Raw genomic sequence first — 72,089 nt, 5'->3', positions numbered from 1 at the left:
GGGACCTCTTACCTTCTGTATTTCTTGTCTCTACACAAACTGATTCCACACCTTGCTCTTTCGAGGTTGTCTTTCACTACTGCACTAATGTAATCCTTAATTAACAGAGCTACCCTACCACCTTTTCCTGGCTCCCTGTCTTTCCAAAATATCAAAGACCCTTCAATATTCAGATCCCAGCATGGCATCCTATCCATCACCATGAACATTCACTTCCTCCACAACTGGTGCACAGTGGCTGGAGTATGTACCATTTACAAGATACACTGCAGCAACTCGCTGAGGCCCCTTCAAAAGCAGCTCTCGAACCAGCGACCTTTACCACCAGTATGAACAGGGGCAGCAGATGCATAGGAACACCACCACCTGCAAATTCCCCTTCAAGTAACACACCATCTGACTTGGAACTGTACTGTTGTTCCTTCACTGTCCGTGAGTCAAAATCCTGCAACTCCTCCCAAACAGTACTACAACACCACGTGGACTTTGAGGTTCAAGAAGGCTGCTCACCACCATCATGGCCAGTTAGGGATGGGCAATAAATGCCATGAACATGGACAAATGAAAGAAGAGAAAGCTCAATAAATAATTAATCCACTTCTATTTATAAATGTAAAGTACCTCCAGCTCTTCCAGAAAAATGGTTTTTGCTTTGAAATGCAGTTAAAATAGGTTCCAAACAGCTAGAAGATGTACGAAATAAAGTGTCAAAATTTAAAACTTTACTTGGGGGGCATGGTGTTGGTGATGGTTGGACTTGCCCCCTAGAGTCTGCTACAAAGTAAATCTTATTCCTTCAGCACTTACCGCCCCTAAACGCACCACTACTGCAAAATCCGCTTTTGTGTATTTTAGCCTTTTTCTTCTGCTGGCTGTGTTTATGCAGAGCTCAGTTGTGTACCTGTTCTGGACTTGATTTTCTAGACAGGTTTCTCATAAGAAACAGTGAACTTTATTTACAGGGCTTCAGCAGCACTTACATGCTTCCATCAGGATCCACAACTAGACACAAACTCCACCCCTAAGGTTCCCCGCGCTAAGGGCTGATTCGGTCACACTATCACATGATGCAACACAGTACAAATAGCCTTAAAGCTACAGCCACTATATTCCTTAAAGCTACAGTTACTACATTCCTCCCCCTTTAAATTTTTTTTTGCAATTTGTATTTACAAGAACTACATTCATGACATTACAAATACATACTCCGGTATGAATTATAAGTTCAGTCTCTCAGGTGGTTTCCTGACCTGGGTGGAATGTCGTAGCTCCACAACTTTAGTTGGTGTCCCAAGTAAACGACTTCACTTGCCTGAAAGGTACACTTTTCCTTTTTCAAGCGCACTTTTGCTTCCAATAATCATTTTCAGACTTCTCCCAAGTTAGCCAAGTGTTCTGCTTCTGTTAACCCTGTTATTAGGACGTTGTCCAGGTAGACCATGACTTGAGGTAGTCCTTGCAGCAAGCTCTCCATCATCCTCTGGAAAATTGAGCAGGCCGAAGAAACACCAAAAGGCAGGCGCATGTATTGATACAACTCTTTGTGCGTGTTTATGGTTACAAATCCTATGGATGTATCATCCAGTTCCACCCGCTGATGTGCGTGACTCATATCTAATTTAGTGCAAGTTCTCCCTCCTGCTAATTAGGCATACAGATCCTTGATCCTGGGGATAGAAAACTTGTCCAACTTGGCAGCCTTGTTAACTGTTATCTTATAATCCCCACAGATATGGATGGTCTGATCTGGTTTCAAGACAGGGATTATGGGTACTGCCCATTCTGAAACTTGAACCAGCTGAATAATACCCAGCTTCTCTAAATGGTTTAATTAGGTGTCAACCTTCTCTCTCAGGACATAAGGCACAGGCCTGGCTTTAAAAAAACTGAGGAGTTGCTTCAGAGTCAACATGGATCTTGGCCTGCAGGCCCTTGATTTTCTCCAGTTCCTCTCAAAAGACTTTGTCATATTTCTTTAGCAGCTCTGGCAGTCCTCCAGCTCTCAGCTGGAAAATTTCAGACCAATTTAGTTTAATTTCTTTTAGCCAATGACGACTTAGAAGGCTTGGTCTTTCACCTTCCACTACAATCACAGGGAGCTATGCTGTCTGGTGCTTGTAATAAACCGGTACAGTGGTAATACCTTTCACTTGTTTGGCTTCACCAGTATACATTTTCAATTTGGCTGAAGTCTGCTCCATATTCAATTATTGAGTACCCTTATTTAAATATTTGGATGTGTGCTCCCCCACCACAGTGGTTGATGCACCGGTATCCACTTCCATAATCAAAGGTTTTCCATTGACCTGCAGAGTAACAGTGATTGGCTCTGTTTTCCCTACTTTCTTTTTAAATAGAGAATAAGCATCAGAATTAGTAGTTTCTGGTTCTTCCACATTATGCACTTTGATCAGTTTAGTTTGCTGCCTGGGAGTCTGTCTCAATCTTGCTTTATGTTGCTTCAGTATGTGCCCTCTTTTATGACAATAATAGCAATCCACCTCTTTAAAACAGCAAGTTTCAGGGATATGCATACTTCCATATCCGTAACAATTCATTTTCAGATTTGCTGCTGAACTGTCTCCTGTAGATTTTTAAAATTTTCGGGTAACAGGCACTGTCTCCCGCTTTGCGGCTGACTCCCTGGTTTTCGCGTCACACCCGGTGGTCTGTTCCCACCCCAACTGGAAAACAGTGCCATTTTGTACACCCTGCGAATCCTGCATGGCACTTTCCATTGCAAGCGCTATTTCCAATGCTATTTCAAAATTGATGTTTACTTCATCTAATAACCATCGTTAAATGACATCATCGTGCACACCGCAGACCAAATGATCCCTTAACATATCGTTTAGTGTCTCCCTGAAGTCACAATGTTCAGTTAGCTGTTTCAACTTTGCTACGTATGTTCTATCGTCTCCCCCGGGGCTCTTACTCTCAAATTAAATCTGAACCTTTGCATGATTACGGAGGGTTTGGGTTGAAAATGACCCTTTATAAGGTCTACCAATTTGCTGAAGGTCTTCAAATCAAGAGCTTTCGGGGCCACCAAACTACGGATTAAATTATAAGTTTTGCTCCCACAGACGCTTAGGAGAATTACTTTCCTTTTTTCCTCCACTGTTATTTTCTTTACTTATATATTGATTCCAACGCTCTGTGGATGAGTTGAAGAGGTCAATCCTGTAAAAAAGTGGCATACCTGGTGAGTATATTTTCCCTTTCTTCTGTTTAAAACAAGGTACACACAATCACTGGGTGAGGGACAGCGCCGGAGCCAAATTATCCTTGTCGCCAGTTGTTGTAGACTTGATTTTCCAGATAGGTTTCTCATAAGAAACAGTGAACTTTATTTACAGGGCTTCAGCAGCATTTACAAGCTTCCATCAGGATCCACAACTAGACACAAACTCCACCCCTAAGGTTCCCTGCGCTTAGGGCTGATTCGTTCACACTGTCATGTGGTACTACACAGTACAATAAGTCTTAAAGCTACAGTTACTACAGTACCCATGCAACTTAAAATATGCCCAGTCTATTTTCCATTGCCCTTTCAAGCTATCTCCTTGTTTTCAGTTTGATAAGCCCTATAACTGGAGGCTGTTGTTGAGCTGTCTGCTTTCAGGGAGAATGGGCCAAGATTTTTGAAGTTGTTTGTCGGCCCTTGATAGCTTTCTAGGTTGCTATCTATGTTGAAGCCAATTACGTTTACAGCCTAGATCCAAACAAGACGATTGTTTGACATTTCACACAATTGGTTGTTCACACAAATTAATCATGAATGATTTGGTCTCTGCCTGTCCAACTTGCACAGAAGAGGAGATGTTGGGAAATTAGCAAGAGCCTTCTAAGTGGTTTTGATATTAAACTGAAAAGTTTGGCTTCATTGATCAGATTTTATTGATCTGGGTACTTTAATAAGTTGTCTTCTTGGTTGTTGGACAAGCATTTTTTCAAAATGGCTGCTTTGTAACAATTTCCTGAAAATTTACTTGCAGTTTTGTATTTTTTTTAATTTTTTGGATATTGCTCAGAAAGCTTTGTACGTGGAATTTCACCACTGGCTCATTCCCTGCTTATATTCTCAGATCAGTTTGAGCCCTTGACCGGTCTTGGTTCAGATGAAGGGAACCTTTGTTTCAAAGGATCACATTGAATCTTCTCTTTCTCCACTTCTCCCTTCTTTATTTTCCAATTCTTCCTTCACTTGCTTTTCTTCTGCTTAGTAATGTTTGTGCGCAAACATTTTCAGTTGCTTTGAGCCAACTCCCAAATCTGAGTACTCAAGGAGGTGTGGGAATGGGCTGATGCATATCAACTGTGATGTACTGAGTGGAATATTTGTTGGCCAGTCAGCTCAAGTTACTTTCACTGTCAGTGACATTGTTTGAGCTGCTGTATTATCACACTAATTAGATTCAGAACTTGACTCCCTGATCAAACCCACAAGATGGATGGGAGAGAGCTGTATCAGTGGCTAAAAACAAGGCTGATATCAGTTATAACTAATAAGAGTGCACATTCAACAACATACCTAAAGCTGATCTGCTGTGGTATTGCTCACCAATAAAAGAATAATCTTTCCCTTCCTTTAGCTGCCTCTGTGTCGCAATTCTCTGTCTCCTTCAATCTATCTTTCCTTTCACATTCTTCTTGTGGCTCACAGGAGCTTTCTTTCATTGTTGTTTGTATATCTCTGATCTTTTTCACTCCTTTGCTCTGTTTTTCTCAGTCACGTTTTCCATCTATCTCCTTGGTCTTTTATAAACATGTTTTTCACGGGAATTTTCTCCATAAATATATATTTCTCTCCCTTTTTCTGTACGTTACCTGCTCTGTTAGTCGCCCACATACAGGTTGTCAGAATTAAATGATGAAATATCCCCTATTTAAAGTCAAATCATGCATCTATGGGGATTATGGACTGTGTCTGTCGGTCATGAGAAGGAACAGACTGGGGTCTCTCTCTTGCAGAGATGGCATCTTTAGGTTATGATTCTGTGTTACCATGTATCAGGCAGGCCACTCTCTATCTATTAGTGCTTCACAAAGGCAGTGGTCGCAGCTTATGTTAAGGGTTAGTATATCAATTTGTGTCAAAATGAAGAGAGTTGCTGGGGTTGTAAGTAGCTTCAAGACTGGTGAAAAGTGCAGAGTTTAAGACTTGGCTTGGGTTTTACGCTCAAGTTGTTCTGCAGTAGGCTGGGAGAGAGTTTATTCATTCACGGGATGTGGGCCTCGCTGGCTGGGCCAGCATTTATTGCCCATCCCTAGTTGCCCTTGAGAAGGTGGTGGTGAGCTGTCTTCTTGAACCGCTGCAGTCCATGTGGTGCAGGTACACCTACAGTGCTGTTAGGAAGGGAGTTCCAGGATTTTGACCCAGTGACAGTGAAGGAACGGCGATATATTTCCAAGTCAGGATGGTGAGTGACTTGGAGTAGAGCTTCCAGGTCGTGGTGTTCCCATCTATCTGCTGCCCTTGTCCTTCTAGATGGTAGTGGTCATGGGTTTGGAAGGTGCTGTCGAAGGAGTCTTGGTGAATTCCTGCAGTGCATCTTGTAGATGGTACACACTGCTGCTACTGTGCGCCGGTGGTGGAGGGAGTGAATGTTTGTGAATTTGGTGCCAATCAAGCGGGCTGTTTTGTCCTGGATGGTGTCAAGCTTCTCGAGTATTTTGGGAGCTGCACTCACCCAGGGAAGTGGGGAGTATTTCATCACACTCCTGACTTGCGCCTTGTAGATGGTGGACAGGCTTTGGGGAGTCAGGAGGTGAGTTACTCGTCACACGATTCCTAGCCTCTGAGTGGAGACGAAAGGGAATAAGGAGAAAAGTGAAGATGAAGTATGGGTTGAGCTCGAGCATGTCAGTTTCAGTTTTGAAGGTATTTTCCTCCTAATCCATGGGCTGGTGAATGTTACTTTGAAACCAGGAGCTGTGCCCAGAGGGCCTTGTGTCAGCTCCTCCTTACAACTGCATCCAGGGAACATGGGGTTCACACACAAAATTACTATAACTCAATATGCAAATATTACTACGCTAGCTCATTACACAGTGAAAATCAGCCACTGAAGAATTACGTTACTTTTATTCGTTCTTTGTATGTGAGCATCATTGGCATGGCCAGCATTTATAGCTCACCCCTAATTGCCCTTGAGCAGGTGGTGGTGAGCCCCCTTCTGGAACTGCTGCTGTGTAGGTACACAGTGCTGTTAGGGAGGAAAATGAAGTCAACACATGCACTGGGGGGAAAATTCTCAATTCTTGCTGTTACCATCTGAGTTCTATCATGTATTAGAATCATATAATGATACAATAGTTAAGGAGGCTATTTAGCCAATCATGCCTGTGCTGGATCTGTGCCTGGATCCTGTATTTAATTTTTCAGTTCATGCTTGTTGCCATCTCCCTCCCAGATCATGTGGTTGGGGCAAATAGATTATTAAACAATGTGTCTGTATTTTGATGATACTATCTATAAAGTTAGTTCCTACCACATCTGTTGAGTTGTTCACTTTTTTGTGACTGTTTTGCCAACTTAACTTGAAAGTTCTTAAAAATCGAGAATTCTGGAAATGACCAGTGGTGAATCAATTCTCTTAGCAACATGACTGTGATATGCTGGTGAATGTCTATGTCTCTCACTATCATTGCATTATGGCTAGATGGGTTGGATTCAGCCTCTCCTCCATTGCTAACTTTTCCCTCTGGAGGTCAAGTTTTTGCATTTCCATTTCTCTTTGAAAAACTCTCTCTTTTTCCCTTTTTCTGCTGCCTCTAGTTCAGGTCTTTTCATTTCCATTGCTTGTTCAAATTCAAGCTTCTTCATGTGTAACTGAAGTCTCACTACCTCCAGCTGTGACTCACGAGTGTCAGGTATCACCTCCAACTTCAAATGCTGCGCTATCACTTCAATTATGTCTACTTTCTTTGCCCTTACAGTTAAACTCAACTGCAACTTATCCATTAAATCTGTTAACTTACCCTTAGATACTTTTTGTAACCCAATCAGAGTTATATCTTCTACTTCCAAAATAGTTTTAGCCATGGATACAGCTATTTTTTCAGTCTCACCGTTTTAAAAAATCCCTCACACAAAATCCTGAATTCAAAGTGCTTCTTGTACTCATAACCTTAAGATTCACCAACTCCAAACCAATCAAGGAATTTCAAATATCCCGGACGAGCCCCCAGTTTGTTATGACATGGCAGATGATGTGTGCCAGGTAGGTCAAATCCACAGGGGAAACATGATTGTGCTATCACAATGGTTTTGCAATTTGTATTTATACGAGATGCGTACACTGAATTCAGAAGTAATAAGTTTACCAAGACTCTGAGGGATTTTAAAAAAAACTAAATTAAAATATTTATTAACAAAAGGAAAGATTTCAAGCACATACTTAGGACTACAAATTACTACTAAAATAACTCCTAAAATTCCTAATTAACCTGATTCCCAGTTACACCCCCTTTAAGCCAATGGTCCAAAAATAGATTTTTAGATTTTAAACAGATCATGCAAATTAACACAATACCCTGGACAATGGAATTCAAAGTGGCTTTCTTCAGCTTTGGTTTCTGTAGACAGCAGGCTTATGCACAAATACTGGAGGCTTCATTAAGGCTATTCCACACGCTTTTGTTAGATCTTACAATTCCTTCCCCAGACATATAGCCTCATTCTCCTTTATATATGTTTCTCCCTTTTTAATATGTAAATGTCATTATTTCCATATTTCTCATAACATAAAATCTTTCATATTGTCATTATATATTGTCAGTAATCCTTGGGAAAAATGAACACATTCCTTAGCTTGCTTGTCTGGCTATTTGTCAGCAGACTGAGATCCATTTGAAATCCAAATCGCCCTTCATCTATGTAAAAATGCAAATTCCCTTCGCACCCTTACTTCTTTTGATAACTTTAACTTGCAGTCTGCTTGGCTACAAAATGTAATTCAATCACACACACACAGAAAAACACAAATCCCCATAAACTTACTCTAGAATAAACCAGAAAAATATTATGAAAATTATTATACTTTCATAACAAACTTCATACACATCCATCCACTTAGAATACGCAGCGATGGTCAATTTAAAAATGGACCTCAAAATAGACCTACATAGTCTATTTGTAGTCTAACCCAGGGTCGACCAGGCCATTCCCACGGATGCAGTGGAGCTGAAATGGGCAACTTCTGTTGTTGCTGACACAGGAGACAGTGCTTGACCAGTTTTTCTATGTTACTGTCCATACCTGGCCACCAGACATAGCTTCGCACAAGCATCTTCATTGTCGAAAAGCCTGGATGCGCACTGTGAAGCTCTGTCAAGAGAGCTCCTCTTTCTTGTGAAGGGACGACAACTCTTGATCCCCACAACAAGATTTCATCTTGACAACTTAAGTCAGCTTTACAGGCATGGAATGGTCTTATCTCTTCAGACACTGGTGAATTCTACCATCCTTTCAATACCTGGTCTCGGACTTTTGACAAAATTGTAATCCGGTTTGTCCAATTCTTTATTTGCTTTGCACAGACTGGCAAGCGGTCCAAGAAATTCAACACAAGTTAAACTTCTTGTGGCACTGGAGCATGTATAATGTTATCTGGTAACGGAAGACAACTGAGTGCATCTGCATTTGCAATATGCATTCCTGGGCGGCGTATAAAGATGTACTTATACGCCGACAAAATCAAAGTCCAATGTTGAATTCTGGCTGGGGCTATCATGAGAATGGTTTTATCTTCACTAAATAAACCCATTAGTGGATGATGATCGGATATGGTGAAATGTCGACCATGCAGATACTGATGGAATTTCTTCACTCCAAATATTGTAGTAACCCTTCCTTTTCAAGTTGTGAATAACCCTCCTCGGCTGCAGAGGGTGTTCTGGAGACCTAGTCGATTGACCTTTCAGGTCTGATTTCTGTCTTTTCTTTTTCTGATTGCCACAGAATTTTGTCTCGTCCTTCATTTGATTTCACAGTCGGCCAAATTTCTCTCTGGTGAAACCTCAGCTTGATTCAGGTCAGTGGTTAAGCTACCCATGGCTTTGTTACCCACTCGCATCTTGGAAAGTTCCACGACTTTTCCATCTAAGGCCTCTTTTGTTTCAATCAGCTGATTCTTCAGCTCTTCTGTCTCCTTCTTGTATTGTTTGGCTTCCTCCTGGAACATTGAGCATTGTTGAGTTTTTCTGCCAACTGTTTTTCAGTTTGTTCAGAGTGGCACTACACTTGTTTTGTTTCTTTTCATGATTTTCCAGTGGAACCAGCATTGACCTGAGGGATACGTGCGTCCCGTGAAGATCCTTCGATTCTCCTAACTCTGAAATACACTGTCATATTCCCTTATCAACTCAGGAACTCTTCCTTTTCTCACTTGAAATATTTCTGACCAGTTGAGCTTAATTTCTTTTAATCACAGTCCAGAAGACTAGGTCCTTCATCTGTTACAATAACCACTGGAAGCTGGGCTGTCTGTTGCCTACAGGACACAGGTACAGTGGTGATGCCCTTCACCGATATCGACTCTCCAGTGTACGTCTTCAGTTGAGTCGTGGTTTGCTCCAGATTCAGTGCCTGGGTACCTTCATTTAGGTATTTAAATGTGTGCTCTCCCATCTCTGTGGTTGAGGCTCCTGTGTCTACCTCCATGACTAGAGGCTTCCCATTCATTTGAAGGGTGACAGTTATTGGTTCAGTTTTTACTGCTTTGAAATTGTATAGGGAATAGATATCAGTATCAGCAGCTTTGGGTTCTGTAATATTGTGCTTTTCAATCATCCTGGTCTGTTGCCCGATTGGCTGTCTCGATTTTTCTCTGCATTGCTTTATTACATGCCCTTTTTTGTGACAGTAGTGGCATTCTGCCTCCTTAAATCTGCAGGTTTCTGGTACATGGTTACCCCCACATCGGTAACAGATGAATTTATGAATTGCTGGTGAGATGCTTCCAGTATGTCTTTTCTGTTTTCAAGCAGTAGAGACTGTCTCCCACTTCGTGGCTGTCTCTCTGGTTTTCGTGCCACGCCCGGCAGTAGGTTCCCGCCCCAACTGAAGAAGGGTGCTATGTTGCACACTCTGCAAAGCCTGTGAGTCCCTCTCAGCGCTCTCCATGTCTAGCGCTATTTCCATGGCGCGCTTCAAATCAATATTAACTTTGCAAATAAACAGCACTGAATGGCTTTGCCACAAACCAACCAGTCCCACAACATGTCATTGAGTGTATCTCCGAAGTCACAGTACTCAATCAACTGTTTCAACTTCGTGATATGAGTTGCGATGGACTCACCCGGGGCCCTTACTCTGGAGTTGAACTTAAAGCACTGCAAAATTATCGATGGCTTCGGCTGAAAACACATCATCACCAGCTCGTTAGAAGGTTTAGAATTGGGCGTGTTCGGGGCCATCAGACTACGGATGCAGACACTTAAAAGAATTGTTTTCTGTTTCTCCTTCGCTGTTATTTCATTCGCCACGAAATAAAAACCTGGACGCTCTATGTACTGGCTCCAGTCTTCCGTGGACAAGCCTTAAGGATCGATTTTGCTGAAGAGTGGCATGACTGGTAAGTATACTTCTCTTTCTTTCCTTAAGAATTGATGTACTCACATTCACAAGGAGAAGTGCACCATCGGAGCTATTTATGCTCGTCGCCAATTATAATAACCTTGGTGTACCAGACAGGCTCCTTACTTGAAACAGATAACTTTATTACAGAGCTCTTGTAGAAACTAAAACAAAAACAGAATTACCTAGAAAAACTCAGCAGGTCTGGCAGCATCGGTGGAGAAGAAATCAGTTAACGTTTCGAGTCTTCACGACCCTTCGGCAGAACTGAGTATAGTTAGGAGAGAGGTGAAATATAAGCTGGTCTAAGGTGGGGGGGCGGGGGGAGAGAGGTTGAGGGTGGGGTGATTGTGGAGATAAGCAAGCAGTGATAGGAGCAGATAATCAAAAGATGTCACAGACAAAAGGATCAAAGAGGTGTTGAAGGTGGTGATATTGTCTAAGAAAAGTGCTAATTAAGAATGGAAGACAGGACACTCAAGGTACAGCTCTAGTGGGGGTGGGGTGGAAAGCCTAACAAAGTTTTAGTTTTAGATTTAAAAATAATGGAAATAGGTGGGAAAAGAAGAATCTATATAAATTATTGAAAAAAAAGGGAGGGGGGAGAAACGGGGTGGGGATGGGGGGAGGGGGAGTTTAAGATCTAAAGTTGTTGAATTCAATATTCAGCCCGGAAGGCTGTAAAGTGCCTAGTCGGAAGATGAGGTGCTGTTCCTCCAGTTTGCGTTGGGCTTCACTGGAACAATGCAGCAAGCAATGCAGCAAGCAACTGGAGGAACAGCACCTCATCTTCCGACTAGGCACTTTACAGCCTTCCGGGCTGAATATTGAATTCAACAACTTTAGATCTTAAACTCCCCCTCCCCCCATCCCCATCCCGTTTTTCCCCCCTCCCTTTTTTTTTCAATAATTTATATAGATTCTTCTTTTTCCACCTATTTCCATTATTTTTAAATCTAAAACTAAAACTTTGTTAGTCTTTCCACCCCACCCCCACTAGAGCTGTACCTTGAGTATCCTGTCTTCCATTCTTAATTAGCACTTTTCTTAGACAATATCACCACCTTCAACACCTCTTTGATCCTTTTGTCTGTGACATCTTTTGATTATCTGCTCCTATCACTGCTTGCTTATCTCCACAATCACCACACCCTCAACTTCTCTCTCCCCCCGCCCCCCCCACCTTAGACCAGCTTATATTTCACCTTTCTCCTAACTATACTTCAGTTCTGCCAAAGGGTTGTGAAGACTCGAAACGTTAACTGTTTTCTTCTCCACCGATGCTGCCAGACCTGCTTGGTTTTTCCAGGTAATTCTGTTTTTGATTTGGATTTCCAGCATCCGCAGTAGCTTTTAGCTTTTTGTTTTTATCTTGTAGAAACTACTTGCTTGAACCAAATCCACGACTAGAAAGTTCTGCCCCTAAGATTACCCGCACTTAGAGCTCATTCGTCAGTACAATCACATGACCCCTAAAGGCAGTAGGAAAGGTTTTACCTACAATTACTACAGTAAGGGAGTGTGTCGTGAAAACAGGGCCTTTGGTGCCTAGGGAATGGATCTCGGGTGGCCCCTTACCCCCAGTCAACCCCCACCTCTGGACTCCCACTGGAATTACTGCAGGAGTCCCATGGAATGATTGCACTGTTTTGGCACCCAGTTCCTTTTAGAGGATGCAATGCCATCGCTCGAGCTGATATGAATAGTAGGCATTACTGGGACCATTCACTGTTACCCATTGATCTCAATATATTGGGAATGGGACAATATTACTGACTTGAGAATATAAACGTTATAAATATATTTTTATTGAGTTAAGTGCTGACTCCATTGCTGGCAGGGCATAGGGTGAAAGGAGTGACAGCCTACAATTAATATCTGTAGATTAAAGCTGAAACACCCCAGTTTAGTATTGACTCAACTGATGTTAATTACACTTCATCAGAGTACCAGGTTCAGTCACTCTTTGAAGCTAATTTTCCTGTCAAGCTTACCAGCACTCAGTGTTTAAATAAATAAAGGACAATGAACACAGACTGAAGGAATCAAAAAGGGTTCATTATAATTCTTTGCTTTGGTTTAATTTATTAAGGAGCCACTGATATAAATTACTCATTAAGGCTTCCCTGACACAGATTCTTTGCCAGGAGGTATTGAAATACCAACCCATATATCTTGTGTGCTGAATGCTTTTTGGCCTGTGAAAAATAGCAGTAGATTTGCATTTGCACCAGTTTGATGGGAAGATCCTTCTTCACGGTCAAGGGCAAATCCAATGTCAAGAGAAGGGAATTATTACTCTGATCAGTAACCAGGGTAAAACATGCTGAACTCTGTATATTTGGCTCTGTTTCAGCTGCACAATGTTCACCTGCAGTATAAACGAGGCCAAATTAAACTAGTGAAAAAGGGTGAGCGACGCCAGCAGTGCCAACTTGAGAAGCAAAAAAGCAAGATTGATTTGGGTGCATTTTTATTTGGGTGCAAGATGGATGAATTTTGTCCCTTCTTTCCGATGGTAGAAATTTTCCTAATTAAACTCTAGAGATTGCAGACAAAAAAAGCCCATTACTGGAACAACACAGAATGAATCCTCAAGGAACTTCATTGCTGCAAAAGATAAATGGGAAACAGACCCTCATTTATCTTCTATCATCTCAAACACATCTCAGCTCAGCAACTGTCCAAGGCTCTTTCAGGAAGTAGGAATCTCTGATAGCATGGCTACACTGTCTCAAATATTTTAAAAAGATTGATCTCTCATATTTTCAAACATTAAAATGTTTTATTGATAATGATCAAACACATAGGGCGGAATCGTCCCAGATTTGCATTATGTGCAGTAGCGGGCAGGAAGGAGGATGTTTTACCCTCTGGCTGCAATGGCGGGTTTCTGGGCTGTCTTGTCCCAAACCTGCCTCATTAATCATGCATTCCCGGGAAACACTGTTTCGCTGGTGGGCGGCCTCCGATTCACCCACCACACCATCGCCTGGCCGCTTCCTCATGCCAGGTGCCACATTTAAAGTGCAACTGCGTGCACACCTCTCAGTGTTTCCAGCCCAGGACTGCTGCACAGAAGACATGGCCCCGAAGGGCAAGAAGACTACAGCCCCCTGATTCAGTGACCCATCCCTGGGACGCTGTTTGGACACTGTTGGCGCCTGCCGCGATGTCCACTAACCCCGCTCTGGCTGCAGGAGATCCATCAGTGTCACTACACCGGCTTGGGAAGCAGTGGCAGTGGTGGTCAGTGCCAACGCTGCACAGAAGGGGTTTGCCATCCTGTGCGGAAAGAGAATGAATGATCTTATCCGTGCTGCCGGGGTAAGGCAACCATCTCATCACTCCAGACCCACACACTCACAAGGCCATCACACATTCACTAGCATCTCACCCACTGCCAGCTCAAGGGACATCACCACTCTCTTGTACACACCCTCACATCTCCATCTGGCTTCATCTCCTCTGGAGATTGCCTCCTCAGCCCTTACCTTCTTGAGGCCTCTTGCACAGATCAACATGTGCCCCTACACATACGCTGGGCTACCCCCTTTCCCCAGTAATGCCCCAGACCTGCTGTCTCTTCCCTCGCCTGAGGCCACTTCTCCCCTTTCCTCAAACAAGCCATAGCCCAGCAGCTATTAAAAAGCCACTCCACCTTAGGGCTGATCTTGTAAGTAGAGACCTGCCCACGAACCCCCTAAAAATAATGTGGTGCTGCCTGCGAAGCCTGGCGCTGATGACTGTGAGTGCTGCCCGAAGCAAGGTAGGCAAAAAAACCTTAAAGTGCTGAGTGAAGTGCAGCTTGCCAGGTGCACATCGCTCATGTTCAGTTGTGAAACATGTCGGCGTGTGCCTGGATGATCCAGCGTGGGGGAGATGATTCCGGTGAGCTGGGCTTATAATGATATGCAGATGTATTACAATGAAGTTCCTGACGTGCAGCGGTGGGAAACGTGACCCGCCATCGACGAGTGGAGTGGACAATTGCAACATTTGTTTCATGACGTTGTGAAACCGATTTTTGGCCTTCCCGCCATATTGTCTGCTCACGTCCACCATTTCGCCCGATGTCAACGGGCATGGAAAATTCTGCCCACAGTAAAACAGCATCTGATGCCTGTACAGCTAAAGACAATTTGAATTCAGGCAGATAAAGTAATTTCTTGTCACAGATTTTCTGGATAAAAATATAGAGGGAGTAACTCAAAGATGTGCATTTTAAAAATGTTTACTCTTGAGATGTGAGTATCCCTGGCAAGGCTAGCATTGACTGCCCATTCTTAGTTCCCACAGGAAGTGATGGCGGGGGTTGGGGCCTTCTTCTACAACTGAGTGCCTTGCTAGGTCACTTCAGGGGGCATTTAAATGTCCACCATTTTGGCAGGGATTCCTGGCCAACAGGCATGAAGATCTTGCTACTGTGGGGATAAAGAGTTAAGCTGCGGGAAAAATCAGCAGATTGTTACCAGGACAGCATGGAGCAGGAGGCAGTTGTGCCCGGGAGTGAGGATGCAGAATAATATGGTTGTAGTTATAAATAATTCGATAATTAGGGGGATGAAAAGTGCCGAGAGTCCGCAGGACCATGTCTGATGTTCTGGAATAAGGAATTTTTCAAAATGAATGGAAAGGGATTTGAAAAGGGAAAGGGAAGAGCGAGTTGCTGTGATTCATGTCAGAACAGAGGAAAGCACAGGGGGGAGGTCCTGCTGAGTGAGTATCAGGAGTCAGGCATTAAATAAAAAGAAACAGGACCTCAAGGGTGGGTAATCTTCAGTTTTCTATCTGAGCCAAGTGTTAATTGGGAAAGTGTTAAACAGACCAGGAAAGCAAATACAAAACTGAAGGACTGGTGTGGTAAAGGGAGGCTCCTATTTTATTGGACACTGGCAACAGTGCTAGGATAGGAAGGAATAGTATCTGAATTGAGCTGGAATAAACAGACAAGTGGAAAGGATAAATAGGACACTAGAAAAGACTTTAAACCAATAAAGAGGTGGTAAGGGAGTTGGGAGGTGGGTGAAGATCTAGTAGAAATAATAGTAGCTTGACGGTAAAAGGAAGTGCCAACAGCAATGGTCAGAGTACAAATCATGATAAAGGTCGAGGTATTCCAAGACCAGAAAAATATGTAAGTAAGTAATAATAATAACTTGTTAAAACTAAAGCAAGAATGCTGGAGAATAAAAGTCATATTAAGTCATCTATATAGCAATGTACAGAGCATCAGCAACCAAAAGTAAAATCAATCAAAAAGTGAGAGATATACCATCAGGACATCTGGGGCAAGGTGGGGACATTTACCTATAGAAGGCTTACATACACAATGCATGGGACAAATAAAACAGAAATAAAACAGATAAGTTAGAATTACGTGTTCAGCTCAAAGAGTGTAATGTAGTTGCGGTTCCAGAGACATGGCTCCAAGTTGGTCCTGACCTGAAGGCTGTAGGATCTTTAGAAAGAACAAGTAAATTGAGAAAGGAGGATTAGCAATATGAATAAATGGACCATGTACTACAGTAGAATGAAAGTGAGAGTGAACCTTCAATGGAAACAATATGGGTAGGGCTAAGGAACTATAAAGGATTCAAGACTATGGTCTACAAACCTGCTGACAGTAATGATGTATTGAAGTTATATAAATATGGTGAGCAAGCAGAAACAATGTGGTTATAATAGGAAATCTTAATTTTCACACTATCTGGGAGGAGCAGAATCACATTAGTAGCAAAGGCAACACATTTTTTGGATGCATTTAGACCTTTTTCTGGAACATTAAGCTATAGAATGGGCCAAGAATAAAGTCTAGCTAGATTTAGTGATGTGTAAAGAGACAATTAATTAACATCCGGATAGTAAGGAAACAGCTTGCAAATAATGCACATAATGGATCAAATTTTGCAGACAGCTCTGAACATATGGCATCAGCCATTCATTACACTTGCACACGAGGATTAGGAGCAGGAGAAGGCCATTCAGCCCCCCGAGCCGGTTCCATCATTCGATATGATCATGGCTGATCCGATTCTGGCCTCAGCTCTACTTTCCTGATTCCCTTGTCGATTAAAAATTTGTCTGACTCGGCCTTGACTATAGCCAATGACCAAGCCTTCACTGCTCTGTGGGGGAGAGAATTCCACAGGCTAATGACCCTCTGCACCCTCTGAGAGAAAAAAAAGTTTTTTTCATTTCAGTCTTAAATGGGAGACCCTTAATTTTTGAACTGTGTCCCCTAGTTCTAGACACCCCCGCAAGGGAAAACATCCTCTCAGCATCCACCTTTTCAAATCCCCTCAGGATCTTATATGTTTCAATAAGATCACCTCTCATTCTTATAAACTCCAATAAGTATAGGCCCAACCTGCTTAACCTTTCCTCATAAAATAACCTTCATCCTAGAAATCAGTCGAGTGAACGTTGTCTGAACTGCTTCTCATGCAGTTATATCCTTTCTTAAGACCAGATGCGGTCCAAGGCACCAATGAGATTTTGCACTGGAATTTACTGTAATTTAGAGGAGTTAAATTAAAAAGTGCAATGCCCTAAATGTGGCATCTGGAACTTGAGTGAACAGGGCCAACAACTCTGTCTCCTTAACCAATTAGAAGCATCATCCACTCTGAGCCTGGAAGTACCTGTTAGAATATTGAATTCAATGCCCAATCAGATATAGGCCAGGATTTTATGGCCCCTCCTGCCTGGTGGGATATCATGGTCCTGCTGGACTGAATGGAGATTTAAATAGCTCGCTGCATCCGCTGTGGGGGAGACACAATATGACGGGGCCGTAAAAACCTGACCATAGTAAACAAAATAAAGAGCGGGAAAGAAGGATTAGATTAAGATAGATAAAAGAGAAAGAAAGAAAAATAATTTAAAAAATAACTTAAAAAAAAATATCTGCAACAATAATTGAAATCTGAGGAAATGATATTCTGCACTTGTAAACATTAATTTTCAGTGCCAGAGAGGTTGTTTGGCAATAATTAAGACTTCCATCGTGGTCTGACTCTGATTCTTCCTTTCCCTTCCTTGTTTCTCTGTCTCCAGATTTGTGGATGGGCAATTGATTAATATTTGCTACTTTGACTACATTTCCTCCTACTGCACTTCCTGTAAGAACTCTACTATTCTCGCAGATTCTCTGGATACACCTCATTCATAGTGATAATGCCACTTTCTGTACCGCTGCTTCTGATATGTCTTCGCTTTGGATCCTCCTCACAGTGGTTGACAGTTCACTCGACCATGCTCGTTCCATTACCCGCACTTCTGCTTTCACTCCTTTCCCTTCAACCCTAAGTCATGATAGAGTTTCCTCTGTCCCCACTTTCCACCCCACCAGCCTCCACATTCAACGAATCATCCTCTAGAATTTCCAACACCTCCAGCATGATGTCACCACCAAACATATCTTTCAGCATTCTGAAGGCACCCTTCCCTCCTCGTCACCCTGATCGACTCCTCTATCATCACCTAAACCTCCACCCCTTTCCATGGCACCTTTCCATGCAAGCACAGGAGATGCAACACCTCCTTCCCTCTCACTTCCTTCCAAGTGAAACAGCGATTTATGTGTTCTTCTTTAAATTTAGTACATTGTATTCACTGCTCACCATGCACTCTCCTCTCTTTTGGGGCCTCCAAACACAGATTAGGTGACTACTTTGTAGAAACCTCCATTCAATCTGCAGATATGACTCCCATCACCCAGCTGCTTGTCACTTTAATTCTCCACCCCACCTCAAGCTCTCGGTCCTCAGCCTCCTGCAGTCTTCCAAAGAAGCTCAATGTAAACTCCTGGCGCAGAATATCATCTTTTGATTAGGCACTGTACAGCCTTCCTCACTCAACACTGAGTTCAACAATTTCAGATCATGACCTCTGCCCCCATTTTTTTGGATGGCAGCAGTTGGTGATAATTCTGCTTTTCTCATTCACACGTCCTCTAGTCCCAACTTTTGTTCCTTTACTTTTCCATTACTATCTCTTGCCTTGCACCATCATCCTTTTGTCATTTAATCTCTCCTGTCTTACACCTTATCACATGCCTTCCCTTTTGTTTCTCCCTCATCTCTATTCCCTGCCTTGGTACTTGCTTAAAGCCTGTACATGTGAAACTTCTTCCAGTTCTGACAAAAGTCATTGACCTGAAATTTGTTTTTCTCTCTTCTCAGATTTTGCCTGACCTGCTGAGTATTTCCTGCATTTTCTGTTTTAATTCAGCCGGCATGTTTATAGAGAGGGGCTCTAATCAGACAAGAAATGTAATAAAATGCTGGAGAAGGTTGGCTTTAGATCAGAGTGTTTCATTATTTCACATCAGAGCAGAAAGACCTGTGATAGTAATGGGGAACATTTGGAAACTGTAATAAATGAAACACAATAAAGACACAGCTATGATCCACTCTTAATAATGAACTGATTTGCGTGTGTATCTGGGATTTAAGGCATCCAGTGTCTAATTTATGTTGACATTTGCTTTGTGCTTTGGCAGATGATGATGTTTTCAATCCTGACTCATCATTTTGCGCATTATTGTCTAACTTCTGTCAGCTGTTTCTAAGACCACTCGTGATCTAGCCTTTTGTCAACTGCTACTGTATTATTGATCAAACTTAATGTAAAATGAATCAATACCATCCAAAAAGGGGGAAAACCTGAAAACATTGAAAATCTGAAATAAAAATGGAAATTGCTAGAAATAGGAGTTTGTCAGGGGAAAAGAGGGAGATTTTTACACAGAAAGGAGAACTTAAGTATTTCGAGTTAGAAGCACATCAAAATTAATTTTTTTTCACCTTAATCACCCAGTCTAATTACTAACTTTAGTCCTGCTAAAATCTGGTTCTCAAAGCCATTGCTGATTCCATGACGTCTTTTTGTTTCATCAAGAATGGATATCCAAATGTTGATAAGTGGGACTGAGCCAGGTCACCGCTGTGGGGGTGGGGAGCCCCTCAATAGGGCAGCCATTGGCTGTACTCCCACTCAGGCAAGCAAGGAGGAGCTGTGGGCACTCCTGGTCTGCTGCTTCCAGGCAGTTGATCATCTCCCCTTCAAATTGCGAAACTGGTGGCTGACTAGAGAGTGCCTGTTTTTTTTAAAATCAATTTAATATATGGTCCCCAGATAAGGGACGTATCAGATATTAAACTGATAAGAACAGATACTACACTTGATCTTAGTTCCTTAATCCCTTTTTAATGAGGCTCTAAGTGAGCCTAATTGCCTGCCCACCTGGGGCTGGTGGCCTTCCTGGGCCCTGAAACCCAGTCAAAATGGCCGTCGTTGGAAACAGGGTTGGGAAGCTTCATCATTTTTGGGCCCTGTCTGCATCCGTTCCTGTTATTGGCGGGGCCCAAAAACTTAGTCTATTGTTCTTATTCAGTGTTTTCTCTTCTTACTGCAGATGTGATCCTACAAATATTTGCATGATTATTGTTCCCACAAACATCAAGAGCTCTCAGAGAACACTTTTGAAAATGGAGCCAGATTTCTGATCAACTGAAATTTGGATTTAAAGTGGTCTCTGCAGGAATGATCTTATTGTAATGGCATTTTTCATTTGCTTCTAGTTTTTATTTCAAATTTATAAAATCCTTATGTCCAGCCCGAGTTTGCATTTTTAAACTGTAATTAATATCCTGTTATTGACATCTGATGTTCAATCGCCCTTTAATTTGTCCTTTAGAAAGACCAGAAAAATTTTCCCAGATTTTGCTGAAGCACTAGATTGCAATCAGAAACACATGGTGGTTAAACTAATTCTTGTACATGCCTGGATCTCCCCAATGGGAGGAGAATAGTGGATCTGTGCTGAATGCTCCATTGTCAGTCGCCATGCCCATGGATGGCAGTTAGATGCTGGGAAGGGTATTTAAATTTGAACTGATGAGCATTGGGTGAACTGCGTTCCGTGGGTGTTAGGGCTATGAAACGGATTAAATGATAAGTTGTCTTTAATGACTGAGATCTAAGACTTCTGGCATAGTGTATAAACAGTAATCAGAGCAATGGTCGAATTGGATGGTGCCAAACCAGAATCAGAATAACAGAGTAAATATTTAACAATATGAAGAGCTTAAAGAACTCTCTTGCATTTTGAGCACACACTGCTGTTTTATTTTAGAAATAAGGTGGGGAAAGCCGCAGAGTATAGGAAGTGGGTTTAGATTCATGATTCCCCATGCATTATGTTGGGGATCTCAGCCAAGCAAAAAGCTTGGTTCTCATGCTTTCATGCAAGGAGGGATAGTGATTTAGAGACATGGGGAAGAATTTTCCCCCCCGTCAGCAGGGAAGTGCAGGAACGGGTGCAGGCAGGCGTGCCTCCGATTGGCACCCCGGATTGAGGGTGCGCTGCCATTTTACGTGGGCGGGCCAATTAAGGCCCGCCCAGGGTGACATCTGCCAGGAAGCCCTATGCACTCCCTGTGCGGGCGGGGGGAGGGGGGGAGTTTACTCAGCCAAGAGTGTGCTCTTTCGCGCGTGTGCATGAAATAGTGCACTGACCTCCCTGAGGCTAAGGGAGATTGGCTCCAGCTTTAAAAATGGTAAAGGTACAAAAACAAAATTTCCCTGACGTGTCCCCTCATGTGACACTGTCACATGAGTTGGGACATGTCCATCACTTTAAATCAAGCATTTATTACATTTTTAAAAACCCTCATGAAACCTCATTCCGCCCGTGGATGAGGTTTCATGCTTTTTCTGAAGCCCGCCAGGGCTCCCGGCCTGTCTGCCAACCCTAAGGTTGGACATGCAGCTCCATTAATTAGGTTCATGACTTTTTAAATGGCCTCAATAGGCCGTTGAAGGCCAGCGGGTGCACAGCTGATTCAGCTACGCCCCCGCCGACCTGAAAATGGAGATGACACGGGGTGACATCGGGAGTTCTGCCCGATGTCATCCCGCGCCATTTTATGCGTCGGCAAGCGGGTCCAGTCCTGCCCCCCTTCCCTCACCCCCCGCTCGCTGTCCTAAAGATCCTGCCCATGGGGCTTTAATAAATAGAAGAAGAATGGCGATGGAAAACTGTATTACTCTGGCTTCTTCCACACCATGTAGTGTCACACTCTCTCAATAACATTGTCCACCCACCCAAATGTGATCATGTAAGAAAAGTGGTCACCCAATAATTACTATCAGAAAATTGGGATGCCGTGAGGATGGTATAATGCTATAGGAATGCAACTTATTTCTATATATAATCCACATACAAAATGTGCATTTGGGGGAATGAGGTTTCATGAGGGTTTTTAAAAATGTAATAAATGCTTGATTTAAAGTGATAGACATGTCCCAACTCATGTGACAGTATCACATGAGGGGACATGTCGGGGAAATTTTGTTTTTGTACCTTTACCATTTTTAAAGTTGGAGCCAATCTCCAACTCTTTACCATTTTTAAAGTTGGAGCCGATTCTCTGGGAATGTGTATAAATGTGTTTGTATCATGTCTCAAGATTTTTGATCCATGTTTTTTCATGGGAAGGATTTTGGTATTGAGTTATAGTTAAGGCTTTTTTTTTAATAACAAAGCAATTTTGTTCAGGTTTCAAAAGGAAGTCTACCTGCTGCAATGCTGGACAGTATGTAGTAAAGCCAGTCTGGTGCATAACTCACAGGGCAGAACCTTGTGGAGGCAATGGGGGGTCTTGCCTGCCGTCTGGAGAGCCAATGAGAGACCTGCATTACCCACTTTGGGGAAGGCCCACCGATCCAATCAGGCAGAGAGACTAGTGGCAGGGCTATCCCTGGGCTCAGGACCGCCAGGTGGGGGGAGATGGGGGGGGTTGGAGGTCTCGCCTACCAAAAGATGCCAGTCAATCAGAGGCTGGCAGCACTTTTGCTCAGCAGCGCCACAGGGGAGTTGGTGACTGTTGCAGGAAATACACACAGCAGAGGCCCAGGATTAAGGAGCAACCCAAGCCACGTGGCAGGAGGGTTTTTGTGGGATTGCGGGATGCGAGGCTGGAGGGCTGAAGGGTGTGTGGGGGGGGTCAGAAGCAAGGGCAGGGAGGTGGATCTCCGCAGGCCCCTCACACCGCCTTTCCCAATCCCGGGTACCTTAAATGAGTCACTGAGTGCCTTTCAAGGAGGAACCTCTGCCGCCCAGGAGAAGACAAGCAGCCCACACAGGTTTACTTGTTGTGCACACCGCATGGTGATAGGCCCACCCACAGTCGGTTTCATACCAGCGGCGGCAGGATGAGGCCCTTAAGTGGTTATTAATTGTCCACTTAAGGGCCTCAATTGGCGGTGGTGTGGGAAGGCCAACCAGAGGCTTTCCCACCCTGGACCTAATCAGGGTGGAGGCAGGAAGGCAGCAGGTCGCTTAACTGCCGCCCTCCCACCCAATTAAACGTTCGCCCCACCTCCAAAAATGCCACAAGAGAGGACAGAAGATTCTGCCCACAGTCCATTTCAAACTGTCATAACAAGGATCTAATGTTTCATTCCAGGCCAATTTGCTAGGATGATCAGGGACATTAAACAATATTGTCTCAGGCTAGCAAAGAAATATACACACTCATTATGAGGACAATTCTATTCATATGGGATTAACATGAGTGAGAGGATATATGTCTGGGAGAGGGGGTTTGTTGATATGACAGACCTGCTAAGGCTAGGGAATCTTGCATGGATATATATTGGGTACAATATCCTCTGCTTTCTAGGTCCAGAGTGAACAGGGAGAAAGGGACACATAGCTAATTTAGCTTTGGACTGCAGAGAAGATTGTAAAACTCATCCTGGGTCTCGTGTTGGAGGCTAAAATTGTAGGTGGTCAATTTTCGCATTTAGAAAGAATCTGAAAAAAGGATATTGTCAAAGTCAAGTCAGGCCATGCTAGAGATGGGTGCATAGTTTCTTTTCCCTCCATGTTTTGGAGAAGTAAAATGAGACTGAGCTAAAAACGTGGAATTTGCTTTGACTGTTACTCTATGTTCACTTGCAATTTGTGAAATCAAGTAGCTTTTCAATTCATATCTGGCCAGGTCTCACTAAGTGCTTCAGTCTGCCTTTGAAATGCTTGGAGGGCACGTATGAAAAAGATGATATCCAGTTCAGATCACAAAGGAGTCTTCTTGGTACATTTGTGGCAGAAGTGCCACATCACAAAATGTAAGACACTCAGATTACTTATGGGAGTGAAAATCATCCCTCCCTCCCTTCAGGTACCATGCCTTAAGGGGGCATTGGAGACCATGGACCTCCATGTTAATCTTGCTCTGGAGGCTCTGAAGAAGAGTCATATGGACTCGAAACGTTACCTCTGTTTTTCTCTCCACAGATGCTGTTAGACCTGCTGAGTTTTTTCAGCATTTTCTGTTTTTGTTTCAGATTTACAGCATCCGCAGTATTTTGCTTTTATCATTCTTTATCTACCTTGACCTATTTTACCATTGATCTTCCTATCAGCATCAGAGTTTCTAAATCATGATATTTTTAGAAATTCCAACTGTCTCTTTCTGATCTTGGTCACCAGAGTTCTTTTGGTCTCAGATTTTATTAGCATCTCTTCATTAGCAGTGTGACTTGTCCAAGATATCTTCATTATTCACCACAAAAACCACAATTCTGCAGCCTCAATTCTCCTCTGCATTGCTTCACTGATGTTCAAAGCTGGCTTCCATATGTCAGAATTGGTGTGCTGTAGCATTCCAGGATTCTTAGTTTTCTTTTCTTGGCTAATTTCGAGTTGATCATAATCTTTTTCATTTTTTTGAAATGCATCTTTGTCTCATTTCTTGTTTACACTTTCAGTCCAATGTTAACATACTTCCTCGGTAACATAATTTGTCCATCTGTGTGACATTTTCAAACTTCACTGTGATCTTACATTCTGGTATGGTTTTCTTTTTGGACACTAAGAGACATTTTATTTTCTTACAATTTATGCCCAACCCTTTCTTCTCACTTTCACTCATTACTGTATCCAAAATCTTTTTCAGTTTCTCTTCAGTCAGTCGGGAGATTGAAAACAGCGCGAGAGGAGGGTCAGTCGGGAGATTGAAAATAGCGCGAGAGGAGAGTCAGTCGGGAGATTGAAAACAGCGCGAGAGGAGAGTCAATCGGGAGATTGAAAATAGTGTGAGAGGAGAGGTGACTGGGAGATTGAAAACAGCGCGAGAGGAGAGTCAGTTGGGAGATTGAAAACAGCGCGAGAGGAGAGTCAGTCGGGAGATTGAAAATAGCGCGAGAGGAGAGGTGATTGGGAGATTGAACACAGCGTGAGAGGAGAGTCAGTCGGGAGATTGAAAACAGTGCGAGAGAGTCAGTCGGGAGATTGAAAACAGCGCGAGAGGAGAGTCAGTCAGGAGATTGAAAACAGCGCGAGAGAAGAGTCAGTCGGGAGATTGAAAACAGCGCGAGAGGAGAGGTGATTGGGAGATTGAAAATAAAAGGAGGGGAAGCTGAAGAGGAGCGGTCAGCGTGTGAGCGGCCCAGTGAAGGAGTGGAGCTTTGAGGCTTTGGCTCGAAAGGCTTCGGTGAGCAGAGGCTGAGGACGAGCTTGCTCCCAGCGAGGTAAGGCCGGGTAAGTTCCTTTAATTAAATTAGGAGTAGGTAATGGAGGCAGCAGTTAGGGCAGTCGAGCGCTCTGAATGCAGCATGTGGGAAGTCTGGGACAGCACAATTGTCCCTGATGACTACACCTGCAAAAGATGTATCCAGCTACAGCTCCTGACAAACCGAGTTAGGGAACTGGAGCTGGAGCTGGATGAACTTCGGATCATACGGGAGGCAGAGGCAGTAATAGACAGGAGTTTCAGGGAGACAGTCACCCCTAAAAGTCAGGAGGCAGGTAGCTGGGTGACTGTCAGGAGAGGGAAGGGGAATAGACAGAAAGAGCAGAGCACCCCTGTGGCCGTTCCCATCAACAATAGGTATACCGTTTTGTATACGGTTGGTGGGGACGACCTACCAGGGACAAGTTGTAGTGGTCGCGTCTCTGGCACCGAGACTGGACCCTCAGCTCAGAAAGGAAGGAGGGAAAAGAGGAGAGCAGTGGTGATAGGGGATTCGATAGTTAGGGGGACAGATAGGAGGTTCTGTGGGAGAGATCGAGAATCCCGGATGGTCTGTTGCCTCCCTGGTGCCAGGGTCCGCGATATGCCGGATCGAGTTCTCAGTATTCTCAGGAGGGAGGGTGAGCAGCCAGATGTTGTGGTCTATGTAGGGACCAATGACGTGGATAGGAAGGAGGAGGAGGTCTTGCAAAGAGAGTTTAGGGAGTTAGGTGCAAAGTTGAAGGACAGGACCTCCAGGGTTGCGATCTCAGGAGTGCTACCCGTGCCACGTGCTAGTGAGGCTAGAAATAGGAAGGTAATGCAGCTAAATACGTGGCTAAGGAGATGGTGCAGGAGGGAGGGCTTCATGTTTCTGGGCAATTGGGCTCTGTTCCAGGGAATGTGGGACCTGTTCCGACGGGACGGTTTGCACCTGAACTGGAGGGGGACTAACATCCTTGCGGGTAGGTTTGCTAGTGCTGCTCCGCGGGGTTTAAACTAAATTTGCAGGGGGAGGGGAACCAGAGTGTTAGAGCAGATAGTGAGGTGGAGGAGGATAAAGGTCAAGCGAGGAATGCATGTATAGGCACAAATCAAAGGTTTGTATGTGATAGAAATGTTCTCAGGTGCATCTATTTCAATGCAAGGAGCATTGTCGGAAAGGCAGATGAGCTTAGGGCGTGGATTGGCACATGGGATTACAACATTATTGCTATTAGTGAGACTTGGTTGCAGGAGGGGCAGGACTGGCAGCTCAATGTTCCGGGGTTCCGTTGTTTCAGACGTGATAGGGGGGGAGGGATGAAAGGGGGAGGAGTGGCATTACTAGTCAGGGAAAATATCACAGCTGTGTGTAGACAGGACAGCCCGGAGGGCTTGTCTGCAGAGGCCATATGGGTGGAGCTGAGGAACGGGAAAGATGTGACCACACTAATAGGGTTGTATTATAGACCGCCCAATAGTCAAAGAGAATTGGAGGAGCAAATCTGTAGAGAGATAGCAGACCGATGTAAGAAACAGAAAGTTGTGACAGTAGAAGATTTTAACTTTCCACATATTGACTGGGACTCCCATACTGTAAAAGGGCTGGATGGCTTGGAGTTTGTCAAATATGTTCAGGAAAGTTTTCTAAATCAATATATAGAGGTACCAACGAGAGAGGATGCAATACTTGATCTCCTATTAGGGATCCAGAAAGGTCAGGTGACAGAAGTATGTGTAGGCGAACATTTTGGGTCCAGTGACCACAATGGCATTAGTATTAAGTTAATTATGGATAAGGATAGGTCTGGTCCTCGAGTTGAGATTCTAAATTGGAGAAAGGCCAATTTTGTGGAAATGAGAAAGGATCTAGGAAGAGTGGATTGGGATAAGTTGTTTTCTGTCAAGGATGTGTTCAGTAAGTGGAAGGCATTCAAAGGCAAAATTTTGAGAATGCAGAGTTTGCATGTTCCTGTCAGGATTAAAGGCAAAATTAACAGGCATAGGGAACCTTGGTTTTCAAGGGATATTGGCGATCTGGTTAAGAAGATGAGAGAGGTGTATAGCAGGTATAGGCAACAAGGAGCAAATGAGGTACTTGTAGAGTATAGAAAATGTAAGAAAATACTAAAGAAGGAAATCAGGAAGGCAAAAAGAAGACATGAGGTTGCTTTGGCAGATAATGTGAAGGTAAACCCGAAGGGTTTCTACAAGTATATTAAGAGTAAAAGGATAGTAAGGGACACAATTGGTCCCCTTGAAGATCAGAGTGGTCGTCTATGTGTGGAGCTTCACGAGATGGGGGAGATCTTAAACAGTTTTTTTGCATTAGTATTTACTCAGGAAACTGGCATAGTGTATAAGGAAGGATGGGAAACCAGCAGTCGTGTCATGGAACATATAGAGATTAAAGAGGAGGAGGTGCTTGCTGCCCTACAGCGAATGAAGGTAGATAAATCCCCCGGGCCTGACATGATATTCCCTCGGACCTTGAGAGAGACTAGTGTAGAAATTGCAGGGGCCCTGGCAGAAATATTTAAAATGTCCTTAGCCACGGGTGAGGTGCCGGAGGATTGGAGGGTAGCTCATGTTGTTCCGTTGTTTAAAAAAGGCTCCAAAAATAAACCAGGTAATTACAGGCCAGTGAGCCTGACGTCAGTAGTAGGTAAATTATTGGAAGGTGTTCTGAGAGATCGGATATACAATTATTTGGACAGCCAAGGGCTGATTAAAGATATTCAGCAAGGCTTTTTGTGTGGTAGGTCGTGTTTAACGAACCTTGTAGAGTTTTTCGAGGAGGTAACCAAAAAGTAGATGAAGGAAAGGCTATGGATGTTGTCTACCTGGACTTTAGTAAGGCCTTTGACAAGGTCCCACATGGGAGGTTAGTTCAGAAGGTTCAGACACTTGGTATCCATGGAGAGGTTGTAAACTGGATTCGAAATTGGCTGTGTGGGAGAAGACGGAGAGTGGTAGTGGATGATTGCTTCTCAGACTGGAGGCCTGTGACTAGTGGTGTGCCTCAGGGATCTGTGCTGGGACCATTGTTGTTTGTTGTCTATATCAATGATCTGGATGATAATGTGGTAAATTGGATCAGCAAGTTTGCTGATGACACTAAGATTGGAGGCGTTGTGGACAGCGAGGAAGGCTTTCAAAGCTTGCAGAGGGATCTGGATCAACTGGAAAAATGGGCCAGAAAATGGCAGATGGAATTTAATGCAGAAAAGTGTGAGGTGTTGCATTTTGGAAGGACAAACCAAGGTAGACATACACAGTAAATGGTAGGGCACTGAGGAGTGCGGAGGAACAAAGGGATTTGGGAGTTCAGATACATAATTCACTGAAAGTGGCGTCACAGGTAGACAGGGTTGTAAAGAAAGCTTTTGGCATACTGGCCTTCATAAATCAAAGTATTGAGTATAGGAGTGGGATGTTATGGTGAGGTTGTATAAGACATTGATGAGGCCAACTTTGGAGTATTGTGTGCAGTTCTGGTCGCCTAACTACAGGAAGGATATCAGTAAGATTGAAAGAGTGCAGAGAAGATTTACTAGGATGTTGCCGGGTCTTGAGTTACAGGGAAAGATTAAACAGGTTAGAACTTTATTCCTTGGAGCATAGAAGAATGAGGGGAGATTTGATAGAAGTTTACAAAATTATGAGGGGTATAGACAGAGTAAATTCGAGTAGGCTCTTTCCACTTAGATTAGGAGAGATAAACATGAGAGGACATGGCTTTAGGGTGAAAGGGGAAAGGTTTAGGGGGAACATTAGGGGGAACTTCTTCACTCAGAGAGTGGTGGGAGTGTGGAAGAGCTACCATCTGACGTGGTAAATGCGGGCTCACTCTTAAGTTTTAAGAATAAATTGGATAGCTACATGGATGGGAGAGGTCTGGAGGTTTTATGGACTGGGTGCAGGTCAATGGGACTAGCAGAATAATATTTCGGCACAGACTAGAAGGGCCGAATGGCCTGTTTTTCTGTGCTGTAGTGTTCTATGGTTCTATGGCTCAGAGTCAACAGTAAGAACGATATCATCTTTGACATAGCTTATATTATTAAAATTGTAACCTCTAACTAATAATCCAAGAAGGTCTTCAATCTCTCTAGGAATATTTTCACTAGTCAAATTGAATAAATCTGGGGAGAAAACACCCACTTGTCTTACCTCTCTTTTAATCTTCAGAAAATCGCTTAGATTGGTCTCAACTTCTACAGCTGTAGTTTGTTCCCAATTCACAGAATCACAGAATCACAGTGCAGAAGAGGCCCTTCGGCCCATCGAGTCTATACCGACATGTGAGAAACATCTGACCTACCTACCTAATCCCATTTACCAGCACTTGGCCCATAGCCTTGAATGTTATGATGTGCCAAGTGCTCATCCAGGTACTTTTTAAAGGATGTGAGGCAACCCGCCTCCACCACCCTCCCAGGCAGTGCATTCCAGACCGTCACCACCCTCTGGGTAAAAAAATTTTTCCTCACATCCCCCCTAAACCTCCTGCCCCTCACCTGAACTTATGCCCCCTCGTGACTGACCCTTCAACTAAGGGGAACAGCTGCTCTCTATCCACCTTATCCATGCCCCTCATAATCTTGTACACCTCAATCAGGTCCCCCCTAAGTCTTCTCTGCTCCAATGAAAACAACCCAAGTCTATCCACAACAAAAACAGAATTACCTGGAAAAACTCAGCAGGTCTGGCAGCATCGACGGAGCAGAATAAAGCTAACGTTTCGAGTCCTCATGACCCTTCAACAGAACTGAGTAAATTTAGGAGAGGGGTGAAATATAAGCTGGTTAAGGTGGGGGGTGGGTGTGGTGGGGGGGGGGGGGGGGGTGTGGGGAGAGAGAGAGAAGTGGGGGGGGGGTGGGTGGTTGTAGGGACAAACAAGCAGTGAAAGGAGCAGATAATCAAAAGATGTCACAGACAAAAGAACAAAGAGGTGTTGAAGATGGTGATATTATCTAAGAGAATGTGCTAATTAAGAATAGATGGCAGGACACACAAGGTACAGCTCTAGTGGGGGTGGGGTGAAATAAGACTAACAGGGCATAAAAGGTATAAATTTAAAAATAAAGTCTATCCAACCTCTCTTCATAGCTTAAATGTTTCATCCCAGGCAACATCCTGGTGAATCTCCTCTGCACCCCCTCCAGTGCAATCACATCCTTCCTATAATGTGGCGACCAGAACTGCACACAGTACTCCAGCTGTGGCCTCACCAAGGTTCTATACAACTCCAACATGACCTTCCTACTTTTGTAATCTATGCCTTGATTGATAAAGGCAAGTGTCCCATATGCCTTTTTCACCACCCCACTAACATGCCTCTCCGCCTTCAGAGATCTATGGACACAGACGCCAAGGTTCCTTTGTTCCTCAGAACTTCCTAGTGTCATGCCATTCATTGAATACTTCCTTGTCAAATTACTCCTTCCAAAGTGTATCACCTCACACTTTTCAGTGTTAAATTCCATCTGCCACTTATCTGCCCATTTGACCATCCTGTCTATATCTTCCTGTAGCCCAAGACACTCAACCTCACTATTAACCACCCGGCCAATCTTTGTGTCATCTGCAAACTTACTAATCCTACCCCCCACATAGTCATCTATGTCGTTTATATAAATGACAAATAATAGGGGACAGAGCACAGATCCCTGTGGTACGCCACTGGACACTGGCTTCCAGTCACTAAAGTATCCTTCTGTCATCACCCTCTGCCTCCTACAACTAAGCCAATTTTGAATCCACCTTATCAAATTACCCTGTATCCCATGTGCATTTGTCTTCTTTATAAGTCTCCCATGTGGGACCTTGTCAAAGGCTTTGCTGAAATCAAAGGCTTTGCTGAAGACGTCTTATCACACTAGGATCTTTGTCATCAAGGTCAAGAGATTCTAACATGCTCATCAGTGCTTCATGTTTCACCTCATCAAATGCCTTACTATAATCAATAAAATACACGATTACATCTTTTGTCATCTCCATGGCTCTCTCTGATAGCATGTGCACCATAAAGATAAAATTTCTTGTTCCTCTATCTTCTACAAAACCACATTGAAAAGCTGAAATTTCTGGCTCCACCTTGCTCCTGGCCCTATACATCAGTACTCGAAGAAGGATCTTAGTAATGTGACTCATCAGCCTGATGGCACTATGGAGTTCACATTAAATTACTCCGGGCTTTTTAGGCAGCGCAATAAATAATGATTTACTTAAGTCTTCTGGGATTTCTCCTGTGTCGTAAATATCATTAAAGATGGGAGTCGGTTTGTCTATTCCAAAGACTAAACTTTAATTTGTTCGGTGCCTATTTCATCTGGGCCTTTGGCTTTATTGTTCTTTTTATTATTCATTCATGGGATGTAGGTGTTGCTAGTTAGGCCAGCATTTATTGCCCATCCCTAAAAGCCCTTCAGAAGGCAGTGGTGAGCTGCCTTCTTGAACTGCTGCAGTCCATGTGTTGTAGGAACACCCACAGTGCTATTAGGAAGGAATTCCAGGATTTTGACCCAGAGACAGTGAAGGAATTATTGTTGTTCTCACTTCGTCTTTCATGATCTTTGGAGCATCCATGCTTTTCTTAATTATTGGCTATTCTTCATGTCTGTTGTCCTCAAATAAGTTTTTGTATGTATTCAGTCCATCTTGCAAGTACTTGGTCCCTTTCCATGATCACTTTCCCATATTTCCCTTTGATGTATCCACCAGATGTACACCCAACTTTTCCTGTCATTTCGCTAATGTCTTTGTGCATTATTCTTGAGTCTCCATTTTTGCATTTTTCTATTTCTTCACATTTTTGTTCAATAATTTTTCAATAATGTTTTGATTTTGTTTGACCCTTTTACCTAATTCCTGATATTCTGTTGATCTATTTGCTTTAACTTCCTTCTGTGCTCCATTAGGTTCAATATTTCATCTGTCATCTATTTTTGTTTCTTACTTTTTTCTTTAATAGGAATAGTGCTTCTTGAATGGTTGAATGGGTTCCTTTTTTTTTTATTCATTCACAGGATGTGGGCTTCGCTGGCTGGGCCAGCATTTATTGCCCATCCCTTGTTGCCCTTGAGAAAGTGGTGGTGAGCTGTCTTCTCGAACCGCTGCAGTCCATGTGATGTAGGTGCACCCACAGTGCTGTTAGGAAGGGAGTTCCAGGATTTTGACCCACCGACAGTGAAGGAACGGTGACATATTTCCAAGTCAGGATGGTGAGTGACTTGGAGGGGAACATCCAGGTGGTGCTGTTCCCATCTATCTGCTGCCCTTGTCCTTCTGGATAGTAGTGGTCGTAGGTTTGGAAGGTGTTGACTAAGGAACCTTGGTGAATTCCTGCAGTGTATCTTGTAGATGGCACACACTGCTGCTACTGTGCGTTGGTGGTGGAGGGAGTGAATGTTTGTGGATGTGGTGCCAATCAAGCGGGCTGCTTTGTCCTGGACAGTGTTAAGCTTCTTGAGTGTTGTGGGAGCTGCACTCATCCAGGCAAGTGGTGATTATTCCATCACACGCCTGACTTGTGCCTTGTAGATGGTGGACAGGCATTGAGGAGTCAGGAGGTGAGTTACTTGTCGCAGGATTCCTAGCCTCTGACCTGCTCTTGCAGCCACAGTATTTATATGGCTAGTCCAGTTCAGTTTCTGGTCAATGGTAACCTCCGGGATGTTGTTAGTGGGGGATTTAGTGATGGTAACACCATTGAATGTCAAGGGGCATTGTTAGATTCTCTCTTGTTGGAGATGGTCATTGCCTGGCACTTGTGTGGCGTGAATGTTACATGCCACTTGACAGCCCAAGCCTGGATGTTGTCCGGGGCAACATCCCTCCCTCCCCCCCCCCGCCCCAGGGGGGATGCGCGGGAGCGGGCACGGGCGAGCAGGTTCCCGATTGGCACCCCTGGTTGGGGGCGCGCTGCCCTTTTACGTGGGTTGGCCAGTTAAGGCCTGCCCAGCGTGACATCCGCTTGGAAGAGCTGTGCGCTCCCTGTGCGGGAGTGGGGGGGAGATTCCCTGAGCCAGGAGTGGGCTCTTTCGCGCATGTGCACTAAAGAGTGCGCTGATCTCCCTGAGCCAAACTGCCCCCTCAGGGAGATCACTGGAAGCTTTAAAAATTTGTGGAAGTGTAGAAAAAAACTCCCTGACGTGTCCCCTCATGTGACACAGTCACATGAGCTGGGACATGTCAATTTCTTTTATTTCAACATTTCATAAACATTCTTAAGCCCTCACGAAGCCTTATCCCGCCCGTGGATGAGGTTTCATGTTTTCTCTAAAGGTCACCTGGCCTGCTTGCCAAGTCCTTTATAATGAGCCTAATTACTTTTTTAAAGGCCTTAAGTGGCCATTGACAGTTTGGCGGGCGCGCAGCCGACTCAGCTGTGTGTCCGCCGAACAGAAAATCTAAATGACGCGGGGTGATGTTGGGACGCACGCCCGATGTTACCCCACGTCATTTTATGCGTCGACGAGCAGGCCCTGTCTCCCACGCACCGACTGGAAGATGCAGCCCCAGATCTTGCTGCGTTTGGACATGGTCTTCAAGATGTTCGAAACGGTTTTCAACTGCCACTTTAAATTGTTCTTTACTTGACCATTCTGTATTGAGTGGTTCATAATCTAGTCTCTTTAATGTCCTTGTGTTTTTTTCAACTTCCTCAGCTTCATTTTGATGGCGCAAACTCCAGGTACATTGTTGCTTCCACAGTTGGCACCTGGGTAGGTTTTTGCTTGTTGAACTGCATTTCGGAGTTTATTGCTGCATAGTCAATTTGATTTCTGGTCATGTTGACAGGTCTTTTCCAGGTGTATTTCCTCCTTGGATGCTTCTTGAACCAGGTATTAAAATAACTTGATCATTTACTTTACACCAATCGACCCACATTTCACCTTTTTCATTGGGATCTCATAGGATATGAGGTCCAACTATGTTGCCTTTCTTAATAGAACCTACTTTTGCATTTAGATCACCAATTACAAAAATCACCTCATTTGTTTTATGTTGACGTTTGGCTTTAACAAGGCCGGGATTTTCCGTGACCTCCGGTGTCGGGTATGCCCGGTGGCGTGAGCGGACAATGTGGCAAGACGGCCAAAAATCTGCCTCACAACGTTCAGAAACTGGTTTGCGATCGTCCGCTCCACCCATTGATTGCGGCCCACGTTTCCCGCCATCGGACATTGGGAACTTCATTGTAATACATCAGCATATTATTATAAGGCCAGCTCGCCGGACTTCCTCCCGCTGGATCTTCTGCCCACGTCAGCAGGAAAACACGATGTGTTTCACAACAGCACATAAGTGACGTGCACTTGGCGAGCTGGACTTCACTTGGGACTTCAAAGTTTGTTTGTCTACCTTTCCTTCGCAGTCATCAGCACCAGGCTTCACAGACAGCACCACATCACTTTTAGAGGGGCTCATGGGTAGATTTCTACCTACCTACCAGATCAGTCATATGTGGGTGGCTTTTCAATGGCTGCAGGGCTAGGGCTTGCTTGGGGGAGGGGGTGAAGTGGCCTCAGGCAAGGGAAGAAGCTACAGGACAATGGCTGTACTGGAGAAGGATGGTATCCCAGGGTGTGTGTGGGGGCACATATTGATCAGTGCAAGTGGCCTCAAGATGGTGAGGGCTGAGGAGGTAGTTGCTAGAGGAGATGAGGCCTGATGGACATGTGAGGGTGGTGATGTTCCTTGAGCTGGCAGTGAGTGAGATGCCAGTGAATGTGTGATGGGCTTGAGTGTGTGAGTTTAGACTGACGAGATGGTTGCCATATCCTGGCTGCACGGATGAGATCATTCATCCTCTATCTGCATTGGATGGCCAACCTCTTCTGTGTGGCATTGGCGCTGACTACTGCTGCCGTTGCCACGCCGAGGTGGTAAAGTAGCTGCCCTTCCTGCGGCCAGAGTGGGGGTAGAGGACATTACAGTGGGCCTCCATGGCATCCAAAAGGTACTCGAGGGCTGTAGTCTTCTTGCCTTTCGGGGTCATGTCTTCTTTGCTGCAGTCCTAGGCTAGAAGTACTGTGCGCGGCTGTAGTTTAAATGTGGTCCCTGGCGTGACGAAGCGGCGAGGTGATGGCATGGTGGGTGAATGAGAGCCCACCCACCTTAAAACAGTGTATTTCCCGGGAATGCATAAATATCATGGCGGGTTTGGGAGGATAAGGTGTGAAAACCCGACATCGCGGCTGGCCCTACCGCACTTAGTGCAAATCAAGGATGATTCTGCCTCAAATCAAATTGACTGTGTGACAATAAACAGCAGATTCCAAAACGCCGTTCAACAAGCAAAAACCTACCCGGGTGCTGACTGTGGAAGTGACAATGTACCTGGAGTTTGCACCATCACAATAAAGCTGAGGAAGTTGAAAAAAATGCAGGGCGTTAAAGAGACTAGATTATGAACTACTTAATACAGAGTGCTCAATTAAAGAAAAATTTAAAGTGGGAGTTGAAAACCGTTTCCAACAACTTGACAATCAATATCCTCTTTTTCATTGTCAGATTTTGGTGTATAGTCTTGGATGATGCCAAGATTGAAAGGCTGGACTCCGATTTTAACTCCGATTTATCCAATAAAGCCCAGTAACCCAGCACACATTTTGAAACTTCTTCACCTTGGAAGATTCCTGCACCTCTCTCATGTTTTTCACCTCCTGAGTAGATGAGTGTGATGCCACCTGATCTTAAATTACCTGCATCTTTCCAGCACATTTCATTCAAACCAAGAATGTTGACAAAGCATCACTGCACTTGAGAAAATATTCTAGGCAGAGCCTAAACTTGTAGCAGTGTCTCTGTGTATGTACATGCTTCTGTGTGTATATATGTATGTGTGTAATATAAATAATATATATAGGCAGCTATATGTAATGCTGCATTGATGCTAACATTTTCTGTTTTTACTTCAGATTTCCAGCATCCACAGTATGTTGCTTTCAATTTGTACTAAATAAATACTATGCCTGAATTTTCAGAGGAGCAGGACTACCATTGGTAGGTTAGTGGAGATCATTATTCAAAGAGACATGTTACCAAAGGTGTTACTCAAGACTAAAGGTAGACAAATCATCAGGGCCCTAGGGAATCTGGGAAAAAAATAACAGGGACTCAAGCGATAATTTTCCAAGATTTTGTGGAAAGGAAAACTATGCCAGGAGACTGGAAGGTGGAAAATATAACTTTCCTCTTCAAAACAGTGACAGGGATAAATCAGGAGATTTGAAGGTAGGTAGCTTTATTTTAATTTTTGGCAAACGACTAGGGCACTATAATCTTGCATGGAATTACAAAATACTTGGAGAGACAGGAGTTAATTAGGGCCAGTCAGCATACATTTATAGAAATATGATGAACCTTATCGAACTCTTTAAAAAAATACCTGTGAGAAAATGCAATGTATGTGGTTTGTATAAGTTTTCAAAAAGCACTTGATACTTTTATAGAGGCATTAGTCAGGCCAAAGTTGAAGTATTGTGTACAGTTCTGGGCCTCTTGTTATCAGAAGGATATAAGAGCAACTGAAAAGGTGCTGCTCAGATTTATTAAGAATGTCCATTTACCAGAAAGATGATAAAGAGACGGCTTGAATTTAAGATGTTCACAAAAAATCAACAGGATATTTGAGAAAAGTTGTTTGCGCAGATGGTGGTTTTAATGTCAAATTTTCTGAGGAAAAGTCCAAAAGATATTGAAAAGGGTATTGGGATTGAGCAAGAGAGTGGTATTATACGAGATGGCTCATGTAGAGAAAAACAGGCTTCAGATTTAATGGGTTGAATGGCTCTTTTCTTGTTGATATATTCAATGATACTTTGGATGTGTGTGTATAGGTTTGTACACTTTTTTGTCTATGCCTCTGTATACCTACAAATGTGTACTTGTGTCGATGTATATCTGCATATACAACTGTGTCTCTGTACCTTTGGTTTCACGTTCCTGTTTAAATTAAATTTGCAGGTTATAAGGAGAGGGTTCCATAGGGTCTTTTCAACTCGTACCTTAGTAGGTTAGCCAACTGGATATCTAATGTTTTCCTACTTAGCAGAAGGAACAAAAGATTTGTATTTATATAGCGTCTTTCACAACCACAGGTCTTCCCAAAATGTTTTACAGCCATCAAAGTACTATTGCCCTACGATTGCTGTTGCAATGTAGGAAACACAGCAGCCAATTTGCACACAGCAAAGTACACAAACAGCAGTATGTTAATGACCAGGTGATCTGATTTTTTTGTGATGTTGACTGAAAAATAAGCACTGGTCAGGATATCAGGGATAACTCCACCAAAATAATGCCATGGGATCTTCTACATCCACCTGAGTGGATAGATAGGACCTTGCTTTCCATCTGATCTGAAAGACAGCATCTCATTTCCTCTGCTGCACTTGAGTTTCAGCCTAGATTTTTATGCTCAAGTCTTCAAATGGGTCTTGAACGCACAACCTTTCAACTCAGAGGCAAGAGTGCTACTACTGAGCCACAGCTAACATTAGCAGTACTACCTAGAGAGCTTAGTGGCTGGGCAATAGGTTGAATAATGCTCTATGGCCAAGATTTCAGGGTGAATTTTTGCTGGGACAAAATTACAAGTCAAAAATAAATGAAATTATTTCACACTTTCCACAGTTTAAACTCAATGCATATTTATTAACTCAGCCAATATTTAAACCTTCAATCATACAGAATTCAATACATTTTTAAAATACATATGGTGCAGAATCCACTATGTATAGTTCAGATTTATAAGAGTTTCTTATGGCTTTCCCACATAGTGGAGAGATTAAGTGCATTTGATTCAGAAATTACCCACTGATCAGTTGCATAGTCTACTAATAATATTTCTACATTTTTCAATAAGTTTTCAGAATTTTAATTAATAACATTACATCTATTATATTAAAAATTCCATTATATAAACTTTTTCCAAAATGTTTGCTTTACTTATACCTTTTCTCTAAACAACAGTGTGAAGTACTGTTGTGCATTTAATATTTCTTGATCTCAGAGTGCTCTTCCTGTTCACATTGAACAAACAAGGATAGGTTTAGTTCATTCCCAGCTATATGCTGCAGGGTGGAGTGTTGTGTGGAGAACAGGTATCCAAACTTGTAGGAAATACTGAAAACTCTTGTGACTTGCCCAAACGTAATCGTTCTTTTGCCAACTAGTCCAGGAGACAATTTTCTTCTCTCTAGAAAACTCTCCTATTTCCTTCAAAAGTTTCCCCAAAACCCCTCTCTTTGACTGTGCCTTTGTTCAAAGTTCCTTCACTCTTTGTTTAATGTCCAAACAATAAAACAACTTGAGATTTTTTTTTTTTACACAGAATGGTTATGTAAATACAAGTTATTGCTGCTGATAGCTAGGGTGTCTGTGGAAAAGACCAACCTCACCACATGTCTGCAAGACATACATGACCTATTAGCAGATGATTAAAGCGGAAAAATAGAAAGAAAAACAGGTGTGAAATAACTACAACTATATGTGGAGTGCTTCAGTTTCACATTGATATAATTAATTCAAGAGAAAATTAAAACGCTGTCAGTCTGCTCCATTAGGAAGCAGGGAACACTGAAACATAGAAGTCCTCTTGTAAATCTGGTTTGTATTACTGCCACATAAACTGGTGGCATTTAAGGGTCAGAGTCAATTGCTCTCTAAAAATTGAAGTCCAATAATGATGTGACACACAACATGCTTTTACACAAAAAATCCTCCCTTTTTATACAATTTTCCCTCTTCACATTATTCCCCATTTTGGTCTTCTCCTGCCTCCAGATTACATTCAATTCCCTGTAGTAGCCATCAGAGGTGCTAGGGGACTCTCAGGCATGTCACTTCTTCTGTCTCCGCTTTCCTACTGCAGAGAGTTTACTCTTCATTTGACTAGGAGATGCAACAAAGATGGGAAATGAATGGAGATTTAACCCAAGTCCATCTACACTCTACGGTTCCCAAAATCAGTGTACTTACACTCAGCATCAGTGATCGCCATAAAAAAGTCTACTGATTTCACACTGAAAAACCTATTTTCAAAAATATGGGGTCTAATAATTAGAATTTGTTATTACGAATTTTGTTATAAGGGACTGTTATGTTTAGTGGTCCCTGAAGTCCGAAGTAATTACGCCTTTAGGCTTAGATACTGGAGCTTTCATCGAGTTTATATTTTTACATCTCCCCATGTCTGTGGTAGACTGATACTTTGTTAGTTCAGTACACAGACTGTTATGCAGCAGTGAGTGCATGTGGTATTCTGGATACTTATGTGTACATACACATGACAATATAGTTCCTAAATCATTTTGGAATAATATAACAATTTACCAATGATATTTCCCTGGTAACAGGAACAACTCTGCTACAGTCAGTTGAAAAAGTCAAAACTGTATATGGTAAATCCCTACTAAATGCTATGAGGTTAAGGTCATGATATTCCAATGAGTGTTCTGGTTCTGGTTTTCCGTGTGTTAAATTCATAAGAATACAAAAATCAAGCTTACACTTTTCCACAGAATAGAGGTAAGTTGTTTCATTTAATGAAAATGCAAAAGTTTGGGTAAATTTTAGGCAACACAATCTAAGTTATCATTATGTCGTGATGTCTTCTGCACTGACTGTCAAACACCAGAAAGAACTGAGAGACTCATGTCTTAGTATCATACCTAATGAGAGCTGCACTTTCACTCTGACTTATATCAGTACTTGAAATTGTAACTTTTGCATTAAAAAGTAAACCATGAAACTGATTTAACAAGTATTTCTCTCTAAGTAGTAAAATTATAATAAAACTCTAATTAAAATTAGGGGCTATGAGCCTAGAGAGGGAGGGGGAGGGTATGGTCCACGAGAGGGGCGAGACTTGGGGGACGAGGGCCAGAGAGCCAGTCTGCATGTGAAGGGCAGAGGAGGATCTATGGGTCTGGAGCTGGAGCCATTAAAGTATGGGGGGGCAGCTAGAATTAGATTCATGTGATGGGAGAGAGATGGCCAGGGGTGTGCAAGGGATGGTCTTGGTGTGGAGCGGGGGAGGTCTATGTGAATGGAATGGCGGATGTGGTGGGGAGCTAGATGGATGTGTTTGGGTGAGGGGCAGGGGTGTGGTTGCAGAGTAAAAATTTGTTTTTTTGAGCAATAGCATAACACATGTAATTGTGGATTAGAAGCCCATTTTGCACTCCAATAAATGAACAAAATTGGGTGAAGTACAAAGAGGGTTGCAGACTTGCTGTTGCCTGTTTTGCACTACAGTAAAAACAGAAAGTTGCATTTATATGCATCTTTAACCTAATAAAATGTTCCAAAGTGCTTTATAGGAGCATTGTGGAGCAAATTTTGACATGGAGCCACATAAAGAGCTATTAAGCCAGCTGACCAAAACCTTGGCCACAGAGGTAGGATTCAAGGAATTCATCAAAAAGCCAAGACTTGCCTTTAAATGAGGTCGGAGTGGTAAAGAAACAGAGGGAATTCCAGAGCTCAGGGCCAAGGCAGCTGAAGACACAGCCACCATTAGTGAAGTGATTAAAATTGCGGATACTCAAGCTGCTGGAATCTGTAGTGCATAGGGATCACGAGGGTTCTGGGGTTGGAGGAGATTACAGAGATTTGGGGCTGAATAATACGGCAGTGGGGGTTGGGGGTGTGGGTGAGCCCCTCACCCCCCACCCCTGGAAAGAACATCAATGTGGAGCTGCCATCAACCTATCCTGCAACTATAAAGCACTGTGGGGTAAATTAATGAGGGCTGAGTGGGACTTCCGCTCCTCATTGGGGTAAATGTCCTGCCCTCTGGAGCTGCTGGCCAATTGTATTGGCCAGCAGCTCCATCAGTCCTGGCAGCGCCAGGAAGGCGTCCGTAGATCCCCGGAGCAGATAAATCCAGAGTCTTAGACTGGGAGGGTTTGGGTAGGTTAGGGAGGGGGCAGGGGGAGGGGATGGGTTTAAGGGAGGGAGTAGTTAGGAAGGAAGTGGGGGGTTTGACCTAAGTGGGGGGCCATCCCGTAATCGGCAAAGGGCAGCCCCCAAAGAGTGACCCCCCTTCCTTCCTGCCCTTTAAACATTCAAATTTTAAAAAATGGGCTTCCCACCTCCCTACTGCTACCCGCAGCAAACATTTTATCGTGTGGGCAATGTATTATCAGGGTTAATTGGCTTGATAACAGCCTAATTGACCCTTAATTATTTATTTAAGTATGGCAGGCAGGCTGCCAATTTTGGTGCCCGCCTGCATTATGGGGCTGAGCTCAGGGGTTGGTGGGAAGGCATTGGGTGGGTGGTGCCCACCCTATTTTACGTGCCCCCCGACCCCGTGGGAAACATGCCCACTGGGGGCATGTAAAATTCAGTCCATGGAGGAGCAAGGCCATGGTGGGATTTGAAAAGATAGATGAGAATTTTAAAATTGAGGCATCACTCAACAGAAAGTGAATGTAGATCAGTGAGCACAAGACAAATTTATGCCCAAAGTCTCAAAGAGCTTTGTAACTATTTATTTTTAACTAATTTATCCTTATTTAGTTATCTTCTAACAAATATCATTGACATTTTATTAGGTCTAAATTAAGTGAAAATTTGTCTGAATGATGTCATCCATGTATCATCTCCAATGCTCATAATAATACCAATAGCAGATCTATGCCAGAACTATATCAAATATATACCTGTGCTACTATTGGAATCACTTTGTACCCTGATTAGAGTTATAGATAATGAATATTTTATTGGGTGCAACATTTCTTGTACACTTCCTGGAATGACAATAGCTGTAAAACTATTTTGACTCCACATAGATTTCTCATTAAGAAAGGAACACATTTCTACATATAGTCATACGGACTCGAAACGTTAACTGTATTCCTCTCCGCAGGTGCTGTCAGACCTGCTGAGTTTTTCCAGCTATTTTTGTTTTTGTTACACATTTCTACAGCCTGGTAGTTTTTGCAATTGAGCCTTTGAATTCTAAATCCTGAATTATTAAGTAATTTTGAAATGTCATTCACCATTTTGGGGTAAGTTTTAAAATTTTTCCCATACAACAGAATGGAACACCGCACAATGGAAGTGCCCTCTACCATACTTAAAGAACCAGTCCTTCCCTTTTCAGTATCTTGATTCATTATAGAGTAACTTGGACCCTGGACAATAAGTATACAATGCAGAATGTCTATATCCACAACCCAACGGAAACAGCTATTGTTGGAGACAACAGTTAAGAAATGAAAGTGAATGGAATATAAGGCATAATTATACTCAACAAGCACATTTCTTTCCCTTATTAGTGGCTTGAAAAACAAAACAGCACCAGACTTGTACTGCAATGAACTGAAAGCTTTCATCTTGCAGGATGAGACCAAGAATAAAGGAAGACTGATGGATCATTAAAAGTTGAACACAAATCATGCTGCACACTTATTCTATCACAGATAAATGCTAGGAACAAGCCTATTCTGAGAAACTAAAGCACTACTACAAGGAAGGGTGGAGTAAATTCTGGAAAAATACAGTACTTCATTTATCAGACTAAAAACAATTGCTTCACAGATTAGAAAGTTAGAGGAAACTTCTGCACTGTGTAACATGCATAGATACTGAACTTCAGTTATTTTTTGCTCATGTTCAATAGGAATACAAACTGCTTATATCTAGCAGGATATTTTCTGGTACAATATATTCTTATATCACAATATATCACAATAAAAGTGTAGTTAAAATCTTTTCTCCATTAGGCTAGGTTCAGAAAGCCCCAATCTCAGTTGTCCATGATCTCTGGGGCTTGCGAGTGCTCAGGTTGCTTGTCTGACTAGAGGGATTAAGTCGTAAGTGTGTTACAGATGGAAAAAGTCCCAAAGACCCAGGCATGGATGCAGCAGTCGTATGAATGTTGCTGGAATTGGAAGCTGGTGACAGCAAAGGTGAAGTAATTTGCGGAGATACAGCAACACCAGTCAACATCTTGTTGGTTGAGCCCACATTGGACAGAACACCAGGAAACGTGCACGTCATGTTGGACAGGACTCTATGAATAGGTGATGCCAGGTTTGACAGGAGATTGAGGCTGGATGATGTCATGTTTGGGAGAAGGCTGTGTGTGGGTGACATCACAGAGGATGCTATTTTGTCAAGAGGAATTCCTCTCAGAGATGAGGTGGAACATGCTAACGCAGAGCCAGTAAGGAAGGCTGGGTTATGAAGAGTGTCCCTGCATGGTAATTGTCCTCCTTCTGCTGTCTGTGGGAGCAAAGTAGTTAAATGGTGGTGTGGCCAAGTCCAGGCCCGGTGGATCAAGGAAGCCGGTGCCAATGGTGTAGGCTCTATTTCAGATACATAGTTGTTGAGATGAGATACCAGACGATCCTTTAGTGGATCAGTATTGTCATGGCCTTGAAATCGTTCAAATGAGCTGAGATACCTTATGACTTCAGCGAGACATTCTCTGAATCCCATACTTCTGTAATCCACGGCTAGCAAGTGAGGATCAAAATAGCCTGTCAGTAAAATAGTTATAGTTAGCATATGATGGAAAAGGATTCAGAAAAGCCTTGTTCATTAGTTAATTTTGTTACATTTTAACATGTACTGTAGAGTGACCATCTACAGCATTGACTGCAATAGTCCTTCAATGGGTTTGGGCTTTGCATCTGCTTTTTCACAACTCAAATTGCAATAATTTCATTAAAATAAAATTTATCCTTCTTCTGAATGTTCATGTTTATTAATAGATGAAGCATAAATTCAAAGAGGTAATATTGACATTAGGATAAATTTTGAGAGGTCCAGGCTATGCAACCTCATAAATGTAGTTTTATATAGAAGATAACCAAGTACATATGTGGACAACTGTGATTTGTTTTGACCAACATGTAAAAACTGCAGAAGAAATCTGAAGGGAAGAAAAGCTCTATACAAAAGTGAATTTGCTGTAACTGGAAAAAATACTAATGAAACTAAGTTGTAAGTTTTTAAAATCATCAAAAAATTAAAATTGGATGAGTTGAAAGAAGCCCTATGTGTTGAATCAGGAGTGAACTAGGAATGGTTTATAAATTAAGAAAATGGTCTGGATTTTTCAGTCAGTGGTGAAGTGATTGCACTCAGCACGGATGTCAGGTACAGGAATGGTTAAATGCAATGTAAATATTTCTCTGTCTCAACCATTGACTTTGATCCTAATTGCAGCAGAGCACCTCTTCCTTACTGCGTAAATATGATGCATTTTACCAATAATAGGTTGCCATCCTTATAAGCTCTCCAAATCAAATTTGCAGTTGATGTTGAATTTATGCTACAACTGTAGCATTGGTGTAAAGCTAAAGAGTTTTGGTTCAAATCCAGTCATGGCCTAACCTGACCCTGGAGAAAGATGGAGTTAGCCTGAGCCTTACTCCAGGTTGTTGCATTGTTCGGTCAAGTTTCAAATCTGGATTTGCATGACAACTTTAGTGTTGCTGCAAAGCAAAACCACTTTGCGTGGACACTACAGTTGTAGTGTAAATAACAATAACACCAACTTATTTCTAAATTGTAAGATGGTTTGTAGTGGATGCATATAATTCCTCTTTTACAGAGAAAGAGTGCATAACTACTTTTTGTTGTTGATGTACATAACCTGCCCTCATTTAACCATTTAAGCCCTGGTTTTATTCTGGTGAATCAGTGATCGGTGACGCTGTGCTCCTGAAAGGGTCAGGTGCTGAAGGCTGACAAAGGATTAGGTACATTTAAAGTTTCAGAGCTGTGTCTCCACGATATGACCCTGATCATGGAGTGCAAGCAAGCTGCCCTCAGCCAGTCAGGAGTCAGACATTCACAGAGGCTATGTGAAGATCTATGGGGTGTCGTCACTGTATGTCATCATCTCTTCCTGGAAAGGAACCATTAGGGCCTCCACTGTGTCTCCATGACAGGAGCCTTATCACAGGAGCGAATGTGCATTGCCATCAGCCAGAGTCAAATATTCAAAAATGCAATGTGAGGATCTATGATGTTTCCTCACTGCATGTTGTCATCATCCTCCACAAATCTCCCGAGCTCGCCTGCCTCATATGACCAGTGCAATGGCCTCATCGCCGGCATGATAGCCTTCAAGGAACTCCTCACCTTCATCCCTGTTGACATCCTCCTCATCGTAGGAGACATCCAGCTCCTCCATTTCCTCCTTAGCCAGCTGCTCTTCCTGTTGCAGCGCCAGGTTGAAAAGGGCGCAGCAGGTGACAACGATGCATGACACCCTCTGTGGACCATAGTGCAGGACTCCACCAGTCCACTCCAGGCACTGGAACCTCATTTTTGGCATCCAGATGGTTTGCTCCATCAAGGATTCGAGTTGCAACATGAGCCTTGTTGTACCTTCGCTCTGCAGCAGTATAAGGCTGCCACATGGGTGTCACCAGTTATGTCCTTGTCCCCGAGAAGCCAACCCTGCAGTCTCTGTGGAACCTGGAAGACTTCAGGGACCTGAGAACGATTGAGAATATGGGAGTCATGGACACTCCCTGGGATCAGTGCGCAGACCTGCAGGATGCGTTTATGGTGGTCGCACATCAGCTGAACATTTAGTGAGTGGAAGCCCCTGTGATTGTTATAGTTGACTGCTTATTGCAATTGAGATCTGAGTGACATGTGAGTATAGTCAATGGCACGCAGCACCTGTGGGAAACCTGAAATCTGGGCAAATCCCAGCACTCTTGTATCCTGGCTTTCTTGATCGCAGGCAAAATGCACAAAGTTGAGTGCCTTCGTGAAGATGGTGTCCGTGATCTCATGGATGCATTTGTGGGTGGAGGCTTGTGATATCCCACAGAGGTCACCTGTGGAGCCCTGAACGGAGCCACTGGTGTACCGCGGTCACTTTCACAGCCACTGGAGGCGAATGCCCTCCATGTCCCCATGGCAGCAAACCCTGCAGTGGCTGGCAGATGTGACTGACCAGTTCCCTAGACATGTGCAGTCTTCAGTGACACTGGTTCTCAGTCATCTGCAGGAATGAAAGTGGTGTCTATAGACTAGCTAGGCACCGAACACCGATAGTTCACTGTGACTCTTCAGCAATGTGTACGGGAGTCCCAGCTGCACCTTCTTCCTGAGGGTGCTACTCTTTCCTGTCGAGCCAGGCGCCTCCTTCGCTCTCTTCTCCTTCATCTCTGCTCTCTGTACGCCACAAGGCATACAACTAGGTCACCAGGCTCTATGTTCCTGATCTACTCCCCCTGCAGGATGGAAGAGAGAGATGTGTGGGTTAGCTTGGGCGTTCTAAGAGCCTCTCTTGGTTAAGTCTGAAGGCCCCTTAATGCATCCCAGAGAGTGCTGGCCACCACTTGGAATGGCCAAAGTTTAGTGCTCTGCATGACTGCCTGAAACCCCACCCACCTCCACCCCACTCCACCTGACAGATTGGCAGCAGCTTTGCCCATTGGACTGCATACTATGCTCTCAGCTCAGGTGCAGGCATTCTCCTAACCTGCACTGCAAGGCTGCACTGTTAGCTTGAACCATGGGGGAGACTGGTCCAAACCAGGATGATGACATTGCAAGGGGCTGTGAGCACCTCCTCCAGTGACTGCTCCACGGCCAGCTTTAGCAAGGAGATTGTACAACTTGCCCAGTTGTCCAATTGTTCTGCAGTCCACTAAAACACTTATTAATTTGCAGTCTGTGCCCAAAGGGTGAAAATCTTTGGAGCATTTGGTGGCAATTTCATGCCTCTGCATTGCTTGAGTGGGCAGATAAGCTAGGGGCCCGACTCCAAGCATGTCAATGTGGCTGTGCCTGAACTGTCTCAGCTATGGAGGAATTCTTACCTTATGCAAAGTTTACTTAATGCGTGGCTGCTTCCCTCCCCCGCCAGCCTGCGCATGCTTGTGCACTACTGTAGTGCAACCCTTGCCTCCTACCCCAAGTCGCCTCAACCGCAGGGCAGCCCTTGCCCCAGGACCACACTGTCAGCCAGCAGGGAAAGAGCGACTTGCCTGTGCCCTCGCCTGAATGCGCAGCACCTCGACCTTAAAGTCCAACAGGTGATCCTTGTGAGCGCTGCGCAGTTTTACTGTGCACTCACCTCCGAGTTTCCCTCAAAGTGCAGCCCTCCAAGTGCATGCCTTAATATGCTGTTGTGAAACATGTTGGTGTGATCTACCATGGGGGGATAATGCTGGCGGGCTGGGCTTATAATAATATGCAGATATATTACAATGCGGTTCCTGACGTCCGATGGTGGGAAATGTGGCCTGCCATCGACGGGCTGAGTGGATGATCGCAAACTGGTTTCACGACGCTATGAAACTGATTTTTGGCCTTCTCGCCATATTGTCCACTCACGCTGCCAAACACACCCGATGCCAGCGGGCACGGAAAATTCTGCCCAAAGATTGTGAAATGCTTCAGGACGTCCTATGGCCATGTAAGGTATTGCAATAAATGCCAGTTCCTTATTTCTTTAATACGAAAGTGAAAGTGAAGGCTACAGTTGAGTGTAGTCACTTTTATTCAATTGCCTTCTTGATGTACCATTACAATGGCAAAGACCAAACAAAGAATCTGTGGGGTATTTTTCTCACATAAAAGCTCTTTACCAAGGACACATGGTCCAAGCTGTTTAAAGCACTAAGGAGGCTTTCTAAAGCAGATACTGAGAGTCACAAAAAACAATTAACTGAAATTTGCTGTCCTGCTTCAGTTAATCTTGTTTGGCTTGATTGGTAGCTTTCAGCCCAGAATTTTTCATCTGTTAGTTTGATACTCACCAGGAATTGGAATAAAATAATTAAAGATAATTCATTGTTCACTTGCCTTCCATAAAGAATGGTTTATACATAAAGTTGTATTTTGGTTCTTGGGAAGCAGGCTTGCTAAGAAAGCAGATCCCCTCTCCAATAGCTAAATCTTCAGCCAATATTGTAACCTTAACCTCTGTTTGAGTGTTTAATTCCATCTCTGACCCTAACTGCAACCCGGAGTCTCCCAGCTCAAATTGGTAGCACATAGGCACACATCGCTGAAAAGGTAGCATGAGAACAAGGTGATGAAATAACCTTTTCACTCATGTCAATTTCTTCATTTATATCAGTGAGGACAGGAATTTCACCCTGTTTTAACATCTCCAAAAACAGATTTACGAGGCTTCAAAGGAATTTTGATATATTTCCTTAAAACTTTAACACATCAAAAAAAAACCTCCATCATAGCATAAGCAGACTCAATATCTTTGATACTTCTGATATTATATAGCAATGATAGTTTAAGGTGAACAAAATATGGTGCAGTAACCATTTCAATCTTACCTTTTCCTCCCGTTGCATGGAGCAACTTCAGATGGTCCACAGTCATCTGTAGGATCTCAGCTTTCTCCAGCTTGGATGATCCCTGAGTGTTAGAATAAGGAAACTTCTGTTAAAATGAATAGTAATTGTAACATGCACAAAGTAATTAACAAGAAACAAATCTTGCTGCACTGAATTACTGAATGAATGAATCAAAGCTTTAATGTGTGAGTGAATGAGCCATTGAATGAATGAATCATTACATGAAGAAGTGAATTTTGTCTTTCTGTCTTCATGAGTACCATTGACACAACTTTTATCCTTACGAAAGACAAAAATATTTTTCAACAACAACAGTTCAAATTTATATAGCTCCTTTAACATTATAAAACATTCTATGGTGCTTCATGGAAGCATTATAAAACAAAATATGACACCAAGCCACATAATGAGATGTTAGGATAGATGACCAAAAGCTTGTCAAAGAGGCAGGTTTTAAGGAGTGCCTTAAAGAAGGAAAGTGAAGTACAGAGGCAGAGAGGTTGAGGGAGAGAACTTCAGATTTTAGGGCCTAGGCAGCTGAAGGCACGGCCACCAGTGATGGAGCAATTAAGAACAGGGATGCTCAAGAGACCAGAATTAGAGAAGCCCAATTAAGTCAGAGGGTTGTGGGGCTGGAGAAGATTACAGACATTAGGAGGAATGAGGCCATGTTGGGATTTGAAAACAAGGATGCAAATTCTAAAATCATGAGCTTGCTTAACTGAGCACCAGTGTAGATCAGTGAACACAGAGGTGATGGGTGAATGGGATTTGGTGAGATTTAGGACATGGGCAGCAGAGTTTTGGATGACCTCAAATTTATGGGAGGTAGAAAGTCAGGAGTGTGTTAAAAGGGTCAAGTCTAGGTAATAGAGCCATGGCTTAGGGTTTCAGCAGAAGAAGACCTGAGGCAGGGTAGGGGTCGGGCAATGTTATGCAGGTGGAAATAGGCAGTCTTAGTAACAGTGCAAATAACCGATTGAAAGTTCACCTCAATGTCAATATGAGATGAGGTTGTGCGTAGCCTGGTTCAGCCTCAGACAGTTGCAAGGGAGAAGGATGGAGTTGGTGGTTAGGGAGTGGCGTTTGTGACAGAGGTCAAAGACAATGGCTTCAGTCTTCTCAATATTTAATGGGAGGAAATTTCTGCTTACTGAGTACTGGATGTTGGAAAAACAGTCTGAGAATGTAGAGGCTGGAGAGGTTGAGAGGTAGTGGTGAGGTAGAGCTGGATGTTGTCGGCATACCTGTAGAAACTGACGTTGTGCTTCCAAATAGTTCTTGATGCAGCATTGATTGGAAACCAATATTTTAGCAGGCTCTTCAGGGAGAACAAATAAATGTTCACTACCAGTTTTCAAAATGATAGCAAAAATTGAAGAGAGATTTGGAGAAGTAATTTGTAGAAAATAGGATATAAGAATCAGAGATCACTGCGATCTAAAGAAGCCCAGGCTTAGATTGACATAAGGTATTTACTACTTCATGCTTGAAGTCAGTGGCTTTTGGATTACTTAACAGCATGAAAGACTGAGTAAATCATTCAAAAGATAACTGAATTGATTTCTGATTCTGTAGTTAGTAGAATATCTGCTTGAAAGGGACTAGTGTAAACAAGGAGCTGCAAGATATTAATATTAGTAAAAAAAAAGTACTAGAGAAATTAATGGAACTTAAAATAGATAAATCCCCTGGACCTGATGATCAAATCCCAGAGAGTTGAAAGAGGTGGCTATATAGTAGATGCATTGGTGGTCATCTTTCAAAATTCTATAGACTCTGGAATGGTGCCTATAGATTGGAAGGTGGCAAATGTAACTCCAATATTTAAGAAAGGAGGGAGAGAGAAAATCTGTTCGTCTGACATCAGTAGTAGGGAAAATGCTAGAATCTATAATCAAGGATAACAGGACATTTAGAGCATAATGATAGGATTGGACAGAGTCAACGTGGATTTATGAAAGGGAAATCATGTTTGACAAACCTATTGGAGTTTTTTGAGGATGTAACTAGCAGAATAGATAAGGGGGAACTGGTGATGTAATATATTTATATTTTCAGAAAGCTTTTGATAAGGTCCCAGACAAGAGATTAGTAAACAAAATTACAGCACATAGGATTATGGGGAAATATACTGGCATGAATTGAGAACTGGTTAACAGACAGAATAAATGGATCATTTTCAAGTTGGCAGGCTATGACAATCTATATTGATGATTTGGATGTGGGGATTAAATGTAATATTTCCAAGTTTGAACAATGACACAAAATTAGGTGGAAGTGTGAGTTGTGAGGAGGATGCAAAGATGCATCACGGAGATTTGGAGAGGCTAAATAAGTGGGCAAAAAAATGGCAGATGGCATTCAATGTGGAGAAATGTGAGGTTATTTACTTTGGTAGGAAAACAGAAATACAGAGCATTTCTTAAATGATGAGATGCTAGGAGGTGTTGAACTTCAAATAGACTTGTGCCTTTGTTTATGAGTTACTGAAAGCTAACATTGCAGGTACAGCAAGCAATTAAGAAGAAGGCAGATGGTATGTTGGCCTGTATTACAAGAGGATTTGAGTACAGGAGTAAAGATGTCTTACTGCAACTGTATAAGCCCTTGGTGAGACCATACCTAGTGTATTGTGTGCAGTTTTGGTCTCCTTACCTAAGGAAAGGTATACTTGCTATAAAAAGAGTGCAAGAAAGGTTGGCCAAACTAATTCCTGGGATGGAGGGATTGTCCTATGAGGAACAATTAAATAGACTGGACCTTTATTCCTTGGAGTTTTGAAGAATGAGAGATGATCTCTTTCCAACATACAAAACTATTAGAGGGCCTAACAAAGTAGATGCAGGAAGGATGTTTCCCCTGGCAGGGGGTCTAGAACTGGGGACTCAGTCTCAGAATAAGGGGCAGGCCATTTAGAACTGAGATGAGGAGGGATTTCTTCACTCAGAGGGTGGTGAATCTTTGGAATTCTCTGCCCCAGGGGGCTGTGAAGGCTCAGTCATTGAGTATGTTCAAGACTGAGATCGATAGATTTCTACATACTAAAAACATCATGGGATACGGGAATAGTGCAGGAAAATGATATTGAAGTAAAAGATCAGGTGTGATCTGATTGAATGGTGGAGTGGACTTGAAGGGCTGAATAGCTACTGCTATTCCTATTTCCTAAGTTCTTATGAAAGGAATAGGTTGAAAAATGGTTAGACTAGTTTCAGAAACAGGATCTGAATGACAGAATAAACAAGATGGGTTCCGTGACATTTGCATTGTTCTTATATTATGCTATTGTGGGGTTTTAATACACTTGAGCAGGTCTAGTGAACTAAAAACTCCTAAGAGCAAAATTAAAGTGGTAATTGTCAGAATCTTTATGGTGCAGTAATATAATAAGTTCCATTTGACAGTGTACAATGGTTCTACTTTTATGACTACTTTTAGAGTATTGTGACATGACAGTGCCAAGTTATACTGCCAATCTGTAGTCAGGAGAAAGCATAGGACTACACAATTACATTTAAAACCATGTCCAGAATTCTGCTAAATAATGAAACATTATTGTCAGTAAAAGACAGGCTGTCCTTAACAACATAGAGTGGTGTGGAACTTATTAACTTTAAAAGTTTGGAAAATTCACTTTGTATTGGTTCAATTATATTGTGTATCTGAAACCAATGTAGAATGAGACTATCTCCTCAGTGTGGTCTCACACAAGAACTGAAAGCTGAACTAATGCCACCGTGAAACATGGAGAATCCTTAGACAGTGTGCTGAAATGAGGTCAGCTCTTACTTTTAACCTACTGTCTTTGGGCAGTGGTGGGATTCAAGGGTTGGTATAAACATTGTCCAACATCACTCAATCAGTTTATGATGTTCATTACTGGCCTTTGCTGACAGATCCATAGGATGTGAGATTAGGGGTTGTTATTGTACTGTAATATAATATGATTTGCCATCTTGTAAATGTTATGAAATAGTTATAGTTATCAAAGCTCTTCGAAGAAATAATAAAAAAAACTTAGTCATATATGAATTTTCATGGAATTTTACTGCATTCATACAAATGTTAAGTATCTTGTATAAGGTTAAACATTTCAAACTGAGATTGAAATTCTGAAATTCAGTTTTATCTGAACTGGTTACGTACCTGTTTTTCAAAAGCTGTTGGAACCAAACGACGCAGTTCTGATAAACTGTTATTAATCCTGTCCCGTCTTCTTTTTTCAATAATCTGTAAGAAAAATATTTAGATAGCTCTTTGCATAAAATCGAGTCGGTATTTTGCCGGTCAGAAATAATAATTTCCCACTTACCCCACGCCTTTTCTTTCGTGCCAGAACGTGGGAGGTTGTAATTGGTGAAGTTGATCTAGTCACAGGGCTGAAGACAGAAACAAAATAAAATGTGTGTTAATACACATAGCTACATTACCAATCGTGACGACTTCAATGAGTTCTTTTAAATAACATAAATCCGGATGTCAAAGTAAGAATCGTTTTTACAGTATGGTATAATCCATTAAACCTTACACGCCTGTTGTAACATTTTAAAAGGGCATTAAAATTCCCCCTTTTTTAACTAATTGCTCGGTTTATGTTGAAACAAGGCAGAATTGTATAAACATCGTGTTGTCACTTGCATATGAGCAGTCAAGACAAAAAAAAGTGATGTGCAGCTGTTCCAGTTGTTCTTTCCCTGTTGACCAAAGCCAGTCTGTAGAGATTATTGTTCCTCATAATGTTGACCCGAAAACAAGTTGAGGTTACTGCTGATCTGAACGCTCCAAAAGGTTAACTCCATTAATATCCACTTGGGAAAAGGAAACTGATTTAAAATCGCGGGTTCGTAAAGCATCAGCAAACGTTATACAGGTGAAGCAAGAGATTGGGAATGTAAAACACAAAAAAATCAAGTCACTCACCAGTAATGTTCCTCTTTCCCAACGTCAATCATCTCCTCCAGATCGCTGTCGGAGGAGGTTTCATCGTAGATCCGCTTCATTCTGTGATTTATTTAAACAGATATATATTATAAACACTCGGGGAGCAATGTGAAAATCCCCACCCACAGGTGTGACTGCAACTCAAGGCTTCCGCTTGTCTTGACCTTCTGGATCTCGATGGGACAAATCAATGGCGATCTTGTGTATACAGTTTGCTGTATTTCTGTTGAATGCGGGCGGCACTTCTCTGGATGGTGGAGTTTCTACGGATGTTGATAGTGTTTGTGTTGAAGTTGCTGTTTTCTCTGGATGTTGCTGCTTGCAGAGCAGATATCCACAGAGCTTGAAGAGTTCTTGCTGTTTTCTTCCTTTAACCTTGACGATGTGCCCCTGGCGGCGGGGTGTCCCTTGGATCAAGGTTTCTGTCCACTCTCTGTGTCCGTCTGTGTGTTTCTGCTCTTCCCAGTTTGAGAAGCGATGACTTGGGGTTTGTTTGTAGATTGCTGTTTTTCTTTCCCGGGGAGGCTCTTCCTGTTGCTGGATTTCTCTCATGTGGTCCGTTTGATGTTTTCTCTCTCTCTCTTTCTGACCAAGTCTCTCTGGCTCGGTCCCAGATTTTCAGCGCCTGTCTCTCTCTGGCTCTAATTCCTTTTCTGACTCTGTATGAAATGACGGCCTCATTCACTTTCTACCCCTTGATGATGAGAAGCCTTCTCTTTTCACCATCTCTCTTTGAGTTTTTGTCTATTTTACTCCATTTCCACCGTGTTACTTTTTTTGGGGGGGGGGGAGGGGTTTGATTTCCAAATAATTTTTCAAATGAAACCTCACTGGGAACAAATGAGAGCCGGCGGGTTGACAGACAGCCCCGCCCTTTCATCTGTCCCAGTTACCTGGTTGGCAGGCTCTACAATTTCCATGACGGCTGTAACGTGAGAAAGGAGCCGACAGCTGCGATTTAAAGAGGGAACCGGAGATCCGTGACATCCATAAACATAAATCTCCCCACTTGTCCGAGCAAACCCGCGCCCCGGGCACTTCCACAGTACATTGCAGCCGTGAGCTGGATCCGGCCGTTCGCAACACTGGAAGCCGCATATTTACCTGCAGCTGCAGAAGTGCAATATGCAGATCGTCGGTTTTGGAAACAAAAGGCACCTTCGCAACGTTTTGTTTAGCCATTTGGGATTTTTCTCATGTAATTTTTATTTGGGCTGCCAATTTCATAGCAGTTGCACAGCCATCAGGTCTGTCAAAGTGTTTTTGGCTCCGAGCTTTAAGTATAGACGGTTGAATCACACAGCAGTACAAACAAGTGACTGGGAAGCAGCCAGTGCAAAGAGAGTTTAAAAAGGTCACAGTCACACAGTGCACGGCAGTATAATCATAGAATCTTACAGCACAAAAGGAAGCCATTCGGCCCATTGTGTCTGTGCTGGCTCTCTGAAAGACATGCCAATTAGTGCCATTGCCCTGCTCTTTCCCCAAAACTCTGCACTTCTTTCCCTCCCCTTTCAAGTATACATTACTGCACCGATAAGGGATTCAGATCGGTAATAAACGCCTAAGGCCAGGTCAAGCCAAATGGACAGTAATGCTGAAAGGTTTTATAAATTAGAGCCTCAACGCGGAGACAGAGAAATAGGACGCCTATAAAAACACAATGTTGTTGAAGAGGGTAGGGACCAGGACGGCACATCATGGAAATTATACTAAAAAAAGACTTGCGTCTATATAGCATATTTTACAATCTCAGGATGTCCTAAAGGGCTTTACAGTCAATTTAGCCGCTGCTGTAATGTGGGGAATGCTGCAGCCAGTTTATGTAGAGCAAGCTGCCACAAAGAGCAATGAAATAAATGACCAGATAATGTTTTAGTTGATTAAGGGATAATTGGGGGAACTCCTTTTCAAATAGTACCCTGAATCTTTAATATTGACCTGAGAAGGCAGATGTTTAACTTTTAATCCAAAAGCTGGTATCTCTGAAACCACTGAGGAGTTGTCATCTTAGATTATGTGCTCAGGTTTCAGCAGTGGAGCTGGAGCCTATAACCTTTTGACTTAGAGGCAAGAGTGTTATCAGTGAGCCAAGGCAGATGCCTACCTAGGAAAGATGTATGGCATGATTTTCAGGGCTCTGAATCAGAATTGGAAACAGGTAAAGCTTACTGTTAATTAAAAAAAAAGTGAAAATCAAGTTGTCTAGGGATTCGCATGGCAATCAAAATAGCAAAAAGATCTTCTGATGCAATCACCTGTAGGTGAGTTCCCCTTTTAAATGCTGTAGCTACAGTAGCTTGGAGACCACTAGGTTCTCCTGAGGGGTGGGTGGGCATTGGGCAGGACTAACGTGATTTTGTGCAAACATGGTGTTGGTGTCTTAATTGCCTTGGAGCCCTTATTTACACATATTCATGAGGCCCTACCTCCTTCTGGTGGGTGCTTCAGCAGACTCTGAAAACTGCACGGTTAAGATGTCAGCAGGCAGGGAACATGTCAGTGACATAGCAGGAAGTACTTTAGTCAGGTGAGCATTAAAATCAGACCTACAATTATCTTTTTGGAGAGGGAAACAGTTTAAAAGTTAGTGCCACTGTCACCACAATACCACAAGCAAGTAGCATAATACATTTTTTGTGATATGAATAATGTGATCGTGTTTACCATGCTTGGTAAACAGAGGAGAAATGATTTTAGGAACTTTGAACTTAATTACATATGAATTATCGAACTGTCTGTAAATGAAATGTGTAGCGTTAATTTTATTGTTAAAATGACATTTAAATCAATGCCTTGCACAAATAAAACAGCCCTTGATTTGATGTATAAACGCATTTTTATATTAAAAACCAAGTAGAGCTCTTTCATCTTCTTGGCCTCCTCATAGAGATTATGGTATTGTTTTCAAACTATCACTTCCCTGGGGTATTAATAATGAAGGAAACATGCCCAATAAATGTAAATAAAACTCCACATCAGAAAAATTTGGCTGAGATTCTGAACTACCTTTGAGAAATGGTTTTCTGCAGGTCTTTTACAATTTTAAAATAATATATATTAAACACCAAATCAGAAATGTTTACACAGAGTATGCTTGCCCCTTTAAGACATGCTGCACTACAGACCATTTCTGAGTTGAGAACATTATCAGTTGGGCAAAATGACACTTAGAGCATTTACTAGTAGTTGTGCAAAAAGAATGCATACCTTGAACTCCAATTGTCTTCCTGCTTGACCACCGTGCTTGAGAACCTGATATGTACAGAAGTGTGAACACAAGCCTGCCTGTCAATCTGCTCAGCATCATCATCTCAGGGAGGGGAGCAATGGCATAATGTTAATGTTACTGGACCAGTAATCCAGAGGCTAATGCTTGAGGGACATGGGTTCAAATCCGCCATGGCTATTGGTGTAATTTACATTCACGCAATAAAAATCTTAGTGATAATGACCTTGAAACTATTATTGATTGTTGTATAAACCCATTTGATTCACTTAATGCTCTCTAGGGAAACAAATCCGTCAACCTTACCTGGTCTGTCTGTTCTCCATGTGACTCCAGACCCACAGCAATGTGATTGACTCTTAACTGCCCTCTGAAATGGCTTAGTAAGCCACTTAGTTGTATCAAAGCACTACAAAGTCTAAAAGGGATGAACTCCCTTCCTAACAGCACTGTGGGTGTGCCACCAGCGGTTTACAAAGGTGGCTTATGACTATCTTCTCAAGGGCAAGAAGGGATGGGCAATAAATGCTGGCCTAGCCAGCGACACCCACATCCCGTGAATGAATAAATTGAAACAAAAACAATTTGGGCCCTCTCCCAACTCTTCTTATTCATGATAGCAGAAAAACACAGATGCCTTAGGTTGTCACACATCTGTGATCAGAAGCTGTCATCCTTACATATGCTGTGAATGGAACTAGCTTGCCATGGGATTAGCAATTAGCTTTTAATTGAGTTGTTTCATACAAGAGGTTGCACAGGGTGTCCAGCATGTATTATGCTCCATTCTGACAGGTGGAAAACATCATATTGTCAGACCATATAGTTCAGACTAAAACTAACACCTCAGTTAGGATTGGACAGAAGCAAAACAAAACAGCAAGACATTAGCAGTGTGAATACATGGAGCAGCAGTAGGAACAATGGGAAAATGTTATAGATTCACTAATAAGGGCCAATGGCATTTGGCAGATAGCAAATTGAGGCAAATGTAGTCCTAAAGCCACAGTAGATGGAAATAGATAAAATGTTTTTTATTGAGCAACTGAGTGTTGCCACATTGGAAAGGACCAGTTCTTCATGGCCCAAGTGTGAAAATTAATAGAAGCAGTTTTCTATTTGTGCTTGCTGCTTCCTGGCTCCAAATGTGCATTTTTACTCCAGTTTGCTGTTCTTCATCTTCCAGTTCTGCTACCTGTTGATCCTGGCCCTTCTCTTCATCTGTTGTATGCTTCCTCATCTTTGAATCTCAAAGTTTTGCTACATACAACAGGTGGTGATAACTTTTGCTGGGACAAATAACCTGGGAGGGTCCAGGCAGTGAAATCTTTGCTTTCAACAGTAATTCTGGTTGAGGAATGAGCTCCACTGTATTTTCGTTCCTGTGCTGTTCCAGGTTTCATTTTAGAGTTGGGGAAAATTTTCTTTGTTGTCAAGCAGCCTTCAAATCATCTAGCCATTCTGGAGAGCATCGTGGATTTTTAAAAATTCTTTCATAGGATGTGGGCATCCCTGGCAAGGCCAGCATTTGTTGCTCATCCCTAAATGCCCTTGAATTGAACCTTAACTAGGCCATTTCAGAGGGCAGTCAGCCACATTGCTATGGGTGTGGATTCACATGTAGGCCAGACCAGGTACAGGTGGCAGATTTCCTTCCCTAAACAGCATTATTGAACCAGATGATAGTTTCATAGATAAAAACAAAAAGCTAAAAGCTACTGCGGATGCTGGAAATCCAAAACAAAATAAAAACAGAATTACCTGGAAAAACTCAGCAAGTCTGGCAGCATCGGCGGAGAAGAAATCAGTCAACGTTTCGAGCCCTCATGGCCCTTCAGCAGAACTGAAGCATAGTTTCAACAAGGGAGAAATATAAATTGGTTTAAGGTGGGTGGGGGGGGAAGAGACACATTGAGGGTGTGGTGTGAGCAGATAATCAAAAGATGTCAGAGACAAAAGGGTCAAAGAGGTGTTGAAGGTGGTGGTCTTTGTCTGAGAAAAGTGCTAATTAAGAATGCAAGACAGGATATTCAAAGTACAGCTCTAGTGGGGGTGGGGTGGAAAGACTAAAGGTTTTAGTTTTAGATTTAAAAATAATGGAAATAGGTGGGGAAAGAAGAATCTATATAAATTATTGAAAAAAAAGGCGGGTGGGGGGGGGAAAAGAAACGGGGTGGGGATGGGGGGAGGGGGGTTTAAGATCTAAAGTTGTTGAATTCAATATTCAGCCCAGAAGGCTGTAAAGTGCCTAGTCGGAAGATGAGGTGCTGTTCCTCCAGTTTGCGTTGGGCTTCACTGGAACAATGCAGCAAGCCAAGGACAGACATGTGGGCAAGAGAACAGGGTGGAGTGTTAAAATGGCAAGCGACAGGGAGGTTTGGGTCTTTCTTGCGGACAGACCGCAGGTGTTCCGCAAAACGGTCGCCCAGTTTGCGTTTGGTCTCTCCAATGTAGAGGAGACCGCATTGGGAGCAACGAATGCAGTAGACTAAGTTAGGGGAAATGCAAGTGAAATGCTGCTTCACTTGAAAGGAGTGTTTGGGCCCTTGGACGGTGAGGAGAGAGGAAGTGAAGGGGCAGGTGTTGCATCTTCTGCGTGGGCATGGGGAGGTGCCATAAGTGGGGGTTGAGGAGTAGGGGGTGATGGAGGAGTGGACCAGGGTGTCCCGGAGGGAACGATCCCTACGGAATGCCGTCAAGGGGGGTGAAGGGAAGATGTGTTTGGTGGTGGCATCATGCTGGAGTTGGCGGAAATGGCGGAGGATGATCCTTTGAATGCGGAGGCTGGTGGGGTGATAAGTGAGGACAAGGGGGACCCTATCATGTTTCTGGGAAGGAGGAGAAGGCGTGAGGGAGGATGCGCGGGATATGGGCCGGACACGGTTGAGGGCCCTGTCAACGACCGTGGATGGAAAACCTCGGTTAAGGAAGAAGGAGGACATGTCAGAGGAGCTGTTTTTGAAGGTAGCGTCATCAGAACAGATGCGACGGAGGCGAAGGAACTGAGAGAATGGGATGGAGTCTTTACAGGAAGCGGGGTGTGAGGAGCTGTAGTCGAGGTAGCTGTGGGAGTCGGTAGGCTTGTAATGGATATTGGTGGACAGTCTATCATCAGAAATTGAGACAGAGAGGTCAAGGAAGGGAAGAGAAGTGTCAGAGATGGACCATGTGAAGATGATGGAGGGGTGGAGATTGGAAGCAAAATTAATAAATTTTTCCAGGTCCCGACGAGAGCATGAAGCAGCACCGAAGTAATCATCGATGTACCGGAGAAAGAGTTGTGGGAGGGGGCCGGAGTAGGACTGGAACAAGGAATGTTCCACATACCCCATAAAGAGACAGGCATAGCTGGGGCCCATGCGGGTACCCATAGCCACACCTTTTATTTGGAGGAAGTGAGAGGAGTTAAAGGAGAAATTGTTCAGTGTGAGAACAAGTTCAGCCAAACGGAGGAGAGTAGTGGTGGATGGGGATTGTTGGGGCCTCTGTTCAAGGAAGAAGCTAAGGGCCCTCAGACCATCCTGGTGGGGGATGGAGGTGTAGAGGGATTGGACATCCATGGTGAAGAGGAAGCGGTTGGGGCCAGGGAACTGGAAATTGTTGATGTGACGTAAGGTGTCAGAGGAATCACGGATGTAGGTGGGAAGGGACTGGACAAGGGGAGAGAGAAGGGAGTCAACCTACTCCTCAACCCCCACTTATGGCACCTCCCCATGCCCACGCAGAAGATGCAACACCTGCCCCTTCACTTCCTCTCTCCTCACCGTCCAAGGGCCCAAACACTCCTTTCAAGTGAAGCAGCATTTCACTTGCATTTCCCCTAACTTAGTCTACTGCATTCGTTGCTCCCAATGCGGTCTCCTCTACATTGGAGAGACCAAACGCAAACTGGGCGACCGTTTTGCGGAACACCTGCGGTCTGTCCGCAAGAAAGACCCAAACCTCCCTGTCGCTTGCCATTTTAACACTCCACCCTGTTCTCTTGCCCACATGTCTGTCCTTGGCTTGCTGCATTGTTCCAGTGAAGCCCAACGCAAACTGGAGGAACAGCACCTCATCTTCCGACTAGGCACTTTACAGCCTTCTGGGCTGAATATTGAATTCAACAACTTTAGATCTTAAACCCCCCTCCCCCCATCCCCACCCCGTTTCTTTTCCCCCCCCCACCCGCCTTTTTTTTCAATAATTTATATAGATTCTTCTTTCCCCACCTATTTCCATTATTTTTAAATCTAAAACTAAAACCTTTAGTCTTTCCACCCCACCCCCACTAGAGCTGTACTTTGAATATCCTGTCTTGCATTCTTAATTAGCACTTTTCTCAGACAAAGACCACCACCTTCAACACCTCTTTGACCCTTTTGTCTCTGACATCTTTTGATTATCTGCTCACACCACACCCTCAATGTGTCTCTTCCCCCCCCCACCCACCTTAAACCAATTTATATTTCTCCCTTGTTGAAACTATGCTTCAGTTCTGCTGAAGGGCCATGAGGGCTCGAAACGTTGACTGATTTCTTCTCCGCCGATGCTGCCAGACTTGCTGAGTTTTTCCAGGTAATTCTGTTTTTATTTTGTGATAGTTTCATAGCACCATTACTCAGATTGGCTTTCGATTCCAGATTTTAAAAAATCTAATAATTGAATTTCAATTCTACCAGCTGCTATGGCAGGAATTGAATCCATGTGGCCGGAACATTAGCCAGGACCACTAAATTGCTAGCCCAGAGACATTACCATTACACCAGCATCTCTCTAGCTGCCAGTTGATAATTCTGTGGTCTGACAAACTTATAAATTAATGGGATGAGTATCCTTTGTGTCCTTGTAGGCTGTATGGTTGACGTGAAGAGTCCAGATGGCCATGTAGATGCCATGTGCAATGCCCTGCTTTCTTGACAATGATGTCAAGTGATTTCTATTACTTGTTTGAGGCATTTGTGGACAGCAGGCTGGCTGATTTGGCACATGCCCCGAGTGGTAGTTTGCAAATATCTTGTAGCATAGAAGCTAAGTGCAATGGTAAAGTTAGAGAAAGAGATGTCCTTGTGGGTGAAGTTGTTTGCACATCAGTCTGGAGAGGATAGCATAGCTCTGTGACAACTCATTTATATACTCTGAGGTTCCTAAATGCCTAGGTTATCAAGCGTGGACTAAGGGTTAGAACAGGAGTGCATATGATTCTTAGGTACACTTGCCTTTCCTGTCCTATCTTGCATTTATTCTCCTCATCTAAATTGCTGAGTGCTTAGGGATACCCAATAGGATTCCTACCATAAGTACTCTGCTGTAAGTCAATTGTGGATGTAGGGAAAATTATTATATGTATGGAAATGGTAACTGAGAAGCCTTGCACTGCAAATTTGTGTGCTCTACAGCAACAGGAATCAACGTATAGTGGGAAGTGCACAGTAAAATAAGTTTTGATAGAGAATTAAATGTACACTCAAAATTGATTCTTGGCTTCCAGAAGTGTGTTTCTACAGGTGAGGCCAGAAATAGGTAAGCAGTACTATGGGGGAAGAGCCAATGAAAATGAAGTGAAATCTGGAATGAGAACTCTTTAGACTAATTTTACAAATTCAATAAAGGCTAGTCTATAATGATCACTAGCATTGTCCCAATGAAGTATGGAATTGTCTTAGCTGTAAAATACAACACATTGGGAATAGGGATCTATGTGCCTAATTTCAGAACTTTAACTAATCAAGTCAAATGGCCTATCACTCCCATTGTGGTAATATTGCTTGATTAATGACTGTATTGGGAAATTACAAAGATAAGAATTACCACAGACCTATTTCTAAAACTGTCCCAACTCAAGGGTAAAACAAGTAAAAAGCATTGAATTCCAAAGACCCAAATCACTTTCCGTTCACTCCCATTATAATGAGTTCCTTATTCAGACCTAACAATTAAATATATAGTACTGATCCAAGCAGAAAATATTTCCCAACTATTTCCATTCTCCTTGGTCTGACACTGGATATTGTCAGTCCAGCACATGTTAGTCATCAATTGTACATAAATGCTTATAAAACAGTATATTTAGAATGATAAAAGGGCTTAAATAATTTGGTTTTATTATGGACAATTAAATGGAAGGAGGATAAATAATATTCCAGATAAATATTTAATAAGCAGTCTGCAGATATCTTAATTTAAAAGTAATGTATCCTGGCAGATTGTTTATATATTTATAAGAATTAAACTATACTCTATGGGTTAATCATAGAAAGATAGAATCATAGAATAGTTACAGCAGAGAAAGAGTTCATCCAGCCTGTCCTGTCCGTACCAGCTCTCTGCCAGTGCACATCTCCTATCCCACTCTCCAGCCCTTTCCACATAGTCCTCCTGATGCTTTTGAAAGTCATGATTGAATCTGCATCCCCCACGGTCTGAGACAGTACATTCTAGGTCCTAACTACCTGATGTGTAAAAGTGTTCTTCCTCATGTTGCCGTTAGTTCTTTTATCAATCACCTTAAATTGCTGTCCTCTGGTTCTTGACTCTCCCACCAATGGGAACCTTTTCTCTTTATCTACTCTGTCTAGATCCATCATGATTTTAAACACCTCTATCAAGTTGCCTCTCAGCCTTATCTTCTCTAAGGAGAAAAATCCCAGGTTTTCCAGTCTGTCACATAACTGAAGTCCCTCATCCCTGGAACTATTCCTGTAAATCCTTTCTGCATCTTCTCTAAAGCCTTAACATACTTCCTAAATGCAGTACGCAGAGCTGGACACAACACTCCAACTGAAGCCGAAGCATTGTTTTATGAAGGTTTATCATAACTTCTTTGCTTTTGCATCTATGTCCCTATTTATCAAGCCCAGGATCCTGTTTGCTTTTTTAGCTGCTTTTTCAACCTGCACTGCCACCTTCAACGTTTTGTACAAATACCCCCAGGTCTCTCTGCTTCTGCACCCCATTTAGAATTGAACCCTTTGTTTTATACTACATCTCCCTGTTTTTCCCCCTGAAATGTATCACTTCACATTTCTCTGCACTAAATTTCATCTGCTACCTGTCTAGCCATTCCAGCAGTCTGTGTCCATCTGAAGTCTATCACCATCCTCCTCACAGTTTGAAATATTTCCAAGTTTTATGTCATCTACAAATTTTGATATTGTGTCCTGTACACCCAAGTCTAGGCCATTAATATAGATGAAGAAAATTCGTGCTCCTAATACTGACCCCTGGGAAATCTCACTGCCTATCTTCCTCCAGTCTGAAAACAACCGTTCACCACTGCTGTTTTCTGTCACTCAGCCAGCTTCATTTCCATGCTGTCACTTTCCTTTTTATTACTCTCTGGTATGCTACACTTTATGAAATGCCTTTTGGAAAGCCACATAAATCACATCAACCACATTGCCCTCATCAAAAATCTCAATCAAGTTATTTGAACATAATTTAACTTTAACAATTCTGTGATGGCATTTCCTAATTGGTTTCATTAGTGAAGGATGGTATGGAGGGAAAAGTTTCAGTCCCTACATGTTGTGGAGTTTTGACTCCACAGCATGCATCATTTTTTGACAGGGTCCCAACTGGAAGAATGCCTGGTTGACCAACTTGGCTTCCAGTTGGGCAAGGAGCTCCCTGGAACAAGCAGCAGTCATAGCCGCAGGTAAGGGATCTGCAGCTGCTGATGGGAATGGGGGGGGGGTGGGGTAAAGATCTGCTCCCCAACCCTAGGAGGGCTTCCAATCCTTCTTCAGGGGGTCTTTGAATGGCATGGAGCTTTGGAATGGCAAGGTGATGGGGTCAGGTCCCAGGAAAGCAGGTAAGCTTGGGGCCTGTGAGGAAGCACCCTTACTCCCCTTGACCCTCAAGCAGTGCTGTAGGGCATTGACCTTTTCCTTGCAGCTGTCCATGCCTCCCTTGAGCTGCTGTGTTTCCCAAGGTCTGAGAAAACTGGTCTGTCAGAGTGAGACATGGAAACCAAGTTAAAAGTGAGGCTCCCAGCACCATGACTTCATGTCCCCTGTTAAACCTGGAAGTGGGTGAATTGGAGGAAGTTTGGGGTTGGGTTAGAATCTTTAAAGAATTTTTACATCTCACCCGACCCCAAACCATCTATTTTTGGGGTTAAAATTCACCCTAGAGAAACAATTACCTCTGATGGAGGAAGTGAGAACAAGAGGGCGTAACCCTACAATTAGAGCTAGACTATTTAGGAGTGAAATCAGGGAACTTTTTCTCACAGGGTTAGTCGAGGAAATCTGGAACACTTTCCTCCATTAGGCTGTGTATGCCAGATCAATTGATATTTCCAGGACTGAGATTAATAGATTTTTATTAGGCAAGTTATCAAAGCATATGGAGCAAAGGAGAATGAATGAAGGTGAGGTACAGATCAACCATGCACTAACTAATAGGTGGAATATGCTTGAGGGGCTAAATCGCCGACACTTAGGGCAGAATTTTTAGCTCAGCGGGTGGGCACGCGCCCGAACTGACCGAGCGTGAAATGACGCGTGATGATGTTGGCTGAGCGTGCCGATGTCAATGAGCAGCTGCGCGATAGTTTGGTTGGCGGGCGCACACCGGAGCCAGCAGCGCGCCCGCCGACAATTAAAAGGCCTATTAAGGCCATTAAGTTATCAATTGACTTCAACTAAACGGTTGGCGGGCAAGCAAAAAGGCCAAGTGGCTTTTGCATTTTTTTGGAAATCTCATCCACAGGCGGGTTGAGGTTTCCAAAAGCAAATACAAATAAAATAAAAACTGTGTTTCTTAATTAAAAACATGCCCCTGCTCATGTGACAGAGTCACACGAGGGGATATGTTTCATTACATTTTTTTGCTCTTTATTATTTTAAAAAATATCTCTTCATCTCCCTGAGGCAGCTCCGCGCCTCAAGGAGATTATTCAGCACTCTCTTGCATGTGCGAAGTTCATGCTATGCCTGCTCGCCCTCCTCCCTCCACCTGCAAAGGCAGCACTCAGCGCTGCCACTTGCGTATCACACTGGGTGGGCCTTAATTGGCCCGCTAGTGTGAAATCACAGTGTTCTGTTGATCGCGGGCATCAGTTGGCCTCCTGCCTGCCCCTGCCAATTCTGCATGCTAAGGGCAAAATTCTGCCCTTAGTGTCATGACAGGAACATAGCAATATCAGTAACAGTGGGCCTACACAAAAGATAAAAGAATGTACAATGGTTCTATTGAGCTTTGGATTATTGTATGGAAATAATAGAAGATTATGCACTTTATTGCTCAGTTGTGCCTGTTATGACATATTATGGAAAACCAATCAACAGTCAGTAGAATAGGTCACATGCAAACAAAACACCCACTCTTTAAAAATCCAAAACAGTTACTTTGATCAATCTAAAAATAGATCAATTGCTTTTACATGGGGCAGTAGTTAGGGCACCTATAAAAGTTTATAAGGTGGTAATCTCATCTAAAGTTTCAGATAACATCACAAACTACTAGAGCAAAAGTCAAGTTGTTTGCAGCATTAGCTGGATCATGAAATTAATTTAACTAGTTATTTCATATGAAATATATGATTAGACTTTTATTTTTGTTCTGATTATTTTTTAATCAGCTGCAGGGTATGGCATATATCATTTGATGGTGTTGGAAGATGATATTAAATGATTAATGAATGCCAGTTTCCTGTTGCCTGACAGGACATAGCAGTCACAAATTTATGTACTTAGAGTTGGCATCTCCTCATCCCGGAGATCACAGATCAGGGGAAGTGGGGAAATTGAAAGATGGTGTGAAGAAAAGATGAACACAGCGAGAAGAAACAGGCAATGTAAAACCTAAGATGCAGAAAAAGAAGGCAAAAAAACCCTACAATATCGTGTTATCAAGGAATATAAAAAGTAATCTACAGATACCTGAATAACAAGAGAAAAATCATGGTAAGGGTAGGGCCACTTAGGTATACACAGAATAAACTCGCAGAAAACAACGACGAAGAAATGGCAGAAATATTGACCTAGATTTTGCAGTCAGCAGTAAAATGAATAATGTAGTAGATGCAGTAAACATAGATTTCCAAAAACTCTTTTGATAAGGCATAGTGTTATGACTAAGGTTAAAACGTGTGAGGCCAGGGGAACAAGTGGAATGGACAGCAAGCTGGCTACAAAGTAGAAGCATAATTTCAAAGTTTCCAAACAGCACCAAACGATGTAGCTAACACAGAGATGAAATATGACAAAATACAGGAAAACATTAATAAATTTGTTTAATGGGCATTTAATTAGCAAATTAACTCAATATAGGTAATTGTGAGCTTTTGTATCCATGCTGCCACTTTCCCTCAATTTTTGCTAACAAGTAATTTGTCAAATGCTCTTTGAAAGTCCTTATACATAATAACAACTATACTATCCTCATCAAACTTCTCCATTACTTCATTAAAGAAGTTGATCAAGTGAGTCAAACATGATGAGCTGGATTTTCACCGAGCTGGGATGACTCAGCAGCCTTTCAAAATGGCGGCCAGGACCAAGACCAGAGATCAGAGAGCCAGAACTGTCAGTCAATCAATGTTTTCTCCAGGGCTCATCTGTTTTAGTACTCCAATGAATGTCTGGGCTCTGAACCAAGAATACATAATGAGTCTTGTAATTTTAACATCTCCATGAATGCATGCATTCACCTCTGCAAACTTTGCATTACTCAGTTACAAAAGGTTCGATGATATTCAAATTAGAGTGATTAAAATAGCCTTTAACCTGTTAGCTAAAAAAGGTTCACTGATTTTTAAAAAAAGTGTATAATCATTATTCTATTAGGGATAGCATAATATCATTCAATTCAACTTCATGTGCTTTGTACATTATGGTTACTTTATTAAATAGATACAATTCCTATTGTTTTATTTTGTACAGTGGAAATTTTGAATGGAACCAGGAAAAAGGTATTACTGTCCCTATCATCAAGGAAACTGGAATTGCCTTTTACACATTTTAATTGGAAAACATAAACCAAGCCTTAAGAGTCTTGGGGTATCAGTAAGCTTCTAGTTCTAGCTTCATGGAATACTTCATCTATAAAGAACAACATTTCCAATCCTTTTGCACTCATACATTACTAAATGAACGTTAGTGGAGAGATATTCCATTGGACCACTCTCATCAGGAATACAAGGAAACTCATGGGCTGGGAAGAACAGTTTCTCCATACTGAATTTGCTAGCAAGTACAGTTTCACAATGGAAAAACTGAAGTTGTAAATCTCTTCATCCATTGTACACTTCTTTCTTTACATAAGCATAAAGGTGCAGTAGTGAACTCATTTTGCCAGCTCCACATGTTAGATGGGAGTGCAAGTCTGAGATGGGCTGCACTAGAGAATCAAATCTGTAACTCGGGCTCTTACTGATATGCTTCAAGCCAGAATCCTCCCCTTGCAAAATGATACTTTAGATCTCATCAGCAGAGTAGTATGGATCAATCAATTGGCCTGGGGTTAAGGAGAAGAAACTCAACCACTATACCCACTTCCTGACTGGCATTCCTGGAATATGTTTGCACACATATCAGCTGAAGGTGGAATTGGGCTCAACTACAATCGTGATTAAACAAATTGCAGGCAATCCCTGTCAAAATTCTCAAACGTTGAATGACCATTTGTGGCAAGATACTGGATTGCATCTTTGGTTATGGAACCAAGGGGTCATGCTTCACAAGAGATGGGATAGGGTAAAATTGGCAAGAAAATTTCACAAAGTAACATCCTAAAATTTAAATTTGAAGTCTCTGCATGTGAAAATTTTTTAGAACTGGCTAACTGAAGCTTGATCTTTTTAATTATTTTTCGTTTGTGGACTGGAACAAAGTAAAGCCACATAATATGTTTGATCAAAGGAAGCGAAGGAAATATAATATCAAAAAGATAGTTCACCATTAATCAGTATTATGAATCCCTCTGAGACAATTTTATCTAGAAATGATCAGCAAGAGGTGAAAAAGACATTGGTTGACTTATTTTGCTCTGTGTCACTTGCAGAAACAGCTATACTTGATCAGAACAAAACAAAACACAGATATATTCTGAAGCTAGAGAGAAAGTGTAGCTCTGTTACCCCTTTACCCAGGTAACTTCCCAAATCCTGCAGGATCTTGTCTTACCCTTGATATCAATGCCACATAACAAGTATAAAGGCAAAATACTGCAGATGCTGGAAATCTGAAACAAAAACAAAAAATGCTGGAAAAACTCAGCAGGTCTGACAGCATCTGTGGAGAGAAAGACAGAGTTAATGTTTCGAGTCTGTATGACTTTTCTTCAGAGCATTTGTCACTGAGGAAGGAAATATGGCTGTGAAAGCAAGTTTTAGTAAACATCTTGTCAAACACCAGGAAGGAAATGGAAAGCAATGAAGGTGAACAGGGCAAAAGAGACAAGCAGAAATCCTGTCGGAGAGAAGAGCAGTACTTTTTCAAGGTAGGCATTCCTGGAACAGAAGTGGCAGTGAATTAAACACTAAGATAAAGGCAAAATACTGCAAATGCTGGAAATCTGAAACAAAAACGAAAAATGCTGGAAAAACTCAGCAGGTCTGACAGCATCTGTGGAGAGAAAGACAGGGTTAATGTTTCGAGTCTGTATGACTCTTCTTTTTGCTTTTGTTTTTGTTTTTTGTACATAACAAGTACTTGTTCTCACAATCTGGTTTATTTACCCTATTCCTAAACTACAGACATACTCACTATACTGGTAGTTGCAAACCCTGCATGCAAGAGTTTGTCCCAGGGTGGTCAGTCTGCTGAACGAGCTCTCTTCACATTTTCAGTGAATGACCAGGCCACTCCCTTCCTGACTGCAGTGTCCATTGTCTTCAAGTGCACACTTTTACACAGTTTGGCTGTAGACCTTGTCAGCTAACACGTGTCTTCTCCAAGATGTTATTATTTAGCTGATATAGTTACCACTGCTGACATAGTTAACACTGCCTTGTGTCTCTGCTGACGTTCCTCTGCATCTTTATCTTGACACATGGTGGACAAAATCAGGTTTCAAGCCAAGGATCAAATTCCTGTTTGAGGAGATTGTTCTTCGTCAATCACCTTCCCCTTCTTCAGTCACAGGACTTGTTTGATAATCAATTTATTGCTTCCACAACCCTTATGCCACAAGGTTGTGCAGTCAAACGCCACCCATTAACTTTTTGCAGAGCTGGTTCACTCTGCACGCTGCGCTTTTACAATATTGTCCATTTTCCCATTGTGCTTAGCTGCCCCTTCAGTCTGTTGTCTTTTGCCAACCTTTGCAAACTCTGCACACGAAATTCCCAAGTTCCCAGTTTACATTTGTAACAAGTACGTTTTGCAATTTGATTAAACAGCTAATCCATAAATGAATTCAGTAAAACTGCTCCAAGCAAATAGCTCAAAAAACATTGCGTATAATACGTTCTCCCTTATAAAAGCAAGGTATATTTTGATTTGTTTTATCAGAAGAAACAAAACAATTTTCAGAGGTTTGTATTGCTTTATCTGCCTTGGGATGTTTTACTAGATTAAAGGCACTATATAAATGAAATTTGTTGTGCTTATGCAGTTGCACACAACACAACATAAATACAAGAATCAAAATAGTAACCTGTGGTCATGACAATTGACTGATGCCAGATGTTGCTCAAGTTTAATGACCTTCAGACAAATTTCTCTTTGTTTTATATTCACGGGCAGAATAAAGTGAAAAACAGCATAATTTTGCTCACCACCAGTAATTATTTCCATACAGGTGTGGTTATCACGAACATAACAATGTGAAAGTGAAATAAGAGTTGGTCGCTTAGACCTAGATTTTTGCCACGTTGGAGAATCTCTCTGTCATGCTGAAAATGGTGGAAAAGACCTAAATTCAGAAGTCTTGGGATGTTTTACTAGATTAAAGGCACTATATAAATGAAATTTGTTGTGCTTATGCAGTTGCACACAACACAACATAAATACAAGAATCAAAATAGTAATCTGTGGTCATGACAAAAGCCTGAACACAGCACCTACCATTTTCATGGGGGTGGAAATGGGCTTGAGTTGGGATTCGCACATATGCATTTCATGGAAGCAGCTGCCTAAAGAATTCAGCAGCTGTCTCTACTCTTTGGTTGGGAGGTGTATGAAACCTGCAGATTAGAACCTGGTAGGAGCAGGTCTGAACTTTATGGATTCGTTTGGATAGTCAGAGTACACTTTGGAGAGGCAAGGTACCTCTTTAGATACAGTTCCAGGACACCTATGGCGGGGGTGGGGGGGGGGGGGGGGGGGGACGGCAGGTGCCATTTGGGATTACTAAAGGTAGGCATGAATGTGGGTAAAAAGTGCATAAACTCATTGGAACTGTGAAACTTATTGGAACTGTTAAAAACAACTGTCAACAGCATCAAGATGAACTGTCAAAGGGAGCTATCCAGCTGTCAAGGCATTTAAAACTCATGCCCTTTAACTCTGAAGAAGTGTTAAAAAATGATTGCTTGCTATTTCACTCTGTCTGTTGACATAAGCCTTAGGGTTTCCATTACTGGACTAGTGTTGCATGACTGATTCACAATAGTCCATTATCACAGTAGGGTGCCTGCCCGTTCACAGTTTGATTGACAGCTCTAAGTGGTTGTGGACTCTTTGAATTCCAGTGCTTGTTTTCATAATTGATTAAGCAGTTGTTTGAAATGTTTGTTGTTGTAAGAGGTATTGTAGTTGAAGGAATGTAAATGTAATAAATGGGTTTTTATGAATGAGAGTGTTTTTAGAAATAAAGTCTGCAATAGACACTTGGAACTTCATTTGATTTCAGCAATGTGGTCTGTCTATGGTGGATACTGGGTGAGTTGGCATTAAGTTGACATAGTGGCTATTAAAGATCTATGGGGAGTGGGTGAGGGCATAGGGGCTATAAAGGGCTGGAGGTAGGCAGAGGGGCATAGGTTGGCATGGATGGTATGCTCGGCCATGGAGGGTGGATAGAGAGGCACAGGTTGGCATGGAGGGTATGTAGGGCCATGGGGGTTGGGCAGAGGGGCATAGGTTGGCATGGACAGTATGAGGGGCCATTGGGGTGGTCAGAAGGCATGAGGTGGCATGGGTTGGCAAGGAGGGGCATGGTGAGCGTGAGGAGGTGTGAAGCTTGAGGGCTGGAGGGCTGTTCTTTGTTTTAATAATGATTTTATTGAATTAAACATAGGCACACTTTCCACCCAGCCTGTCTCCAAAGTTGGCAACCTCTGCACTTGTTCTGGGGGTGGCGGGCCCGACTTCTAATGTAGCCCACCCCCCAGACCCCACCCCGGAACGAGGATTGGAACTTCAGGCAGTCATTTTTAAAGGTCAGGTTTGCAGAATGGGAATTCTCCTGACTCTGTGCACCTGACGCGGGAGTGAAAATTTGGGCCATGGTGTTATTCTGAACTATTTGCTGAACATCTGAGCTAACCAGCCACTATACAATTACGAATACCATTAAGGTATAAGGGAAGGTGGTAGCGTAGTGGTATTGTTGCTGGGCTAGTAATCCAGAGGACCAAG

The 72,089-nt window shown here is 42.7% G+C and overlaps 2 protein-coding genes, 1 long non-coding RNA gene and 1 pseudogene across 3 annotated transcripts in view; 1 reads left to right on the top strand and 3 right to left on the bottom strand.

The window, feature by feature from the left end:
* ndufs5 (NADH:ubiquinone oxidoreductase subunit S5) overlaps window positions 1-3,380 on the bottom strand; it is a 17,274-nt gene extending 13,894 nt beyond the window's left edge. Inside the window, exon 1 of the mRNA XM_078567029.1 lies at window positions 3,203-3,380. The gene's annotated coding sequence lies outside the window, so the exon portion shown is untranslated. The remainder of the gene's footprint in view (window positions 1-3,202) is intronic.
* Window positions 3,381-19,676: 16,296 nt separating this feature from the next.
* On the bottom strand, window positions 19,677-19,807 carry LOC144696227 (U2 spliceosomal RNA; annotated as a pseudogene).
* A 21,550-nt stretch (window positions 19,808-41,357) lies between these two features.
* LOC144695930 (hairy/enhancer-of-split related with YRPW motif protein 1-like) lies at window positions 41,358-53,462 on the bottom strand. The gene is made up of 5 exons (XM_078567025.1): window positions 53,331-53,462; window positions 52,723-52,789; window positions 52,557-52,640; window positions 48,387-48,468; window positions 41,358-43,595 (listed from the first exon to the last, which is right to left on the bottom strand). The coding sequence occupies exons 1-5, from the start codon at window positions 53,408-53,410 to the stop codon at window positions 42,844-42,846; spliced, it is 1,065 nt and encodes a 354-aa protein (XP_078423151.1). The 5' UTR covers window positions 53,411-53,462; the 3' UTR covers window positions 41,358-42,843.
* A 167-nt stretch (window positions 53,463-53,629) lies between these two features.
* LOC144695931 (uncharacterized) lies at window positions 53,630-67,428 on the top strand. The gene is made up of 2 exons (XR_013580032.1): window positions 53,630-53,710; window positions 66,978-67,428. It is a non-coding gene; the product is annotated as an uncharacterized LOC144695931 (long non-coding RNA).
* The last annotated feature ends 4,661 nt before the right edge of the window (window positions 67,429-72,089 follow it).

The sequence above is a fragment of the Cetorhinus maximus genome, chromosome 21, assembly GCF_964194155.1.
Source record: "Cetorhinus maximus chromosome 21, sCetMax3.hap1.1, whole genome shotgun sequence".
Classification (NCBI taxonomy): Eukaryota; Metazoa; Chordata; class Chondrichthyes; order Lamniformes; family Cetorhinidae; genus Cetorhinus; species Cetorhinus maximus.
Note: the sequence above shows the minus strand (reverse complement) of the source record. Positions and strands in the feature narration are given on the sequence as shown.

Coding starts and splice junctions, on each gene's coding strand:
- LOC144695930 (XM_078567025.1), bottom strand. CDS start 53,410: ATGAAGCGGATCTACGATGAAACCTCCTCCGACAGCGATCTGGAGGAG. Junction 52,790..53,330: donor GGGAAAGAGGAACATTACTG/GTGAGTGACTTG, acceptor TTCTGTCTTCAG/CCCTGTGACTAGATCAACTT. Junction 48,469..52,556: donor CAACAGCTTTTGAAAAACAG/GTACGTAACCAG, acceptor TCTAACACTCAG/GGATCATCCAAGCTGGAGAA.